At 39.1% G+C, this 70,332-nt stretch overlaps 6 protein-coding genes across 9 annotated transcripts; 2 read left to right on the plus strand and 4 right to left on the minus strand.

Annotated features, from left to right (window-relative positions):
- The first annotated feature begins 7,795 nt into the window (after positions 1-7,795).
- Positions 7,796-11,643, plus strand: LOC122041201 (triose phosphate/phosphate translocator TPT, chloroplastic-like). Its single transcript, XM_042600809.1, has 12 exons — positions 7,796-8,225; positions 8,340-8,405; positions 8,859-8,924; positions 9,012-9,090; positions 9,191-9,311; positions 9,416-9,511; positions 9,704-9,816; positions 9,894-9,971; positions 10,424-10,540; positions 10,809-10,908; positions 10,994-11,094; positions 11,312-11,643. The coding sequence occupies exons 1-12, from the start codon at positions 7,918-7,920 to the stop codon at positions 11,327-11,329; spliced, it is 1,263 nt and encodes a 420-aa protein (XP_042456743.1). The 5' UTR covers positions 7,796-7,917; the 3' UTR covers positions 11,330-11,643.
- Positions 11,644-12,713: 1,070 nt separating this feature from the next.
- LOC122041202 (dnaJ homolog subfamily B member 13-like) lies at positions 12,714-15,957 on the minus strand. Its single transcript, XM_042600810.1, has 3 exons — positions 15,546-15,957; positions 15,001-15,449; positions 12,714-13,309 (listed from the first exon to the last, which is right to left on the minus strand). The coding sequence occupies exons 1-3, from the start codon at positions 15,708-15,710 to the stop codon at positions 12,871-12,873; spliced, it is 1,053 nt and encodes a 350-aa protein (XP_042456744.1). The 5' UTR covers positions 15,711-15,957; the 3' UTR covers positions 12,714-12,870.
- A 19,876-nt stretch (positions 15,958-35,833) lies between these two features.
- On the minus strand, positions 35,834-47,491 carry LOC122041204 (dnaJ homolog subfamily B member 13-like). Of its 2 annotated transcripts, XM_042600812.1 has the most exons (4): positions 47,354-47,491; positions 37,126-37,353; positions 37,040-37,041; positions 35,834-36,445 (listed from the first exon to the last, which is right to left on the minus strand). In XM_042600812.1, exons 1-4 carry the CDS (start codon positions 47,489-47,491, stop codon positions 36,010-36,012), a joined length of 804 nt encoding a protein of 267 aa, XP_042456746.1. In that variant the 3' UTR covers positions 35,834-36,009. The 2 variants fall into 2 exon arrangements, with proteins under 2 accessions (XP_042456746.1, XP_042456747.1); XM_042600813.1 differs by lacking the exon at positions 47,354-47,491 and adding an exon at positions 37,447-37,725 and having other exon boundaries at positions 35,834-36,451; positions 36,980-37,353.
- LOC122041205 (cysteine protease ATG4B-like) lies at positions 43,669-46,305 on the minus strand. 3 transcript variants are annotated; one of them, XM_042600816.1, is made up of 5 exons: positions 45,783-46,305; positions 45,271-45,656; positions 44,583-44,721; positions 44,126-44,181; positions 43,669-43,924 (listed from the first exon to the last, which is right to left on the minus strand). In XM_042600816.1, exons 2-5 carry the CDS (start codon positions 45,519-45,521, stop codon positions 43,921-43,923), a joined length of 450 nt encoding a protein of 149 aa, XP_042456750.1. In that variant the 5' UTR covers positions 45,522-45,656; positions 45,783-46,305; the 3' UTR covers positions 43,669-43,920. The 3 variants fall into 3 exon arrangements, with proteins under 3 accessions (XP_042456750.1, XP_042456749.1, XP_042456748.1); XM_042600815.1 differs by having other exon boundaries at positions 43,669-43,890; positions 44,008-44,181; XM_042600814.1 differs by having other exon boundaries at positions 44,008-44,181.
- A 1,571-nt stretch (positions 47,492-49,062) lies between the features above and the next one.
- LOC122041206 (probable 2-carboxy-D-arabinitol-1-phosphatase) lies at positions 49,063-55,715 on the plus strand. Its single transcript, XM_042600817.1, has 7 exons — positions 49,063-49,273; positions 53,629-53,837; positions 54,275-54,394; positions 54,503-54,602; positions 54,684-54,823; positions 54,905-54,984; positions 55,196-55,715. Exons 1-7 carry the CDS (start codon positions 49,141-49,143, stop codon positions 55,320-55,322), a joined length of 909 nt encoding a protein of 302 aa, XP_042456751.1. The 5' UTR covers positions 49,063-49,140; the 3' UTR covers positions 55,323-55,715.
- An 816-nt stretch (positions 55,716-56,531) lies between these two features.
- On the minus strand, positions 56,532-57,446 carry LOC122041207 (CASP-like protein 1C1). Its single transcript, XM_042600818.1, has 3 exons — positions 57,142-57,446; positions 56,955-57,057; positions 56,532-56,864 (listed from the first exon to the last, which is right to left on the minus strand). Exons 1-3 carry the CDS (start codon positions 57,294-57,296, stop codon positions 56,640-56,642), a joined length of 483 nt encoding a protein of 160 aa, XP_042456752.1. The 5' UTR covers positions 57,297-57,446; the 3' UTR covers positions 56,532-56,639.
- Positions 57,447-70,332: the final 12,886 nt, after the last annotated feature.

Here is a 70,332-nt window from a genome sequence, read left to right on the forward strand (position 1 = left end):
GTTTGGGATAGTAAAAGTAGTGGAAAATTCTGGGAGCTAAGGGAATGTCGTGCAGCTTGAAAAGGATTACTACGCCGCATAGCAACCTAAATGAGTTAGGAACAAGTTGGCCGAGCGGAATGCGGAAGTAATTGCAAACCTCCAGGAGGAAAGGGTGCAGAGGGAAGCACAGACCGACCACGAATTGATCGCGGAAGAAGCAAACAGTGTCGGTCGGCGGGTTGTGGGGCCGATCGGAAAAGGTGGCTAAAACTAGTCTATGGTCGGAAGGCAATTCAAATTCATTAAGGAAACGTCCGGCGTCAGTTTCGTCGAAGCGGCTGACCATGGTCATATACCATAGACCAGGGGAAGGATCGGAAGGCTGCGAAGTGCTAGCCATCACCGGGACAATAGCAGGAAAGGAAGAGCCGAGGAAAGAAAAATGAAAGGGTTGAAGGAGAAGACTGAAACTATAGTGAACCAGTGCAAAGATCACTAAAAAAGAAGAAAGCGGAAGAACGCAGAGATAGGAAGGGGCTTACTGAGAGCAAAATGCGAGGGAGAAGGCCGAGAGTTTGTCGGAGCACCTGGGAGGATGGTCGCGGAAGAAGTCGCCAAAAACGCAAAGCCAAGGGTGATAGAAGGAGGCTCAGTGCCGGCGCCTCTTAAACCCCGGTCTCGGTTCACAACAGTCGTCCGATCCAGGTCATCGAAAGAAGCGAGGACATCGGACCGTCAAATTTGAACCGACGTATGTCCCATCGAGGTTTACGCCCTCGCCGTACGATGACGGCGGATGTGCCAAGTGGCTATCAACGATTGGACGACATTTAATGAGCGCCATTACTCTCGCGTGGGCAGCTTAATGGGGATTGGCATGAATTCCGAGGAGACCTGACGACGCCGACCGCCCCTAGAACAGTAGTGTAACAAGTAATGAAAGGAGATCAAAACTACAAGGCATGGCCATCAACTCGCCGATCGGCCTAGGAGGCCTCCTAAAGACGATCGGAAATACACTTTCGGAAGTGGCGGAGTGAAGGTCGCTCGACCAAATTCATAGTCCAGTCAGTCGGACTTGGCGCCTCCTTCGACTAGACTTGAAGGGGAGGCATGTGATCCGGTGATAAGGACGGGGGATCCTCGTCAGCAAGGGGTCAACGACACGTGAAGGTCAAAGGTCAAGATAGTCAACCCGAAGACTGGCCGACTGGATGAAGCAAGCCTACCAACAGGGTTTGCAGGCCGACCGGCCGGGAGTTCTCCGAACCGAATGGAGTACAGCCTTACTAGGGGTCAGGTTTCCGATGCTCACTATAAAAAGGTTCAAGGGTCCAGCGGGCTCACCGTTCGGCCGGTGCGCAAGGCAACACAGGCAGGAGCAGTCTTAGCCGAGCATATGACCAATGCAGGAGTAATATGCTTGCCGAGCGGCCTATCCGCTCGGCCCTGGAACAGACAGGACCCGCAAGAGGACAAAGGAGACAGGATAGTATCATCCTCGAGACACCTGCCGCCGACAAGCAGCAGAGTTTGCGACTAAGCCGTACACAGAATCGTACGGTAGAAGCTTCCATTGTCACATCCGGGATATGCTCAGACGATTGCGGAATGGCACCAGAGGCACTTTCCTGACACAGGCTTGTTAAGGTATGTTTGGGGAAGCGTGCACGCGTTAGGAAACGTGCCTGCGCTTCCCCGGGGTCCTATATAAGGACCCCAGACGTCGACGAAGGTATGCGCAACTATTCACTGTAGCCACGTTACTCTGCCTCGTTCGTTGCCTGACTTGAGCGTCGGAGGGCCGTCGCCGGGAACCCCTCTCGGCTCGGTTTCTTTGCAGGATCGTCGGAGAGCTACACCACCAGTCGAATACAACGGAGCGAGCCACATCCCCAGCGTCCGTCGACTTAGCGCTCGGACAGGATCAATAATTATTCTCTAATAACTAGGAAACAAATAACTATTTTCTACTAGGAAATAAATAACTATTTACTTATAATAATTATTTCCTAATACACCCTTTCAAGATAGTGTCCCAGAAATGACACTAATTTTATTGCAAATAGCAAACAACTGAGGTTGAGAAAGCGACTTTGTAAGTACATCAGCCAACTGATCCTCAGCAGGAATATGAGTAAGTCGTAGTTCGGAGGCCTGCACCAGATCACGAACAAAGTGATAGTCAATAGCCAGATGCTTCATCCGAGAGTGAAAAACAGGATTAGCTGAAAAATACGTGGCACTCAAATTATCAGTAAAAAGCACAACAGTCATGATAACCAAAAGAAGCAGATATGTCAAAAGTGACTTAATCCATTGGATCTCAGATGCCGCAGAGACAATGACACGATATTCAGCCTCAGTCGAAGAGCACGCAACCGTGCGTTGTTTGGAAGATAAATCAGGAGTATTTGTGAGAGATAGCCGACGAGTGATGTCGTCGGTGGCAACCATTGTAGAAGGTGGCCGATGGGTATTCTTTTAGAGCAAAATCCACCAGTGCGATCAACGAAACGACGATTTGTTGAACTTTGCCTTTGATGAAAGAAGACAACAACTAGAAGGAGATGAGGTGTTGTTGTTGAAGGCTGGAATCTGACTTGTCATCGGAATAAGAGCAGCAGAGAGAGAAGGCTACATTTTGGTGGCTGCATATGCTGAAGCAGATGTAGAAAATCTGCTATTGAACAAAACTTGGAAAAAAAAATTTGCTATTTGGCCTATCAGAAGACGGCTAAAACAATACTCATGAAGGAAAGACCGCTATAATGTGGTTGCTGCTTACAAAAAACAAATAAATAAAGGAGAGGAGGAAGAGAAGGATGAAATTTGATGTCTTTAAACTTAAGAAAAAAGATAATAATATTGCTCTTACTATGAGAAAAAACAAGAAGAGATAGAGAAAAGAGGAGGAATTGAACCTCGCCATTAATGGACTTTTTGAAAGAAGAAAACAAAATTATTATACGGTAGAAAAGAGGAAGTCAGAAAAGAGAATTTTTTTTTAGGACAAAAAAACATAAGAAAGGAAAATAGGGGAGAAAGAAGATTCTAAGAAAGCTAAAGAGATCATAGAAGCGGCCGGACAGAAAGACTGAGAAAAGGCGACACCGATGAAGGAGGTGTCACAGGATGGACTTGAACCCGTGAAGGAGAAAGCGAAGGAAGCGGTGGAGTCGTTAAATTTGTAGGGAAAGGGGGGCTGGTGATACAAGGACGTCGGCGGCGGAGGGACAGCAAGAACTTTTTTTCGACGATAAGGAAAACAACAGTGAACGTATTGACGAGAAGGCCGATGGTGGGCTACCTTTGGACGACGATGCCTCCTCTGGTCGCAGCAACAGGTGAACGGTAGAAAGACGCAACAGCGGCAAATCCTGTTGGCGTCAGTGGCAGAGAAAGGAGAAGAAAGCTAAGGCTTTTTTTTTGAACCGTGAGAAAAGGAAACGCGGAAGAGAGGAGAAAAAGAAAGAAAAAAATTAAAAAAAGATTGCTGTTAAGCTTATCGCTCTGATACCATATTGACGATAGAATTCACACACATATTATTAATGATAGCATATGGTATATATAAATACCATTACAAGTGAAAATGGGAAAATACATAAATTAGGAAAACAATAAGTATTTCCTAATAATAATTATTCTCTAGTAATTAGGAAACAAATAACTATTTTATAATAATAATTATTCCCTAATAACTAGGAAATAAATAATTATTTACTTATAATAATTATTTCCTAATAGATGCAATGGACTAGCGTTAAGTTGTCACCCAGGCACCCATGGTTCGATCCCCAATTACGACGCATTTATAAGGTTTTTTTCTTCCAAATGAGACACACAACCACAAAATGTTAGATTTCTAGGTCACTCGCTGTGAGCGCTTCCGAATTTACCCTGACGATCGGTGGAAAACTTCCGTGGGACTGGATCGATCGCCCTAGGTTCAGTATTACCTAGTTCATCATGAATATAAAAAATATTAGAAAAATATCTTCATAATTTATTTATTTATATCTTATAGTGGGATCGACGATATTGAACGGTTTAGGTACTATTATATTTTGCTCAAATGAATATAAAAACTATTTGTGAATAATTTTGTAAAATTTTCATGTTATTTACCAATTTAATATTCATGATAGGTTAAAAATAAAGAAATAGTATAAATTTAAGATAAAAATTTAACGGAAATTATAAGTCTAACATCGTTAAACTCGATTACAAATTTAAATAATATTCATGAATAAGTTTGAGTTTAATTTAAGCTCTATAAAATTTATAATAAATATATAAGTTCAATGAGTAAATAAATAATAATGGGACATATTCCCTAAGTAACAATGATTTAAATCTCATATACACGTTAAATTGGAGAGTTTGAAAATTTTATGATGTCTACATGTGCTTCCTAATTTATCTTGATGATTGATAAATTTTTTTAATAAAATCAATCAATCATCTCTAAAATTAATTAAAGAGTAAGAATGAATTACCTTAATTACTATAAATAAATAAATAAGTCCCAATACAACTAAACTTTGTTTGACACAACTAGACTAGTAAGTGTCATGTCTAAAAATATCTTTCTCAATTATCATTCCATGAATTGTATATTAACTAACTGATGTAATAATATTATTATTATTATTTTATCTTTTGGTAATTACTATTCTATATTTAGGAGTTAGCGGAAGACACATCAGTTAATATACAATTCATGGAATGATAATTGAGAAAGATATTTTTAAACATGACACTAAGGCTGTGTTTGGTAGGGCGTAATCTGCCTTGTAATGTAATCCTGATTACATTACAAAGTAGATTATTTTGTTTGTTTCACTTTTAAACTTGTAATGTAATGTAATCTGGATTACAAAATGTAATGAAGTTTTGTAATCTGGATTACAAAACAAAAGCTATGTAATCCGATTACATTACGAGGTCACCGTCCCACCAAAATTTAAATACCGAATATACCCTTAGTCCACCGTCGGCCCCCGCCCCCCACCGCCGACCGCCGTCGCCGCCGGCTGCCGCCGGCCGCCGACCGCCGCCGCCGGCTGCCGCCGGCCGCCGACCGCCGCCGCCGGCTGCCGCCGGCCGCCGACCGTCGGCCGGTGGTCGCCGATCGCCGACCGTCGGCCGCCGCCGGCCGACCACCGGCCGATCGCTGACCGCCGCCGACCGCCGGCGACGGCGACCGGTAGCTGTCGCAAGCTCTGGCAGAAGTGCGGCGACCGTCAGTAGAGGTCGTAGGATATTTTTGTCATTTTATAATAATACAAATTACATTCCTGATAAAAAATAATATATACCAAACAAAAAAATATAATCATCCTTGTAATCAAATATTACATACATTACATTTCCAAACGTAGTAATGTAATCAAGATTACATTATATTACATTACAAATTTGATTACATTACAAGCTAGATTACATTACACTCAACCAAACGTAGCCTTATTATTATGTTAAATTTAGCAGGAAGTAATTAATTGATTATATGAATAAAAATTATAAATATATTTTCGATAATTCAAATGTTGATTTTACTCAATTAAATCTTTAGAGTAGTTGGATAAATCTAAATTTTCTGTTTGAGTGTTTTCTCACGGTTCCGAGGTATTATTATTATTAGTTTTTAAATAGATTAATCATGAAGATCATGAATTTGACCATGAAAATTTTGACTAAATTTAAAAGCGCTCTCCCCCTCCCTCCAGAGACAGACAGGCAGGCAAGCAGCAGCAGAACACAAGCAGAGCAGAAAGACATGCAGTGCGGCGTTTCTCACGCTCTCTTTGCCTCCGGCGACTTGTGCAAGGAATCATTAATGCCCTCTCCCGCTCGTTCTCTATACTACTCTCCCAATTTGATTTCGCCTCCGAGATTATTATGATGTAACGGTGAGATATCTAAATTATTTTATGATTCCTAATTAAAATAAATTTATTAAAAAAATTCTCTAAATAAAAAGTGCAACTAAATGATAGTAGAGTTTTTAGCCGTCCGTCCAGAGTATTTTTTAAATTTATCCTGATCAATAAAAAAATTTTATAAGATCAATTTGCACATTTAAAAATTAATTAATGATATTAACTAAAATTATTATTTCCATTTTTATTTTTATTTTTTCCAACTCGATGCCTCATCACTTCCAACCTGCCTTGTTCGTCGAGGATGGTCCTCCACTGGACTGCACTGCACTCCTACCGCTGCAGTGCAGGACAGAAAGAGCTAGGCCATCAGGACCGGGTACTCCTCCCCCACTCCGCGCACGTGAGCTTCACGTCCTTCGACGCAGGCCGAGGCATGGGGAGTGGTAAAGGTAAAAGGCCTGACCTGGACCTTCTGGCCTCATCTCCGCTATTATTTTTTAACTATTTATTTATTTTTCTTTCCCTCCCAAAAGCATAACTGAGTCGCTTTCTGTCGTCGGTTTGGCAGTGGCCACGCTATGTGGCCTTGTTCGGCCTATTCCGGCCCGGCACATATTTGTAATGTATTAAATATTTCATTTTTTTTTTGTATAAATTTAAAATTTTATGATCGTGATAATTTTTAATAATAAAAAATAAGGTAAAAATTAAAAGATATCTTTCATTTTCATTATCATCTCCGGTTTTATTTTAAAATAAAAATATAAAAAAAGTCACAGCGTGCATGGGATTCTCAGTCTGCCACCACGCTCCTCCATGCCATTTCAACTTGCGCCTGTAATTGTCCACTACAGAATCCACGTAAATGCAAGAGTGCTCCAAAGAATTATTATATTTTATTTTAAAGATTGATTTCTAAATGTATATAAATTTAAAATTTAATTAATAGATAACTTTTTTTAAAAAAAAAGTAGATAATTATTAATTACAAAAGTGGATGCAATTTTGACAATCATAGCTATGGATCACAAAAGTAGATAATTGATCTTTTTTGTCTTCGTGATATACTAATATTCATAATCATGCTGCGTCGGAAGAATCAAACAGCATATTGAATTGGCAATTGACACGGAGAAAATATAATCTTGAGTAGACGCAAGACGAAGGGAATGAATCTCTCTCTTCTCTCTCCATCTGATGAAAGGAATGAGAAAACAGAGGAGAGAGAAAGAAAACTAGTCTGTCTGCCATGATCGATTGAGCAAGTCCATGCCATGGCTCTGTTTTCTATAACCAAGCAATCTTCGTCTCTGTTTCCATATCGACACAATCGCCAACTCTCTAAACACTGCAAACGTTACTGATTCATTACACTGTGCGAGTCGTCTATGATGGATAAGTTTCAGTACCCAAGTACAGTGAAAAAAATACAAATTCTTAAATCCATTTTCTATGTCCCTTTTCGCTGCATCGACAATGAGTTGAGATATTCATCAGAGCTAGTTTTCTACGTCCACAAAATTGTTCACGAGAACATTCAAGTCCAACAAAAAGTTTGGGTCTGTGTCATAGCGAAAGAGGATAAGGAGGGTAGCCTCAATGTGTGGGTTAGATGACCCATTGCCTCTCCACCACTGCTCTCCGGATAACGCTCGCATAGAACATCCCTGCGCCTCCTCCCCTAATTATTCCTCTATGCTTATCAAACTGATATTCTCACTCCCCTCCCTTCTTGTGATTTCCGCCTCTCGTGTAATAAAACTGAGCGGACGGGGTACAGATGTATTAAAAATCTAGGTGAGAATAAAGTGGGCGGGAGGCGTACCTGCCAAACGATGAGTAGGGACTTATATGCGGGGAGATCATCCGCCGTCCGTATGCGCTGAGATTGTAGTGCTCGCCGGCGAATAATTTTCCGGATACAGTTTTTATGCGGTCGGATGGCGCAGCTCCTTTGTCTCTTCGCTTCTAACGGTTGGGCTTAACTTCTCCCTCTCTCGCCCCCCTTCCTCCATTGCTCGGCTCTCGATCGATCGCGAGCAGAATGGCGGCGACGGCGGCGGGTATCTCCGGAAGCGGCATGACTCCCCTTCTCCGTCTCCGGCGCCCGGCCGCGCGGGATCCGGCCATGGCGGCCCTCGCCGCTGCCCGGCCAGCTGGCTCCGTGGCCGACGGAGGGAACCTCATCTGGGGCCGTCAGCTGCGCGCCGCGCTTCTCCACCTCGACCGCGCCACTCCGCCGGCCAGAATCGCTGCGGCCGCCGCCGCTGGCGGAGGCCAGAAGGCGCCGCTCCGCCTAGTGGTGACCGCCGCCGCGTCGTCCTCGCCGGCCGAAGGGAGCGATCCCGTCGGGTGAAACCCGCCTCCTTGGTGGCCTTCCGGCCACTTCCTCCGTCGAATTCTCGAAATCCCTTCGCTAAAATTTAGGGTTTTTTTTTTCTTGATTTTCTTTTATATTTAAATCAGGGAATCACAGCTGAGCTTCGCCGCCAAATACCCCGCTCTGGTCACCGGCTTCTTCTTCTTCATGTGGTACGGTAACCTCACTCGCAAAATTTCTTTTTCTGTTTGGATAATTTATCATGCATTTAAACTTAGGAAATTTTCAAAATTTTAAATTTTCCGACCTCCCATTTTATCATTCCATGTTGATTTTTTAAAATCAAAACTACTTTAATGTTGTATAAATTCTAAAATCAGCACTAAAATCAATATTACAGTGCTGTTAGTTTCTAAAATGCACCATGATAGTGGTGTTATTTGAAATTCAGCACTATAGTGATGTTATTTTGTGAATATAATGCTATAGCAGTTGATGGAAGGATTAAAATGAAAAATAAATGCTTTTTTAAGGAATTTGAAACTTGTCTTTAAAAAATTTCACAATTTTAAATACGTCCGTACTTCCTCCGTCAGTTGCTAATTTTTTTTTTATGGAACTCCTATTTTTTGCACTTAATATATATATTTAAAATTTATTTGCAGGTATTTCTTGAACGTGATATTTAACATCCTCAACAAGAAGATATACAATTACTTTCCCTACCCATAGTAAGTTCGTTAATTGTCGCATAAATATTCATAGTTTGGCCACTTTATCTAGCTTTGTGGTAAGCTCACCTGGTTCCGTCGATGCAGCTTCGTTTCCGTTATCCACTTGTTCGTCGGCGTGGTCTACTGTTTGATCAGCTGGGCTGTTGGTCTTCCCAAGCGCGCTGTAAGTCCCGCCATCCGTTTTCAAATTGCACGTTGCCTCTTAGAATTATCCTTGTATTTGATCCTTGGACAAGTTTAGTAATTTGTTTATTTTCTTATAGCCCATAGACTCGAACCTCTTGAAGTTGCTCATCCCTGTCGCCGTCTGCCATGCTCTTGGCCATGTCACTAGCAATGTGTCCTTTGCTGCGGTTGCAGTCTCATTCACTCACACAATCAAAGGTAACCCTTGAACTTTGGCTTCTTGAAGTTGTCAAGTTTCAAGAATTGTTCCAGTTCAGTGCTTGTAAATTGTACTCTTAACATTTTAACTGTTTCCATGACAGCTTTGGAGCCCTTCTTTAATGCTGCGGCTTCCCAATTCATCCTTGGACAGCAGATACCACTGACTCTCTGGTTATCTCTAGCTCCAGTTGTGATTGGTAATTTTCTACTCTTGTGTAATAGAAATGCTGCTAAAGATCTTTATGCACTTGTATTGGAATTTAAACTGTTATATAAAAAATATTAATGAAAGGAGTTGCTATAGATTGATAATTCCTTCTGGACACTGCAACTGTATTTTCGTTTCCTATTCACATTAAGTGAGAATTGTATTGTAAATTATGTTACAGGTGTCTCGATGGCATCCCTCACGGAACTATCGTTTAACTGGACAGGCTTCATTAGTGCTATGATCTCAAACATCTCCTTCACATATCGCAGCATTTATTCTAAGAAAGCCATGGTTATTGTGTCTCTTCACCCTTTATTTCATGTCTATTAGTGTAATTTGCTTACAAACTGGCAATTTGTTTGTTGCAGACTGACATGGATAGCACAAACGTTTATGCTTACATATCGATCATTGCTCTGTTTGTTTGTATCCCACCTGCAATTCTGGTGAGTATGTCAATAAAATGTATAGAACAATCAAGAGGATGTTTCTTTCCACTGCATTCAAACACATCAGATAGTGCGCATCATACTCTGAATCTGGCCCAATCATAGATCATGTATGCCTGAAAATTACAGACCATTTTAGTTAGTCTAAGATTCATTCCATATTTTTGAGTAACCCATATTGTTAATTCATTATGATCTTATATTCGCATGTTGGCTGCTTTGAATGGTTGACATGATTGGTTAGCCTATGGAACCAATGACTTTAAGAACCTAATATACACACTCTTGCTGTACTGCTTCATTATGTATTAATATCAAGGTTCAACCTAAAGCAATAGGCATTCAATAGAAGACCTGTCAGTAATTACACTGTATTATATGCATTTCTCTCTGTGCTTAAACATCTTCATAGTTTAGTTTTCACTGATCATTCATGTTGGAACTTGCAGTTGGAGGGACCGCAACTTTTGCAGCATGGCTTTAAGGATGCAATTGGCAAAGTCGGTACTACAAAATTTGTCTCTGACCTTTTCTGGGTTGGAATGTTTTATCACCTCTACAACCAGGTAATTGTTTGACATGAAGGAAATATATGTTTTCTTTAACAATGCAAATATCCCATTTCAAAAACAATGTAGTAGTATTCCATTGACATTCTAAAATGCACAAGTATGATTTCAGTTGCGTTTACCAGAGAATTATTGGAGTTGGTTGGGTGGCACATAGCCGTTCGTTAGTCTGATGATTCTTTCATAGAGTCAATTGTCATGATATTTCTAATCAGGCCATTCAATATGATTATTCTTTCAAAGTCTAATGCAAGATGATCAACAGCTAGCAACCAACACCTTGGAACGAGTTGCTCCTCTCACACATGCTGTCGGAAATGTTCTCAAACGTGTATTCGTAATCGGCTTCTCAATTGTTATCTTTGGTATGAGCTACCATAGATTAGTACAATATCTGTCTGTAGATTTATTATAAGCCATTGGCAATTTAACTCTTCTGGCCTTTCGCAGGGAACAAGATTTCAACACAAACAGGCATTGGCACCTGCATTGCCATTGCTGGCGTTGCCATCTACTCGTATATTAAGGCAAAGATGGAAGAGGAGAAAAGAGTAAGTTTTTCTGCTCAAGCAGCAAACAAGTAACTAGGTTAGCTCCAAACTGGAGAATAAGTTCAAAGACGAGAACTCGAGAATGCATTGCATTTTGCTTGCTAAAAAAAAACCACACCTTTCTTTTTACTGAACTCGGTTTGGTCATACGAAAACATTTGAAGAGCGAAGCAATTTTACCAATTTTCCAACTAAATCCGTTTTGAAACATCTGCAGCAAATAAAAGCTGCGTGATCAGCAGATAGCTTTGGGCTTGGAAGACTCCATGGACTTCAAGGTCTGGCACAACATTTGTGCCAGTTGAAGAAGAGAAAGAATATTGATGTGAGGCAGGCAGACACTTGAAGCCCACCTACTTTTACATCTCATTTCTTTCTCTCGTTCTTATGTTCCTTCATTAACTGCAAATAAATTCTTGTTTATGAGCTTAAAAAAGAGCATCAGAGTGTTTGTAGTTAAATTAAGCTGGAGATTTGAAACTGTGGGATTTTGAGTGTATTTATTTTGTCTGTCTTTGAATATAAAATCTCAATCAAAATTGTGTCTAAGTTGGGATTGTTTGATCGGATCTTCCACTCGGTTGTTTGGAATAATTATCGACTAGTCGGTATTTTAGTTATTTGAGCTGATGATTCAAACTTGTTTACACTTCCAAGTTAGTGCTATTCCATTTGAACTAATGATTATTAAAGTGTGATAAAATTAAAATTTAAATAAATAAATTATATTGGAATAAAAGATGGCATCATCTTAACAATCCTTGTAAGAGGGTCTTCCCTACTTTGAAAGGGGATATTTTAATATTTTGGATATTTTAATATTTTACTCCAACGTAAAATTAGATATCCAATGAAATATTTTATTTGATCTTAACATCTAAAATTTCTTGAGGTAAATTAACTATGCCAACTGGCAATAAATAAATTATCGGTTGGCATAAAATGAAATATTTTGATTGATCTTAAAATTTAAAATCTATTGAGGTAAATTAACTATGCCAACCGGTAATAAATTAATTATATGATAAGAGAAGAAGAAATTAAATTTATAGATAATGACAAATTATAATATAATATAATATAATATAATATAAGAAATAAAAATAGCATATAAATAAAACTATAACATATATAAATACATCTTTTATTTAAATCTCATCTAATTTAATATTTTAAAATTTATATTCAAATTAACTAGAACATTCACATTTAAATCCTTATCTAAAATTTAAAATTTAGAATAAAAAAATTTAAGGAAATATTATTTTAATATTTAGAAAATAAAATAATTTTTATTTATGAATTATATATATTTAAAAAATGAATAGGATAATTAATATAAATATTTTTTAAAATATAAAATATAAAAATTAAGATTAAAATTTAATTTAGATAATTAACGTTGATGTGGCACAGCAATTCATCATCTTAACGAATTAAACAATCCAAGCCGTATTACAACCCATTAAAAATTTAGAAATATGTATATATATATATATATATATATATATATATATATATATATATATCTTCGTAGTTTTACTTGGGTTTACTCCTTGAAAATAACTACAATTCAGAATAACATCAAATAAGCAGTTACTAATCGTTGCAAAGATTGATTTGTGACTCATTATTCTATGACTTGAAAAATGCATTATATAAATCCACCAAACATTAAGTGATATAGTAGATGATAATAAACCATGTTTTCTTAGTTAACATCCATGTACTTGGCTCTAAACTTGGAAGCTGCATATTATCAAATTCTCATTTTTCTCATGGAACCAACAATCTCTTGAAGCCAGCCTTTTGATCTGCAGTCAGCCTCGTCGGGAACTTGATGTCGAACTTGATGCGAAGATTTCCCTTCCTGGATGGATCTTTGGGAATCGGCATTCCTTCTCCAGGCACCACCTCTTCGTAGCCAGGATGGATGACCTTGCTGATGGGAATGGTGAGGCTTCGACCATCAAGTGTGGTCAAATGAGCTGTGTAACCTGTCAGGGCTTCCGCCAAAGAAATCTTTTGTGTCGTAACCAGATCATTGCCTTCCCTGCTGAATAGAGGATGAGGCTTCTCGTCTATGATGAAGGCGATATCTGCAGCAACTACATTTGGTGATTCATTTCCTTTTGCTGGGAATGTTATTTTTGTGCCCTTCTTCCATCCCGGTTTGACATCAATTGTTAAAATTTCTTCCACAGTCATTGTTTTACTGCAAAACAGGGATACAGAAGACAGTCTGTTAACAGAGTGATCCAAACTGATTGAATAAGCTCAACATCAGTCTAGGAGGCAAGTCTACTCATGCGAAGAAAACATATACAAATCAGAAATCGGCAATGCACTAGTTAGTGATGACTCAAAGCATACTGTTCAACTCCAGAAAAATTCAAAAACAAGGAAAGAGAGGTCAAGGGAGTCTGAATGCAATTTGCTCAAACTAATCTAAACTAGGGCAGCAGGTCAGGGGAGTATTTTGGGGATTCAAATTAAGAAACAATAGCATACGCATCCATCTTTTGTTTGATCTGCCGAATCTGGGTGTAACAAGAATAGGAGATGAGCCTTCCATCATCCTTGTTCCATCAGCTTAGTAAACACAAATTAAAATGATTCATCAAATCCCTCATCCATTGTCCAACAAATCGGGCCCTTCGTTCTCAATGCATCAACAAATTTTTGTTCTAAGGAGATAACACAGTTCAAACTTTTGAACTAAAATCTTTTCACGATAACCATAACCAAAACTTGTTGACAATAAGACCACTTACATAACCATTTGATTGACTAAAAAACAATTTGAACTAGAACACACACAATTCCTTATCATTAAAACAATTTTTTTTTTACAAAGTAAGCAGATAATACAGTATTCTTGCATCACAATTTAGTAAGAACCACAATATGTTGTTTAGTGTTTTACTAATCAGGTTCCACAAGCTAGTATTATCAAGCGCCATGGGTTAGTAGAACTAGGTGGCAAGATTTAGGTCATGATTTGTTGTTTAATGCCATAGTTTAATACCATCAAGTGCCACAGTTTAGTGTAACCTGATTTCCAAGATTCAATATTACTAAATGCCATGATTTATTGTTTAGTGTTTTATCATGTGCTCCACCATTTAAGATTCTCTGTTACCAAGTGCCACATCTTTATGCTAAAAATTCTCGTGCCACATACAGAATAAAAAGCAAGACACGTAAAACTAAAAGCAATGAAAGCCATGGTCTGAGTGCTATAGTAGTGAAGTATCCAAACACTGCAAAGAAAATTGAAGGTTTGACCCTCACTAATCATGAGAAACTAGAAAAACCATAGAACTACAAATTACCTTCTGTTGAGACCCTTGGCTATGGATTGCGTAATGGGACGGTTTACCGACTGGTCGACAGGGTAGACCTTCGTCTTCTTGGTTTTACGACCTTGACGGCCTATGGTGGTAGGAGGGATTTGAGCCTCGAGGAAATTAGAGAACCTCTCGATCTATGGATTTAATTTCTTTCTTTTGTAAAACTCAATGATAATTTTTATTGCATTATTTCAACCATTTATGATGATTCTCTTTTTTCGTTGTATGGGCTCGGTCCATAACACCTTCTTCATATGTGAACACAGAAAAAGGGGGAAAAACACTTCTTCCTAACCTTAGGATCCACTTTTGCAAAGAACCTAAATGGATCGAATCCTCTTTCTCTCATTTATAAAGCATAATATTAAAGAGAGAAATCATTTGTGCAGGAACAGTTTCTTGTTAAAAAGAATGCAGGAATAATTTCATCTCACTAAGACATTAGACATTGGAGGAAAAAATGTGGTAAATTCATTGAAGGAAGATGCACTAAATACATGAAGACAAGAAAACACAATGAATCTTACTCAGAAGAAAAGGAGAAGAAGTTTACCCACTGGCGTCCAAAATTTCTCTGGAGATTTTCATCTTTTTGGTGGTCCCTTTGTACAGCTCCTCAAGGCTGCACGGCAGCCGCTTCTCAATGGGGGCTGCCTTTCGAGGAACTTGAGAGCTCATCGATGCACCCTCCCCGGCAGTGCCAAATGAAGAACCGAAGATATCTTCACTGAACATCCCCATTCCCGCGGGAAATCTGGATCCGGCCCTGGTGCTACCACCACCGCCGCCCATCCCACCAAACGGGCTGGAAAACCCGAAGAATTCTGCAAAAATATCGTCGGCGCTTCTGGGGTTGAACCTAAACGAGGTCGGCCCGTCCCCGCCGCTGGAGAAAAAGGTGGCGCCTCCTGGACCACCGGCGCCCGGCGGGGGGACCTGGCCCTTGAGTCCCTCCTCGCCGTACTGGTCGTAGACAGCGCGCTTTTGCGGATCGCTCAGGACCTATAACAGAAAGGCAAAAGCAAAAGATGAGATCTTTAATCAGAAAAAAAATCGGAATTTACAAGAGAAATCGAAGAGAGAGGCTCCGATTCGTGCCTCATAAGCTTCCGAGATCTGCTTGAACTTGGCCTCCGCTTCCTTCTTGTTGTTGGGGTTCTTGTCGGGGTGCCACTTCATGGCGAGCTTGCGATAGGCTTTCTTGAGATCGTCGTCCTTAGCGCTCTTGTCCACCCCGAGTATCTTATAGTAATCCACCCCCATCTCTCCGTCCGCCGCCTCTCCACTCCTGCTGCCCTCACCGGTGTAATCAGTGTGGCAACGATTGCTGCTGCTGTACCTTCTTCTCTTCTCCTGATGATGAAGACTGTCGGTGCCACTCCGCTTGGTTCCCCTCGATTCTTCCACCGTGGCGTTCTTCTCCTCCCTCTTCCGCAAATCGCAATGCGAAATGGATCGATCGAAGCTTTACCTCCTCTCGATAGTTCTGGCAGTGTGGAATCCAGAGGTTAGTGCTTATCACGACGGGTCCGGACTCGAGAAGGCCGTCGAAGATTCCAGAAGCATTCGCCCCGAGACAGGAGTTAATTGGGCTCCAATTATGAGCCCGACAAGTCAATTTAGGCTCGAATTCTCAGCCCATCTTCAACCTCTATCTCTCTCCCAGTGAAAGCGAAGATTTATCTTAAATATCCTAATCAGTTGGACTACGTCGAATTAGGGGCGTAAATGAACCAAATCATTCATAAGTTATTCGAAGGTCGATTCGATAAAAATTTATTTGAGCTCGTTTAATGAAACTCGTTAAGATAAATAAATCAAGCTCAAGATTCACAATACTCGGCTCGTTAGCTCGTGAACACATTCGTTAAACTCATGAATCAACTTTTAAATTAAAAAAATAATAATTTTGATATTAAATTTATAGATTTTATATTCTACTTATAAAAAATATAGACAAATATATTAAATTTATTTATTAAAATAAAATTATAAATTTTAATAAGAATATAATAATTTTCTCTAAATATATAATTTAATTTTCAATAAATATTTAAATTTATAATTTATATTTATTAAGTTCGTTTAGACTCGATAAAAGTTCGAATAAGCTCGTGAACCATGAATATATTCGTTAAATAAAGTTCGAGCTCGGCTCGATTATAAACGAGTTAAGCTCAAACATTTAAGAGTTCGGCTCGGCTCGGCTCGATTATACCCCTACGTCGAATGTGATATTCATACGTATTAATTAATTATTTAATAATTATTTTTTAATAAAAATTTTAAAGTATGTATTTTTTTTAACGATTTGACAAATTTTTTTGATATCCATTATTCTTTAAATTCTAAGTGTTTATTTTATTATTTGCACATATTTTTATTAATAATTAAAAAAATCTAACTAATAACTCATTAATAACATCATTTTATCATATAAAAATTCAAAAAGGTAGAATAACTGTGAACTTAGATTCTCCTATATTCTAAGGCTACAAAGATGATAAAATTAAGATTATATTTTTAAAAAATTATTAATATACTGTCTGATAGGAATGATTAAGGATAAGATTTAAAATACCTAAATACCTATCCCAATCAACCCAATCTTAATATCATTATCCCTACCAAAAAAAGAGCCTAAGGATATACATATTTCTTGTTTTTTAATGTATTTATTATTTAATTTATTTTTTAATATAATAATCTTAAATGCGATTATCGTCATATACGAACTAAGTCTGGGACAGTTAGTTAGAAACCGTTGAACTGACCGTTCAATTTCGAACAGACAAATCGTTCGGTCTGAACGTGGTCAAGTCTGGTCAACATTGTGGTTCTTGGAGCGACGAAGGACTCCGAGGGGGCGTGCGATGGTTGTTGTGGTTTTCTCCGCTTTTCTCTCCTCGAGCTCATCGAGGGAATTCCTGCGCTCTTCAAGGCCGAGACCCTCTTCTTTCCTCGCCTTCCTTTGCTCCTTTTGCAACCCCAACTCCACCGATCGTGTCAGTGACATCTTGTTTTAATTCCATTGTGGCATTGTGGCAAAAGGTGAAACGCTCGCCCCCAGCGCTCCCATCGTACCCGACCCAAGGCCATCACGAGGGAGGTAAATCGCAGCATCCGAGCGAGCATGTGACGGACAGGGTGTAATACGGGGATAGAAGATTTATTCCCCAGCTGTCCCGAGGATCGACCCTGTGACCTCATTATGACAACACCCACCACATATCAACTCAGATGACCCGCGGAGTCCATCTTATTTTAATTCCAGGGCCTTGTGGTGCTTGCTTATTTTTTTCTCTTTTTGGTAAGAATTAGGGCATTAGTATAGGAAGATTTGGGTCTTTTCTGTGGCTATTGGAAATGGCAACCGTCTTCTTTTCTGTGAAGGCGCCTTTATTACTTTGAATACACAATTTGATTATTTTTTTTTCTTTGGCAAACTATTTTATGTTTGTTGCAACCCTTGCCCTTCGTGTGTTGGCTCTAAGTGACTTCTGTGTTAAAAGCGAGCTGATTTAGTTATTCCCTTCCATGCTGTAGTGGCATAAGATTGCTATTCTTCACCTACACTAGCATTGAATCTTGTGAGCTCATTGGGATGTAGTTTAGCTACCTTGCTAGAACTAATGCAATTTATAATATGAGAAATTGCCTATCTTGTAGTTTAGCTCTTGTTTTATCACATCACTGCCTTGTTTTGAAATTGCTTTATAATTTGAGAGAAAAACAATTGTCACAAATTCGTACCAACCAACAGGGAACACAAAAGGAATTTGAGAACGGAAGTTTATCCTCTCCGAAAACGAGGAAGATGGTGCACTAGATAACTCTGATATTGACTGAGCAAAAACTCTTAGCTGAAAAAAAAATGACTTTGCGCGGTCCTACGTATCAAAAGGTGGAAAATAGTAAAATAAACAGTGACTATGATTGTATAAAATTATGTAGACTGGTTGAATTTATTAGTTTTAAAGAACTTTGAGAATTTTCTTACAACGTAGACTTTTTCATCTTCGTTGAGAGATGCGTCAAAATCCGATTCAACCTTTCTAGTGTTCAAGGCGACGTTGTTGTTTGGCTCCTTGTCCTGTCTCATTCCTACACATCTTGATTCATATAATTCAAAGGTAGAAAATAAATTTTCTAAAGTACTTACCTCGAGATCTTTGGAGATGTAATAAGCGTCTATGATCGATATCCATTTGAGAGTTCTTGGAAAGACATTGAGAGCATATCGAATTGAGTCTTAGTTTGTTACCAGTTCTTCGAGGTTCGTCAATTTGATCATGAGCTCCTTGATCTTTCCTTGCAATTAGGCTACTGTTTTGCCTTCATGCATCCGGAGGTTTGTCAGCTGATTTCTAAGCAAGTCCTGTCTTGCTAGTTCAACCTCCGATGTCCCTTCGTGCAGCTTTAGAAATTTCTCCTAGAGTTCCTTGGTGAAGTCTTAAGAATCGATCCGGTTGATTTCTTGTGGTGGCAAAACGTTTAACAGATCTGCTTTTCTGTTTGCCATAGAGTCAGCTTGCTCATTCTTGTTCCAAAATTATTCTTCTTTTTCGGCTCCTTACTGATCTCTGGGTACTGAAAAATCATATTTAATTGTCAGTAATATGTCAAAATCCGTTTAAAAAATATTTCCATCTTCTTCTCCCATGTAGCGAAGTCTTCTTCAATGTCGACAGGTAAATGCTAGATTCAGCTATCTCTTTGCTACTTCAGTAGGCGGTTAGTCTTTTTGAAACGGTTAGTCCTTCTGAGGCGATTTGACTCTAATATCAATTGTTGATGATGATGCGACTGGCTAGGAGGCGAATAGCTCTGCAATTAAAAATATATCCTTCTCATTTTTTTCGACTTTAGCTAAGACATACTTATTAACAAATGGAAAAAAAATTGCATAAAAATAAACGAGGCTACCGAATTTACTTTGTTTACAACCGAAGAGGTTGCTAATCCAAGACAAGTGAAGCACACTATCGAAACTCCCTCTTTAAGTAAATTCTCGGAGGTGGAGAAACCCTGTGCAACGATTAACAACTTAAAAAAAAAGAAAATAGTAATTAGAGATTCGAGTACAAGTGTTGTTTTCAATTAAGAAGTCCATAGCTCTATTTATAGCCTACTGGTTGAACTATCTATTTTGCTGACATGGCATCTCTAGGTCTAGACACCCCTAGCGGTGCACCTTATCTGCTAGCAAAGGCTATGCAGCAGTTTAAGGACAAACTTTTATCCTTACCTAGGCGCCTGGACCGGTCAGGGTACCCGAGCTATTTCTGATGTGGACTTCGACGTCATCGTCGTAGCAATAGGCGCCCCTCCTGTGCTAGGGGGTCCAGACACCTGGACATGGTCTAAGTGCCTGGACAAATCAACAACGTGTTGACTTGTTCTGTTTCCGCTCCGGTTACTTGAGTGATTCTTCAGTCATTCAGAGTTGAGCTCACCCAAACTCAACTCCAGCATTCTCTCCTCGAGCAGACTTTCGCTATGACTTTTCATCTTTATGAAGCACCACATGTAACCTTCTCGTCTATCGGTGTACTCTTTTATAGCACCTTGTCCCTCGAATGCACCGAGCCAATCGACTCGCTTCTTGTGTCATCTTTCTCGCTAGCTGTGTCTTCCACTTGACTTTCTGTGTTCCTAAGTTCTTACATACTTAGACACAAGGATTAAATACAACATGATCTAATTTAACCCAGTTGATCACATCGAAATTTACTTGGGATACTTATAGTCTCACTATTGAATATAACTTTTTTTTATTTTGTAGTCAAAATCATGTGGAAAGCCTTACTGAGTAATTCCATGAAGCTGGCCGATGAGGAGATGGACGCTTGTGGGGAGGTCGAGCTGGAGAGCCATGGGCTATTGCAAATCGGCCCCTTCGAGGATCAAATTGGCGAAGAGGAAGCCAGCGAGTCGCGGGAAGTGATACAACTACAAACACCGAAGAGATGCCCCCCACCCTGCCTTCCTTGTTGTTGGTAGCAGTTCCTTCTGAGTCCACAAATTCTAGAGAGCCTCTGATCCTCTGCCAACGATGCAAGAAGCACCGATCGGTCACCCCTATTGGGCGACCACACCCTTACAACAAACCTCAACTCAGGTACCGACCATATGTTCACCCTCCAAACCTGGGGAGAGCTCCACCTCTATTCTTCGCAAAGTTAGTGCCAATTGGACTACTCCAGCTTCATCCTAATGGACACCTCCACTTTATGAGTTGTCAGCTGGGACAATTTTTGCCTGACCAGTTTCCTTTCTACTGCCTCCTCGATCGAATTATCATAACTGTCGGTACAGGGAGCATCAGACGATCGAACATATGCTTTGATAATGGTAAAAGAGTTCAAAGTTAAGTTATCTTGTTGTCTAACAAGTTGAACTAAGTATGCAGAAAAGTTCTAAATGATCTTAGGCAAAGAAAAATCCTAGCTATGATTAGGCAACGAAGTCCTGGTCTGGGGACTTGGCGAAGTCTTGGGGGGTGAGGACTTTGAACAAAATCCTAGAGTCGAGGACTTTAGGTGAAAATCCTAGGGGCGTTGATACTAGGTGGAAGTTTGGACAGGTCATGGAGTGGACGTTCAACATGAAGTTTTGAAGTCTAGGATGATGACAAAAAGTCCAAACAGTTTGAAGGATCTGTCTGACAAAAGGTACTTTCTCCTGAGATGAGTAGATGGTGATGCATTCCCCGAAAAAGAAACAGTAGACATCGGTCCGACCTAGAGTTTCAGTGAAATTCAAAGTAAGGACCGGACAATCCGAAGGATATCAAATATTGTCATTCTTTACATATTATTTGTCTGGACTAACCTTATTTTGTAGAAAATCAACTTGGTAAAAATGGTGGTCCGAGCGCCCGGAGTTGGTCCGAGTGCTCGGACTGGCTTAAATGGCTAATAGGCTAGGCGGGGCGCCTGGCTAGGCGCCTTGGCTGTCCGGGCACCCGGATGGCCAAATGTGATCTGTTCGCTGAGCTAGAGCACAAGGGTTGGTCAGACCTGCATCACGGTCCGGGCGCCCAGAGGGGGACCGGGCGCTTGGAGGTGGATAACCTTTGTCGGACGAGAGCACTCCACGTCAGCACAGTCCAAGCTCCCAGAAGGGGATCCAGGTGCCTGGAATGGGCTATAAAAGAAGGCTTTGACCAGTGGCTGAAAAACAGTATTCCGAACAACTTTCACTTCTTCATGCTGCTTAGAAAACACCTCCTCGACATTTGAAAGCTGCTCCGATGATGATTGCGTTGAAGATCTAATATTCCAAGTTGTCGGTATTATTTTTATTCAAGTTATTTGTATTCAAATTGTAATCATCTATTGTAATTTTTTGATTGATTAGTATTTGCCCAACGAGAGCACTCTCACGTGCGGGCCTTGGAGTAGGAGTCGCCACAGGTTCCAAATCAAGTAAATCTTGGTCAAGTTAGTATTGTTCTTTTATCTCTTTCTTTATTCTGCTACCTTTACTCACTCTTCGATTATTTTAAAATGAACGTAAAAGCAACGAGCACTATTCACCCCTCCTATAGCGTATCTCGATCCTATAGTAACTATAATGCAACTCGGGTTTTCATTGATATAAGCAGTTTGGGTAATATTATATTCAATAAGGCTTTTGATCAAATGCAAATAGATAAGGAAGAACTTCGGCCCATGGCTACCTCCCTATTCAGATTCACTGAACATGAAGTGCAACTACTTAATTAAATTAACCTCGCAATATCTTTGGGGAAATGGCCTCTATGATGAACTCGGCGCACCTCCTTCACGATAGTTGATGCACCGTCTATTTACAATGTCATCCTGAGAAGACCAACCTTGAGCTCATTTCAAACCGTGGTCTCCACCTTCCATCAAAACATCAAATTTCATATAGGGAGTCCCCTCAGGACGGTCTAGTGGTTAGCACATGAGGTGTTGCCACCATGAGGTCTGGGGTTCGAATCTCGGTAAAGTCGAGGTAAATTACCTTCCTTATGTGCTAGTCACTATTTCAAAGGCTAGTAACCGCCTGTGATTTACCTCCTCTGTGTTGACCCTAGGATAGGTTGGCGGAGGCGCTAGGGGCTAGTGTATTAACCTTTTGCCACAATGAAATTTCATATAGGGGGATCAAGTAGGCGAAGTTAAAGGAGACCAGATGATAGTTAGAAAGTGTTATGTGGAGATAATGAGGTTAGATAAGCGAAAAACCCGAATAACTCAAGGAGCTGAAGTATAAGTGGTGCAATACGTACTCATGTATAGACCGACAGAAAGGCAAGAGGAAGTACAAATCCATCCCAAATGACCAGAAAGAACTACCCGAGTTGATGTAGATCTCCACGCGAAGCTCTAGCAAGAGTTGATTGCTTGTCTCACATGCAATCATAATATTTTTGCTTGGTTGGCTCGAGAAGTCACTAGTATATCTCCGACAGTGATGGTGCATCGACTCAATATGCTTCTAGACACTTGACCAATCAAACAGAAGATAACACAATTTAGGCCTGATCAAAATAAGATAATCTGAGCGGAGATCAACAAATTGTTAAACGTTGGGCACATTCGAGAAGTTTAATTCCCGACTTGGTTGGCTAATGTGGTGTTGATGCCCAAATCAGGAAACAAATGCCGAGTCTGTGTGGATTTTTGAGACCTCAACAAGGCTTGCTAGAAGGATTGTTATCGTCTTCCTTGCATTGATCAACTAGTGGACTTCTGGATGTGAGTTCATCTGCAGGCTGGACACATAGCAAGGCTATCACCAAAATCCTTTGGCTTCAAAAGATCAAAAAAAGGTAAGTTTCGTCACTTCAAACAAGACCTTTTGTTATAATGTTATGTCGTTCAGACTAAAAAATACAGGAGCAACTTATCAACTGCTAATGGATCGAATCTTCAAGCATCAAGTATAGAAAAATATTGAAGTTTATATGTACAACATCCTGATTAAGACTGCCTGAGATGAGAGTTTGATCTCGGATATCAAGGAGACCTATAGCACACTAAGGCAATATGACCTTAAGCTGAACCTAAACAAGTATCTATTCGAAGTCAAGAGTGGTTGGTTCCTCGGTTACATAGTGACCAAATGGGAAATCGAAGCTAATCTAAAAAAATCCAAGTACTCCAGAATATGTCCCCTCCTCACAATCTCAGAAATGCACATAGGCTAGTTGGCCACATCACAACCCTCTCTCGGTTCATCTCTCGATCGGTTAATCGAAGTTTGTCTTTCTTCAAAGTACTCTGAAAAGCCGCTTGATTTGAGTGGGACGAGACTTCTGAAAAAGCTTTTGTTGATCTCAAAGAATACCTGACACACTTGTCACTCTTTTTAAAGTAGTAGCAGGAGAGAGACTCTGAGTATACTTGTCCGCAGCTGATGGGGCAATCAGATCGATCCTACTATTACAAAAGGGTAGCGTATAATGTTGGTGCGGGAAGCATCCGACAATTAAACCTGTGCTTTGATTATGTCAAAGGGTTTAAAGTTAAGTTGTCTTGTTATCTAACAAGGTTTATTGAGTTTGCAGAAAAGTTCTAAGTTGTCTTAGGTAAAAGTCCTAACTGTGGTTAGGCAGGTGGGAAACCCTAGGGGGTGGTAACCCTAGGGGGTGGTAACCCTAGGGGGTGGTAACCCTAAGTGGTGGAAACCCTAAGGGACGATAACCTTAGGTCCTACGGGGTGGTAATCCTATGTGGTGGAAAACCCTAAAGGGCGGCAACCTTAGGTCCCAGGAGGTGGTAACCTTGAGTGTGGGTGAAGGAAAACCCTAGGGGGTAGTAACCCTAGGTCCTAGGGGGTGGTAACCCTGGATGAAGGAAAACCCTAGGGGGTGGTAACCCTAGGTCCTAGGGGTGGTAACCCTAGGCTGAGAAAAACCCTAGCGGGTGGTAATCCTAGGTCTTAGGGGGTGGTAACCCTAGGCAGAAAGTCTAGTCGGTCTGGAGGACCGAGCTGGTAATAGGTAAACTCTCCTAAGTGGAGTAGGTGAGGACACGTTCCCCGGTGAGGGAATAGTAGGCGTCGGTTCGACCTAGGATTTCCGGAGATGAAATCTGAAGTCAGAACCAGACAATTCAGTGATTGTCAAATATTTATCTTAATCTTATTTTATTATGTTTAACTCTGTTTTGCAGGATATATTTTATATTTTGGACTAACACGTCTTGCAGGGAGTGAAAAAGCCTTAAAGCCTTGAATGAACAGTACCCGAGGCGTCCTCCATGGAGCTTGGAGGTGCATTGGGTGCAATGCTTGAAGACTCCGCGCAGTAGAGCAGGAGGCGCCCTCCATGGTCTTGGAGGCGCCCTCGGGCAGATAGGCTGCGGACGAAGCGGAGCTTGTCCACACTGCGGATCTGGCGGTGTTGGAGGCGCCCTCCATGCTGTTGAGGGCGCCCTCCATATTGTTGAGGGCGCGCTCAACGGGCTATATAAGTCTATCTCGAGCAACAGCAAAGAACAACTCGAAATCGCAATCCGTCTTCTATGTGTTGTTCAGAGAACGATCCGATAAAGCTGCAACTCGACTCCGACGACTAGAAGCTTCAAGTTTACTAATTCTTTGTTTGTCGGTATAAGTTTTTCATTTATATTGTACTTCAAATTGTAACTTCCGAATTGATAATGATTGCTCAAAGAAAACGCTCAACAAGCGTGACCCTTGGAGTAAGATTTGTCACAGGCTCCGAACCAAGTAAAACCCTTGGTATTAGCAACTATTTTTCATTTACTTCTATTCTGCTGCATATTTCTGAAATGAACGTGAAAGCCACGAGCGCTATTCAACCCCCTAGCGATTTCAATCCTACAATTGGTATCAAAGTGGGGTCGCTTAGAATTTGCGAAACCACCATTCAAGTAATTTTTTGTGGTAATTTTTAGTTTTTCGGAGTCGATTGGAATCAGTAAAATTGTCGCCTTCTGATCTATTTTTATCGCAATGAAAATTTTTCCTCGAAGTTGGTGCAACACCATTCGAGTTCGCACATTTATTTTTAATCCTGCACTACTAATCCAAGACCAAGTCTTGGAATAAAGTTTCTTGTTTTTGTTTGTACGAGATTTTACTTCTACAATAGCCCACCAAGAAGGCTACAACACAACCCGCCCGCCTCTCTTCTCCGGTGAGGACTTCGCCTACTGGAAGGGTCGAATGGAGTCCTACCTCCAAACCCAGTTCGAGATATGGATGATCATCAAAATCGACATCTCACTCCCACTCGATGGCATGGGAAAACCAGTATCATGCGAGAACTGGGATGCAAGTATAATAAAGAAGGTCGAGGCTAACACCAAAGCAATGTGTACTCTTCCATGTGATCAAATAAAGAAAGAGCTTAACTGAGTCGGCCCACTCTCAAGCTCGAAAGAACTGAGAGAAGCTGATCGAGATGCACGAAGGCACCTCCGATACGAAAGTAAGTAAGCGCGATTTAATTTTGAATAAATTATATAACATAAAAATGTAGGAAGGTGAGACGGCTAGCCAACTTCACGTGTGGATTTAGGATCTGCTGAACGGTCTCCATGGAATCGGTCAAAAGGTAGAAAATCGCGACGTAATAAGGTATGCACTTAATGCTTTTCCGAGGAATACGTTGTGGGCATCAATGGTAGATGCTTACAAAGTATCCAAGGACCTCTCTTTAATTAATTATACTAGATGAGTTATTTTCATAATTTGAATTGCATGAGCAGACTAATGCATTGTTAGGTGAGAAAGGTATTGCTTTGATTGTAGGTACAAGCAGAACAAGAGAACAACAAAATCAAGTGCTGAGATGAACCCAAATCTGAAGACGAATCGGATCTCGAAGACAAAATCACTACTGAACTAGTCAAACTAGTTCGGAAAGCACTAAAGAAGAAGAAGGCGACTCAATCGAACACGAAGGTCAAAACTGGAGTTACCTACTACGACTGCAACTGGAAGGGACACTACAAGCCAGACTATCCGAACCAGAAGCAACGAAGAAGGAAGTCCTTGGAAGCAACATGGTCCGAGTCCTCTGAAGAGTCCGACGAAGAAGAACACAAGCAGACAATCTTCCTCGCTCTACCGGTACAAGCGTACATTGCCGAAACTGACTCCTAGTCTGAAGACGAAAACGAATCCGAAGCCGAGTCTGAAACAAGCCACGGATCCGTATCCGCTTTCGAATGGCCAAATATCGCTATAAGATCTTCTCAAGTAGATAAATTGTATAATTTAATTAACTATTTAATGCACAAATTAGCTAAGTCAAATATCCAAGTCAAGTCACTCCAAAAGGAGGTAATAACCCTTAAGGAAGTGACTAGCTCAAGCTCCTTGACCGAACCTATTCAAACTGGAACTTCAACTTAGGTTCAACAACTTGAGAAAGAAAATTCCAGTTTGAAAGATCAAGTCAAGGAACTTAAGGAAACATTAGAACGATTCACCTTGGGTTTCAAGAATCTTGACATAATTCTTGGAAAACAAAGGGCCGTATACAATCAAACTGGACTTGGATACAAGATCAAACAAAGATTTAGATCCTACTTATCATTAGTAAATCGATCAAATAGAAACTTAGTCCAAACATGTGTCTCCAAGTCAAACTTGATTAATCAAGTTGGACTTGACCAATATTGGGCCCCCAAGGATTAAATCCATTATCTTGATAGACCCTATCGAGGCTATGATCCAGGGGGAGCCAATAGAAAAATCATTTTTATAAATAGAATTATTTGATGCTTATCTTACTGCTTTTATTATACATACTTAGATTAGGCTAGATAAGGGTCTAGGCGTGATTTACACTTGACTAGTTACACCTAGGGGTTTCAAAAAGAAAATTAAATATCCAATTTTATTGAAAGGTTTTGTCTAGAAGTGGTGGATGATCTCATACCCAAGAAGGCCTAGTGCCTCGCCACAGCCTGGAAGCCAATCATTGAAATGAATATTTAATTGACTGGTTGTAAAACCTAAGTTTAACTCAAATATAAATCAATCCTTAGATTAGAATTTAAATTAAAGATTAAATTAATCATCTCACAAAACTATTAAGGTTCCCTAATTGAAAATCTAGAAAAAGGGTGAGATGGATCTAAGTTTAAAATATAAAATAGTTAACCAAACCCAAATTAATTAAAATTAATTCAATTAAGTTAACTTAATTAATTTCAAAATCTTAATCTTAATTTCAAAATATTATTTAATTTCAAAATATTATTTAAAATCATAATGAATTTAAAAAAAATTCAGATTATTTGATTATTAATCATAATTAAATTATAATTATTTTCAAATTTCAAAATATTAGTTATTTTCAAATCATAATTTAAATTATTTTCAGATCATAATTAATCTTTTCCAATTAATTTCAATTAATTATTAATCAAAGGAAATCATAATTATTTTTAAATATTGTCTAAAAAGTTTTAAAATTTAATTATCTAAATATGAATGTTTTCAAATTCAATCCTAATTCTGAAACTTTAATACTTTTTCAATATTTTGAAATCCTCAAATTCGAACTTAATAATTTTTATTTAACTTAAATTATTTTTGAAATATACTTTAATATCATAAATATTTTTATAATCAACTTAACTTAACTCAGTCTCACACCCACTCATAAATTGAACATGCTTCATAACATAAAATGAGTGAGATGGAAAATCAAGAAAATAAATAATAATCTTTGTATTTTTGATTTACATGCTTGGATTCTAGGATTTCTAAACCAAAATTATTTAAATTATTTTTTTTTCTTTTTGGCATTAATTAAGGGGGACTGAAAGAGGAAGTTTAATTTTAAAAATTATTTTTGAAAAGATAAAAACGATGTATTTGAAAAAAAAAGCATTTACTTAGCAAAGTATTTTTACAAAAAATTATTTTTGAAAGCTAAGTGTTTAAAGCAAAATTTTCTTTTAAAAAGCTAAGCAAAATGATTTTTTTAAAAAAAAAACTAAGTGTTTAAGTAAAATTACTTTTAAAAGTTAAATGTTTTATATAAATTCTTTTAACTTAACTTAGTTTTTATCAAAATTTTAAACTAAACTTTAATCAAAATCCTTTTAAAGCTAAGTACTTTTAACTAAACCTTTTTTAAAACCTTCATAAAACTAAATATTAAAACTAAGCTTTTATCAACATCCTTTTCAAACTTAACTATTTTATCAAAATCCTTTTAAAACTAAGTTTTTGTTGCAAAAGCTAAGTATTTTCAATACTATATTCAGCTAAGTAATTTTCAAAGTTTAAATTTATCTAAGTTTTTGTTGAAAAAAAACTAAGTATTTTCACAAGAATTTCTAATTTAGTTAAATATTTTTCAAAGAAATTATTTCCAAAGCTAAGTGCTGCCTTTCAGGGAGAGCTGAAGATTTAAAAAGTTATCTATCTTTACAACCTTCTCTCTACTTAGTATTATTTTTTATTTATGTCAAAGGAGGAGAGTAAACTCAAAGTTAGAATTTAAACAGGGAGAGCATAAGGAATTTTTTTTAGTTATGCTCATGCTTAAATACCTTGATTATCTTGTTATGCTTTACTTAACTTTGAACCGTGTTGCCATAATCAAAAAGGGAGAGATTGTTGGTGCGGGAAGCATCCGACAATCAAACCTATGTTTTGATTATGTCAAAGGGTTCAAAGTTAAGTTGTCTTGTTATCTAACAAGGTTTATTGAGTTTGCAGGAAAGTCCTAAGTTGTCTTAGGTAAAAGTCCTAGTTGTGGTTAGGTAAGTGAAAACCTCTAGGGGATGGTAACCCTATGTGGTGGAAACCCTAAGGGGCGGTAACCTTAGGTCATAGGGGTTGGTAACCCTAGGTGGTGGAAAATCCTAAGGGGTAGCAATCTTAGGTCCCAGGGGGTGGTAATCCTGGGTGAAGGAAAACCCTAGGTGGTGGTAACCCTAGGTCGTAGGGGGCGGTAACCCTAAGCTGAGGAAAACCCTAGGGGGTGGTAACCCTAGGTCATAGGGGGTGGTAACCCTAGGCAAAAAGTCCAGTCGATCTGGAGGACCGAGCTAGCAATAAGTAAACTCTCCTGAGTGGAGTAGGTGAGGACGCGTTCCCTGGTGAGGGAATAATATGCATCGGTTAACCTAGGGTTTCTGGAGGTGGAATCCAAAGTTAGAACCGGACAGTCCGATGATTATCAAATATTTGTCTTTATCTTATTTTATTGTGTTTAACTTTGTTTTGCAGGATATGTTTTGTATTTTGGACTAACACGTTTTGCGGGGAGTGAAAAAGCCTTAAAGCCTCGGATGAACAATACCCGAGGCGCCTCCAAGTTCGGATGAACAGTACCCGAGGCGCCCTCCATGGAATTTGGAGGTGCCTCGGGTGCAATGCTTGAAGAATCCGCGCAGCAGAGAAGGAGGCGCCCTCCATGGAGCTGGAGGCGCCTTGAACGTTGGGTGGAGGGCGCCCTCCATGGGCTTGGAGGCGCCCTCGGGCAGATAGGCTGCAGGCGAAGTGGAGCTTATCCACGTTGTGGATCTGACGGTGTTGGAGGCACACTTCATGTTGTTGAGGGTGCCCTCAATGGGCTATATAAGCCTGTCTCGAGCAACAGCAAAGAACAATTTGAAATTGCAATCCGTCTTCCATGTGTTGTTTGGAGAATGATCCGATAAAGCCAACTCGACTCCGACGACCAAAAGTTTCAAGATCACTAATTCTTTGTTTGTTGGTATAAGTTTTCCATTTATATTGTACTTTAAATTGTAACTTCCGAATTGATAGTGATTGTCTGAAGTAAACGCTCAACGAGTATGGACCTTGGAGTAGGAGTCGCTACAGGCTCTGAACCAAGTAAAACCCTTAGTGTTAGTGACTATTTTTTGTTTACTTCTATTCCACTGCATATTTCTGAAATGAACGTGAAAGCTGCAAGCACTATTCATCCCCCCCCTCTAGTGCTTTCGATCATACATATAACACTCTATTTATTTTTCAAGTCACTTGTTTAAATATGTTGAGAGTAGGTACACCACGCTAGAGAAGCTAGCCTTGGGGTTAGTCTTGACAGATCATGGACTGAGGCCTTCTTATCTCATCCAATCACTATTCTCACTAATAGCACTCTAACACGAGTGTTAACCAATCCAAAAGCATCGGGAAGATTGATCAAATAGACCACGGAGTTGAGCGAGTATGACATCCAATATCAGCCCCGGACAACCATCAAAGCTCAAGCCCTCGTTGACTTCTTAATTGAAACTCTGAGTCAAGAATTAGAGGGAACATGGAAGATCTTTGTGGATGGATCAACCGCTAGACAAAGTAGCATAGTTGGTGTGTTGCTAATCTCGCGGGAGGAAGATGTGTTGCAGTTATCCTAGGCTGAATTTTTTGGCATCCAATAATAAAACCAAATATGAAGCTTTACTCACGGGCCTCCAAGCAACCATACAAGTTGGTGCTTCCTGAGTCATCATCCACACGAATTCACAATTAGTCACTGAATAGTTGGAAGGAAACTTTGGGATAAAAAATGATTAACTATAGTGTTACACCAAAGCCTTCGAGAGATTGAAAATTGAATTTCAAGAAGTTAGTCTTTAGAAGATCCCCCAAGCTAAGAATTAGAAGGCAGACAAATCGGTTAAGATGGCAAGTGCACCGACTAATTGAGCCTTGGATGATTCAATCCCCCAAGTCCCTCTAATTGCTCAAATTGATCAAGTACTGAGCCAAGAAGAACAAGCCGATTGACGAACTCCCCTTATTTCCTTTCTATAACAAGGAACTCTTCCCATCGATCGGAAGCAAGCTTGGCTATTCAATTTTGGGCAGTTATCTTAGACGTGTCTTTCTTTATTGCAGTGATAGCATCTCACTCTCTTTTTTCTTCTTTTGGTCTGCACTTGATTGAATATATTAGATCTTAAAAAACTTTTTAAACTTTCTTACCCTAAATGTCATTTCATCATCGTCGAAAGATGTTTCAGAATCTGGTTCATCCATTTTTGCCTTTACGGTAATGTTCTACTTCGGCTCCTTTAAATCTACACATATAGACTCATAAATTTCAAAGGTAAAAAATAATTTTTCTAAATTACTTACCTCTAAGTCTCTAGAGATGTAATATGCATCTTCTAGAGTTGACCATTCAAGTGTTCTAGGAAAAGCGTTAAGTGCAGACCTTAGTGAATCTCGGTTGGTTACCTTTTCTCCAAGATTCGTGAGTTCAGTGATCAGTTTCCTAGCTTGGCGTGAAGTTGAGGGACTATTTCACCTTCCTTCAATTGAAGATTCATCGGTTGGTTATGAAGTAGATCTCTTCTTACGAACTTGGCTTCGGAGGATCCTTCATGAAGCTCCAGGAATTTTTCCCAGAGATCTTTTGTGGATTTGTAGACTCTGATTCTGTTGACCTCTTGTGGTCACAGTGCACTTAGCAGATGGAATTCTACTTTTTCGTTGGCCACGAATTCTGCTTGCTCTTTCTTTGTCCATTTTTCTTCTTTCTTTAACTCACCATTGCTATTTGTAGGTACTGCAAAATCATTTTTTTAATATTAGAAACATATTGAAATCGATTTTTGAAGTATACCTCCATTTTCTTTTTCCAATGTGCAAAGTCTCCCTCTAACTTCAGCGGGTGGATGCTTATTCCAACCATCATCTTTTATGCTTCGTTCAGCGGTTAGTCATTTTAAAGTGGTTGGGCTCTGATACCAATTGTAGGTCTCTTGTGGTCGGTAAGAAGAGGTTGAATTATCCTGTAAAATAAAAATAATAAATACCTTTCTCAAACTGTTGGGCTTTAAATAATTACACACTTAAAGAAATAATAATAGAATTAAGAGGAGTATGAGACAAACAATTTACTTGGTTGGCAATCAAAGGATTGCTACTCCAAGGAAAATAAACTCACTATGAAGATTTCCTTCTTGAACAAGACGTCAGAGGTGGAGAAGCCTTGTACAAAAAATAAAGCTTGGAGGTGAAAAATAGAAAGAGATTCAAAGTACAAAGTGTGTTATTTGAAATGAAGAAGACTAGGGCTATATTTATAGTCTATTGGTCGACACAGATCATTTGCTGATGTGACACGGTCCGAGCACCCAGATCCTCTTCGGGCACTCCCAGCATGGTAAATCTCATCTTTTCACAAACATCTATGCAACGGACATAGGATAAAGTTTTATCCCGCCCCTGGGGCCTGGACCCGCTCTGAGCACCCGGACCATTGCTGACATTGATCCGCAACGTCGAGGAGTCGAGGCACCCCGATTGGAACCAAAGTGGTCCGAGTGCCTGGAATAGCTCCGGGCACTCAGACAAGAGCCAACTCTAAGTTGACCTTTTATCCGGGCTTCTACTCCGGCTCTGCTTGCTTGGGTGATTTCGGTCATCTAGAATTGTGCTCACCTGAACCATCTTCCGACCTTCTCGAGCAATCTTCTACTCTGGCTTCTCGTCCCTTGAAAACACCGCGTGATTCCTTTTCGTCCGCCAGCGTACTCTTCGCGGCATCTCGTCCCTTGGATGCACCAAGTCCATCGACTCCTTCCCGTGCAATCCTTCTCGCTAGCTGTATCTTTAACTCGATTTCTTGTGCTCCTATGTTTATGTACACTTAGACACAAGGATCAAAATACAATAGGACCTAACTTGACTTGGTTGATCACATCAAAACTACCACGGGGTATTTACAAAGGACTCTACCTTAAGGTAAGAAACCATGGATAGTCAGGCAGAGGCACATCATCTAAACATTCAACTCCATCGAAAGAGTCCTCCGAGACCTCCGAAGTCACCAATGCCACTAGTGTCGCTTGGCTCCACTTCATGTTCTTGTCGAGGGAAACATTTAGCATGATGTTAGCTGCATCAAAGAAGGCATCAGTTCGTTATCACAGAAGAAAAATAAGACAAACAACTTACCAACAATTGAGACAATTCGACAGCAATTGGACTTAATCGATTGCAATATAGCAGGTCCTCGTGCTCAATCAGCTTCGTCACATTGAAGCACAATTCAGTCAAAGCATCCACTAACTCAACATATGTCAATTCATTTTTATATCGGCCTAAAGGCGGTTGAGTTAACAATTCTACTTGCCCACAGTTGGATAAGCTAATGGCTCGGATGACTTTACAAAGAAGAAATAATCTTTCCATCCCTTATTTGAGGTCAAGTATTTATCCAAGAAGTGATAACCCGACCTCGTCATAAAATAGAATACCCCAAGCTCTATTCGCTTTGGGTAGGAGTAGTGTAAGACAAAAGAGCACAAGGGTATTTGATACAAACAATTATGGTGACCCCACAAATAAGGTTGAAGGAGTTAGGAGCTAATTGATAAAGTGAGATTTGGAAGTACTTACAGAAGTCTCGAAAGAATTCAGGGATGGGAAAGCGAAGGCCATTGACCAATTGGCCATGAAAGAAAGTGATGAATCTTGGCAGTAGTAAGTGGGATGTTGATCAAGTTTTGGTACTAGATCCTATGGTCCAAGAGGACACCAAAAGTCATTCTCAGCTCACCCTGGGCATCTTTAGTAAAAGTCAAAGCGGAATGGAAAAGGAAATGGAACTTACAACAACACTGAAGATAGGAGACTCACATATGGAGAGGGCAATGGAGGAAGATGTGAAAGAAGATGATGAAGACAGCACTATTCTCCCTTCAAACCTACTATAGTTTCGTCTGCTCAGCCGTGATCATCAGATTCTGAAGCCAAAAATGCGGGATAACTTTTGCACCGTTAGAATGAACACAATCTTATTAATCATGGTGATCTAGATGACTCCTAGATCTCTGCAGTCAATCAAATCACATTAATAGACATGACTTTGAAAAGGTACGATCATAGTACGCTTGACTCGAAGACCGAGGTGGATTGTGCATTACTGTATTAAATGAGCATGCAAGCATTCAATACGAGGCGACACCCGAATAACACCAAGGATTCACAATCTTGACGTGTGTCACCATTGGCTATTGATGAAGGCATGAAAGGAAATAGAGGTATGTTGATGTGACAACCCTATCTTGATACAACAGTCTAGTCAGTCGGACTCACATATCTTCGATTAGACTCAGGTGAGAGGCTTGTGATATGAGGAGTATTAGAAGGCTCCACATATACCAGGAACGTCAATAGCCATTCTGAGATAGAGGTCAGAGTCAAGATAGTTCAACAGGATCACCTCCACTCGGCTAACCCAAAATGAGAGGATTTGTCATTCGGCTCGGTTAACCCAAGATGAGAAGCTCTTTCATTCGGCTCAACCTATCTAACACAAGAAGCTTCACCACTCTGCTCAGCCTTGCTAATCCTACGCCCTGCTCATCTCCATTTGGCCTTGCTGATTCGACGCCCTACTCATCTCCGTTCGTACCTGTCAATCTAACGCCATGCTAATCTCCACTCATTCTTGTCAATCTAACACTCCTTTACTTAATAGGCCAAGTCCTCTAGCCCAATTATCTCAACATCACCTAGGCTAGCATAGCGTGTGTTACAATATGTGGACTAACATAGCACGTGGGTCATTAGAGCACGTGAAGCAGTATGTGGGTTGTCATAGCAACTGAAATAGCATGGTCGACATATCAGACCCCACACAATCTTTTATAGTACAGGACGTAAGTGATTTGACTCGCTGATATGACAATATGATACTTTCCCTACCGCAAGTATGACGCCCCACCAATCAACATCTAACGAGATACCATTCCATTCTTGCCGTAGTTATATAAATGGAGTCTGCTCCTACATGCAAAAGTAAGCACACACACGCACATAATCGCTCACAAGTCACAAAACACTAGCATATTCTACTTTATAGTTCTTCTTCTCCACCCCTCTGTTGGAGATCCGACTTGAGCACCATAGTGATTGAGTCAGGGCACCCTAACTTTCATTCTAACTCTCTTTCTTCCCATCCCTCTCTAGGGAGTCTTGCAGGCAATCTTACAGTTCAGCTCCTTTCGTAGAGATGACAACTTACCGATGACTCATCCTCCGACGTTCTCAAGCCGGAACCGTCAACATGATTGGTTAACCTTTGGAACCAACGACTTTAAGAACTTAATATACATTCTCTTGCGGTACCGCTTCTTAATGTATTAATATCAAGGTTCAACGTAATTAAGCAATAGGCATTCAGTAGAAGAACCTGTCAATTTTTACACTGTATAACATGCATTTCTCTCTATGCTTAACATCTTCATAGTTTCGTTTTCACTAATCGTTCGTGTGGAACTTGCAGTTGGAGGGACCTCAAGTTTTGTAGCATCGTTCATGTGGAACTTGCAATTGGAGGGACCTCAAGTTTTGTAGCATGGCTTTAAGGATGCAATTGCCAAGTCCGTGCCACACAATTCATCTCTGACATTTTCTACAACCAGGTAATTGTTTGACATGATGGATTAATAGTCACACATCTAGCATCTCCACCTACAATTATACAAATAGTTACTTTGTTTACATTACAACATTAAGTGATATAGAAGATGATAATATATACCATGTTTTCTTAGTTAACATCCATATGCATGGCACTAAACTAGAATAGAAGCAGCATATTCTCAAATTCTCATTTTTCTCATGGAACCAGCGCCGCCCTCTTGACGTGAGCCTTTTGCTCTGCAGTCAACCTCTTCGGGAACTTGATGTAGAAATTGATGCAAAGATTTCCCTTCCTGGATGGATCTTTGGGAAACGGCATTCCTTCTCCAGCCACCACCAACTTGTAGCCGGGATGGATGACGTTGCTTATGGGAATGGTGAGGCTTCGACCATCAAGTGTAGTCAAATGAGCTGTGTAATCGGTCAGGGCTTCCGCCAAAGAGATCTTTTGTGTCATAACCAGATCATTGCCTTCCCTTCTGAATAGAGGATGAGGTTTCTCGTCGATGATGAAGGCGATATCTGCGGGAACTAGGTTTGGTGATTCATTCCCTTTTTCTGGGAATGTTATTTTCGTGCCCTTCTTCCATCCTGGTTTGACGTCGATTGTTAAGATTTCTTCCACAATCGTTCTTTTCCTGCAAAACAGAATGTGTCGGAATTTTGATATATGATTAAAACAATATAAATTTTTCATGTCAAATATTTTTTAAAGTATAAATTATATTATTTAAAAATATATTTATTAGCATACATGTTTATTATTAAATTAAATTTAAGACGTTAAATGTTAAATTTTATTTAATTCTTGTTAAATAAAAATTAATTTAGATTAATTAAAAGTCATTAAGAATGTTTAAGATATATTCAATTTAAATATATTTTAATCAATTTAACATTAAATCTAATTTATAAATAAAATAATTTAATTTATTAATAATTTCAAGCTTTTATTAGGAGTAATAATAACAGATTTTATTTTTCTTTTATTTATTTTAATGGAAGGAAAAAAATTAATAATAGTAATATTAATAAATTAAGGAAGAAAATTCTCATAAGAAAAAAACAGTTTAAAAAATAAAAAAAAAATAACTTTTAAAATATAAATTATAAAAAAAAAATCGAAAAAAAAATATGGCTGCTGCCGCGACTCCAAAGAAGCTTACCCAAGGACACCTAAAATTTCTCTGGAGATTTTCATCTTTTTGACGGTCCCTTTGTACAACTCCTCGAGGCTGCACGGCAGCGGTTTCTCAATGGTGGCTGCCTTCTGCGGCACTTGAGAGCTCGTCGATGCACCCTTCCCGGCCGCGCCAAAGGTAGAACCGAAGATATCTTCATTAACCCTTGATCCGTTCCTGGTGCTACCGCCGCCGCCGCCGCCGCTGCCGCTCATCCCACCAAACGGGTTGGAAAACCCGAAGTATTCTGCAAAAGCATCGTCGGAGCTCATGGGGTGGCCGCTGGAGATCTGGCCCTTGAGTCCCTTCTCGCCGTACTGGTAGTCGTAGACAGCCCGCTTTTGGGGATCGCTCAGGACCTATAACAGACAGGCAACAGCAAAAGCAAAGGATGAGATCGATCTTAAATCAGAAAGAGAAATCGAAGAGGGAGAGGCTGGGCCGATTGGTGCCTCATAAGCTTCCGAGGTCTGCTTGAACTTCGCCTCCGTTTGCCCCTATATGGCGGCGAGCTTGCGATAGGCTTTTTTGAGATCGTCGTCCTTAGCGTTCTTGCCCACCCCGAGTATCTTGTAGTAATCCACCCCTAACTCTCCGTCCGCTGCCTCTCCTCCCCTCTTGCTTGCTTGCTGCCCTCACCGGGGTAATCAGTGTGGCTACGATTGCTGCTGCTGTACCTTCGTCTCTTTTCCCCCATCACTTCGACCTCGAATAATGATCACGCGTCTTCTCACTTTCTTAGTCGCTAAGTCTTGCTTTTGCGTTAAATTTTTTTTTATCGACCGATAGATCCATTTTAATATAATATACATATAGTATATTTTTAAAAAGTTATTTGAGATACGTCTGACATAGTACGGTACACATTCCAGCTCAGTTCGACTCAATTTATACACTGATTTAATTCGAACTCGAGTTCATTTGATCGAATTGAGCTTAAACTTGATATTTAATTATGGACTCCGACTCAAGTTGAAGCTCGATTTTTTTTTTAAATTTTTTAATAAATAAATTAATATATTATAAAATATAGATTACTGAATCAGTAAAAATTCTGTTCAAGCTTAATTTGATTTCTAATATTCAGATTCAGATTCAGCTCGAATTCGAATTCGAATTCGAGCTCGAGCTCGATCAATTTAAACTCGAGTTGAATTTTGACGGAGATCTGTACCGTCATTCCATCCTTTTTCAAAACGATCTTATCCTTGAAGTCAGTAGTCTTTGTCTTTTTCTGCTGGTGATTTATATAAAATATTTTCTTAGTCCAAACTAAAAGAAATCTCCTTTTCAAAAATAATGATAGACAAATAGTTTTTTCTGAATTTTTTTAGTTCGTAAAATTTCTATGATGATTTTTCCTTGCCTAGTCCTGCGTCTAGTCTAGGGAGGCATCTTTTTAAGGGACTCTAGTCTCTAGTTTCTAAAAAAAAACATATTAATAAAAGAAAATTTAAAAAAGTTTTTTGTTTTACACATTGATTTGTTTTATATAAAAAAGATTTTTTACTTAGCTCATTCTTTTCATCCAAGTCCAGTCCACTTTCTTTTAGATTCATCCCGAGTCCTCATCAACTTATGACAAAAAGTATTTTATACAATATTTGATGTTGTTGATAATAACCATAGACGGAGCTCCTCAAATAAATTATCTTTAAAACTATTTTGTTGAGATTGTTGATTATTTTTCTTTTAAGTGATGTGTTTGAGATGGAGCCGTCATCTAAACGATTCGTTGTTCTTTTTTACTATTGACCAAAGATGCTATCGGAGTTACGTGATGATAATAATAGAGTTTAATACCAATTTAATAAGAAGTTATGTCCTGTCTCACGGGATTATAGAATGACTCTCTATATAATTATATAATAATATCAAATGAATATAAAAATTATTAATAAATCTAATAATGTAATTTAATATTTTAAAATAATAAATAGTAATAATAATAAAACTAATAATTAAATTAAATTATAATATTTAAAAATAAAAAATTTAAAACAAATTTAATAGTTTATTTAAAAGATTATATTCGGTGGTGTAAATAGCGGTAGATAGTGGTGGGATGTCAATCACCATTTATCGGTGGTCTAGGTGATTGAATTTTTTAAAACTATTTTTATGTAAAATATTATAAATAATCATTGTTTTTTATAATATTTATTTTTAATAAAAAATATATAAATTAACATTTAAAAATTTAATGTCAATATTTTAAAATAAAAAAATATTTTTAATATATATATATATATATATATTAAATTAATGAGATAATTTATTAAGATTTAATTATGTATATTTAAATTATTTTAATCAAAGATAAGAGTTAATTAAAATTATTAATTTAAAATTATTTAATTAAATATTCATTTACAACTTACTCATGTACACTATTTTCGATCGGGCGACTAGTCTGACTTGTCGTTGGTACTGTGCGAAGAGTCTGAACGAGTTGCTAGGACTACGCGACGTGTCTGGACACATCGTTACATGCATCGCCAGCATGGGTGATGTGTCAAGGTCCATCGCTAGGCTCAAGTGACATGTTCGGGCTCTCACGACATGTACAGACATGTCATCGGGCCTAGGTGATGAGTCCAAGCTCGTCTTCAAGCTCAGGTGACACTTATGGGTTTATCGTCGAGCACGAACGACATGTATAGGCTCATGCAACACATCCAGACTCATCACCGAGCCCATACACATCGCAATGGGCAAACGGAGGTGATGGTGGTTCTATGTGCAATTGTGGTGGTTCTAGGCACGACGGTGGTAGAAGTTGGTGGGTTACGGCCTTAGGTAAAGGCTAGGGGTGAGCAGTCAATCCGTCAAACCGACCAACCCGCTTATACTGACCCGAACCGAACCGAAAAAAAATGATCCGTCGGATATAGGGCCGGATGTAGGGTCATAATATTGTATTATCTGATCTAATAGGGCCGGATAGTTTTTTATCCCAATAACCGAACCAACCCGATCCGATCACCCCTACTTGTAGTAACTAATGTTGATAAGCTGTTACACGTTGTAGCAACTATTGTCGATAAGCTGCTACACGTTATAATAGTTATTTCCGATTAGCTGTTATAACGTATAATGAGTAATGTTTATTATCATTTTAAAAAAAAATTATTTTTTTTATTATATTTATATTTATATTTTATATTCTATTGGATATAGGGTCAGATATCCAAATAACTGACAACCCGTCGGATATCTGAAACATAAGAACCGCCGGATATAGGGCCGGATGTAGGTCCCGATTTTACATTATCTGATCTAGTAAGGCCGGATAATTTTTTACCCCAATAACCGAATCAACCCGATCCGTGATCTCCCCTAGTAAAGGCTATGTAGTTGATACCTCCCTCCCGCCTAGGCGGCGCTTAGGCGACTACTTCAACTGTTATTTAGAATACTGATTATATTTTGAAAGGATTATTTGAATATATTTATTTGAGGATAGTATCATCCATGATCAAATTCTTCTCCTCCCTCTCTCACAAATTGCAATATGAAATGAATCGATCGAAGCTTCACCTCTGCTCGATGGTTTTGCGAGATGGTAGCATGGAATCCAAGGGCATATCATAAAGTGTTAGGATTTAGGAACATCCACCTCTCACGAGGTCGTCAATGATTTGAGAATAAGGGTGGGAAAAAATATCGAAATTTCGGTATACCGCACATATCGTACCAAAATTTACCAAACTATACTGATTTTATGGTATATCAAAAATTTCGGTACGGTATTATATCGTAATGAAACTTTTGATATCGATATCGATATAAGATTTCTAACAAAATTTTTGGTATACCATACCGATATCGAAATTTTTTTTTTTTTGACATCGATTGTAAAGATTTCTTCTATAATCGTTGTTTTCCTGCAAAATAGAATGAACCAAAATGATGAAATATCATTTTGATATTTTTAAATATAAAATATATATATATATATATATAGAGAGAGAGAGAGAGAGAGAGAGAGAGAGAGAGAGAGAGAGAGAGAGCTTATGCTGCGGTGCTTCTCTTGCGGTTCCGTGCGGTGAAGGCGTCGTGACGATTCCACGTCACCCGCGTGAGAGGTAAGTTGTGTAAAAGGTGAGAGAAAAAAAAAATCGCGCAACCCTCATTCCTCTCCTCTTCCTCTCCCAAGCCCTAGCAGAAGCGCCGCTCAACCATTCGCACATTGCCTCTCTTGCCGCTAGCTCTCCCTCGCCAGCCGCGGGCTCTCCCTTCGCACATCGCCTTTCTCGTCGCGAGCTCTCCCTCGCCAGTTGAGAGCTCTCCCTTCGCACATCGCCTCTCTCCCCTACGTCGAACCCTCTCCTGCTACGACCTCTCCCTTGCCACCTGCGAGCTCTCCCTTCGTACATCGCCTCTCTCGCCGTAAGCATAAACACTCTGTCGTGATTAGCCACTGATCTCTATTCTCGCCTATGCGAGCTCTCCCTACGCTGCGATCAACCCTCAACACCAAACATCACAGCTGCCAGTCTCTTACCCGAAATTTTTTTAGGGTTTTCGCCGGTAAAAGCTCCCTTTTTCTATTTAATGTTGATTTTTGAACTGTTCCCAACAAATAATGAAGTCGTTAATGATGTGAATGGATATTCTGACCAATGCCGCATATTTACTCCTATACTTCATCGCGTTTCTCAGCAAATGAAGTCATTAATGATGTGAATGGGTATTCTGACCAATGTAGTATCTTTGATTGAGAATGGGAAACCGGAGCTTTACTTATAGCTGATATAAGGACCTTTACCTTCTAATGCCTAAGTAAAATCCCAAGCAACCATGCATTGTCCTAATTAATAATTAGCCACCATGATCTAAGAAATTTGAGTAGTTATAGCCTACCTCAGTAATTCTAACATGGTGCATATTTACTACATTATACTGGAATTTATTAACTTTCAGATGTTTGACATAGCCTTATGCACTACTTTAGTGTTTCTTTCATAAGAATTTGTTTCTGTATATTAAAATCATTTCTGTTTTATTCTGTTATTATGCTTTAGATAACTGTTAGAGTTTAGTGTCTTTGTCAAGTTAATTGGAACAATTTTTATTTATTTTTCTATTGTTAAATATAATACGAGGGCGCCAAGAAATGGAAGCAAATAGAGTTGATGATCAGGAATTCATTCCCCAAGTTGCAGATGATCGAAAACCAAAAATTGGAATGGAATTGCAAGTCTTCTACAATAATGCCAACTGTATATCTTAGTTTGAAAAATCAATTTAGGAGTCTGGTGTTGTAACTCTTATTTGCATTTTGGTTTTGGTTTTATTGCAAGGATGATAACCTTTGTAAAGTAATTCGATAAAAAGATAAAAAGAAATATGATTTTGAGCGACTCTTCCTCTAGTCACTCCTGTTAACATAGTGAATGACCAATTAGTTTGCCCATATTGCTTTCTCTCTATATATCTTTAAAATTGTCTTCTTCTCTGATCCATTGCAGTATGTTTGCCGACTCTTGTAGGAGGCTGAGAATTATGGAGGGTTCAAATGCAATTGGAATCGGTAAAGGTAGTCAAGATTTCTTTGAAGAATATCCTGATTTATTATTTGTATGCTAATGTGTTTAATGGTGTTTGTAAATGTGTTGCAGCTCCAAAGGCCATGGAGAAGTCCAGGACCAGGAACTAAGAGCAAGATGTTGTTGAACCCCTGAAAGAAGAAGAAGAAGAAGAAGAGAAATCAAAGCCAGAATTTGTAATGTTCTTCCAGTTTCTATCTTGACTATGAATGAAATCGTTGTTAATGTACTACTAGCATGTTCATCGTATTCCTAATGTTATTGATCCTGTAGAGTTCACTTTTGAATGGAAATAGTGGTTTTACACTTGAGGACCAAAGTTCGAAATCCAGTACAAGGGGATGTATATATAGATCATGGTTGCAACACTCATCTGAATGTCCAGTATCTCACCTTCTCTTTGTGAGCAAATCCTAGTTCATATGCATGCTTGATTTCATAGCATCACTCACACCTTTGCGAACCTTCCACGTACTCGAGGCTGGTTCTCCGCAAGAACCTTCCTACAAGCGTACTGGGAAGCACCAAAATATATATATTACAACGTTTTCAGTTGTAGCTTACAAGAGAATGAACTCGATCTATCCATTATTCTTTGAACATAAAAGTGGTAAATGTGTGTTATCTTTTTTACTCGAGTAAATCTCATAAAGTGATGATTGAATTTCCTTCAGAAAGGCTTTACAACACCCGCCGCTGGAAGTTAGTTAGCAGTGGACATTTTGAAGGCAGCTGAAGACAGATAATTTGTCTTTAATTTTTTTTAAAAAAATATTTACGGTGCTATTTCTTGTAATTTTGAACTCAATTTTGGTTGTCCGTTAAGGCCTAAATCCCATATTTATTTGTACAAACAAATAATTGTACAACAAATGGTAGTATCAACATATAATTATTCCATTAGTTAATTATTGTTCTAAATTTCCAAATATTAGCAAAGGTTTATAAAGAAGATTTATCTTTCATCTATTCATTATTATTATTATTATTATTATTTATTTAGTTGTGTGAAACATTGTGTACATTTATCATTTCAAACGTTACAAAATTTTATTATGAAGTTTGACATCTTGCATAAATGCTATTAGAACCTATGCAGATTCGTCATTTTGGAACAAGCCATCAACAACATTATTGCTTGGTTTAGGTTCAGCAATGGATCATCATTCTGTTCTATGTACAAGGATATCAGTTATAAATTTACAGAGAATAAATGAAAAGGTAAAAATAGAGGGGAATACAATTAAAACACTTGAGAATAAATTAGATGGATCTGTGAAACCTAGCTCTTTAGAAGCTGGGTGGAATACAATACAATGGTGCTCCACTTGACTTGTCTGCAAGCTGGGTGGAATGCGAACAGAATCTTCGAAATCATCTGCGTAATGTTGAAATTCAGCAAACAAAAATGAATCTAAGTTTTTACTGAAGGAATGTCTTATAACCACTGCATCAACCAACCCTTGTCTTTGCAGTAGAACCCAATGGCCAATGATGGATCGATCATTTATGCCTCAAGTGAGCTACTTGAGAGGGAAAAGGTACATGTTCAAAAATGCAAGTGGATGAAACAAAATACTTGCAGTGGTATGAAGAGCGATCAGCTTCCTGGTCATCCATCTTGATATCAACAGCCTAGTTTAACAGTAGTTATTTAGTGTCTCCGACAAGACAGATCGAACACAAGCAACTTTCCGATTTCAAGAAAGAGAACAAGATATCATATTTCTATTCAAGATGACAAAAAATTGAAAAAAAGTATATGTTTTTAAGCTATCAAGGAACCATAGTGGCTTAATTAGCGACTTGTATGTTTCTAAGAACCATATTTCTGAGTTAATGAAGAGACTGTAAGTAAGAAGTGTAAGAAATCATTTCTTCCATTCAACATCTTGTATACAATGACACATGACAGATTCCTCAGAACAGTATGAAAGCAAATTAGTAGGGCAATTGGTTTTTAGTAAACATGATAATTGCTCATGAACTGAGAACGATCGAAAAGAAAAGAAAATATGCATTGATAAATTTTATACCGACTGAACTTCATGAGGGTCCAAGTAGAGTGCCTTCTCATCTTGCACACCAACAGTATAGGTTGAGGCACCAGGTTTACCACCTAAGATGCCGAGGCATTGTGGAAATGCAAACGTTTCCCACAGCAAAGGAATATACCTGCAAAAATATGGCACATACTAAGAGCAGCTGGGAAGATACTCAAGAAGATAAACACCCCAAATATCAAACAAAAAACAATTATAGAAAATTTGAAAAACAAATGCAAACATAATCTAAGAAAGTAACACTGCCACCGTGCCGCCTAGAAGCCAGACTAAAACCATGATAAATGGATCTTAACCGTATTTGAAGCAAGACTAAGTATACGCAAAACTGACCCAAGCTACATTCACAATCCAGGTGCCCCGATTTGCAAAGGGAAAATATATGATTCCTCAGAAGTCACTCGTCATATTTGAAGTCCAGATATGACGCATATAATATCATGGACACAAAGAGTCCATAGCCATATAGTTAGACTAATATTTTGAATAAAGGAGCATAACCAAAAACTATACATAATATCATTAATATCTAGAACATATGAAAATGTTTTATTGTATCATTAATTTTTTTTTCTGGACAAGTTCAAATCTTCACAATGGGAAAAGATAAATCAAAAGTATCACCCTTGATACACTAGAGAAATGCTATATTCAAATTTACCTGGGGTTGATTTTTTCTAAACCAAGAACCAAAGGCACCAGAAGTAGTATAGGTGCCCAATCTTGTTGCCCTTTGTTAAAATCGTGACAAAGTCTAGCAGCAACCTCAATGCAAACAACTGGAGCTCCACCTTGTTCCCCATCTTTATCACCTGAAACAATATATAGAACCATGGGAAACCTTTGTTTGCGTTTTTCATGATCATATTGTTCTTTGCTAGTGTTGATAATCGTTTCCCATGTTCGACACATAGCATAAGGACCCAACCAGGACCCAGCAACCAAACCATAAGCCTTCCCAGCTTCAAGAAGATTGTGTATTGAAAAAGCGCACGAGCTAGAATCACCAAAAAGATGTAGAATTTCAAGATACCGAAGATCATATGGCTGCAGATCAACATTAAATCATTATAAACGTTCAGCCAGAAAATTTTGAAGTTTCCTCACTGGATTGGAAAATACATTTGTTCAGGAGAAAAGAATAGATTTTACAAGAGGCAACACGGATTTTACCCTAGTTCGGCGGAGAGAAATGCCCTAGTGTCGAGGAAGATCAGCTGTGAGAGAACGCGACGAGGGGTCTCGCGGCGAGAGAGGAACGCGACGAGGAGAGGAGGGCGGCTCTGCTTCGCGACGAGCTTCGGCGAGAGAGGGAGGCGCCTCTGCTTCGCGACGAGGAGAGGAGGGCGACTCCGTTTCGCGACGAGCTTCGGCGAGAGAGGGAGGCGGCTCTCCTTCGCGACGAGGAGAGGAGGACGCTCTGTTTCGCGACGAGCTTCGGCGAGAGAGGGAGGCGGCTCTGCTTCGCGACGAGGAGAGGAGGACGCTCTGTTTCGCGACGAGCTTCGGCGAGAGAGGGAGGCGGCTCTGCTTCGCGACGAGGAGAGGAGGGCGGCTCTGCTTCGCGACGAGCTTCGGCGAGAGAGGAGGGGATTCGTAGAGGGAGGAGAGGCGCGGCACAAGGAGAGGGAGGAAGCAGAAAAATCGCGGCGCCACTTGTGCTAGGGTTAGCATAGAGGAAGGAAGGAGAAACAGGCGCCGCGATTTTTTTTTTAAGGCTTTGACATGCCTTATTCTCGCGATGATGTGGAATTTGCCATGTCAGCTCTGCGCACGTTATCTTGCCAGCTTGGATGAAGCGAATGGGCTGCGCCGCAGCAAAACCGCACAGGAGCACCGCAGCATACAATCTCTGTATGTATATATATATATATATATATATATATATATATATATAAAGTTAAATTTAAGATGTTAAATGTTAAATTTTATTGAATTCCTATTAAATAAAAAAAATATTTAAATTAATTATGATTCATTAAGAATGTTTAAGATTTAATTTAGATATATTTTAATAAATTTAAAATTAAATTAAATTTATATATATAATAATTTAATTTTTTTTTAGTTTAAACCTTTTATTAGGAACGATAAGAGATTTTATCTTTCTTTTATTTATGTTTTTTTATTTATTTTAATGGAAGGATTTAAAAAGTAACGAATAAAATAGGGAAAATAATCAGAAAAAAAACAGTTAAAAAAAATAAAAATATAACTTTTAAAATTAAAATTTAAAAAATAATTAAATTTAAAAAAATTAGGGGAAGAAAATTACAAAAACGACCCCGCAGAAATAGTACTGACACCCAAAATTTCTTTAGTGATTTTCATCTTTTTGGCCATGTGCACGGCAACGGCTTCACAATGGGGGCTACCTTCTGCAGCACTTGAGAGCTCGTCGTTGCGGGATCAGATCCTCTGATCTATTTGTCCTGATCCGCTCCTGGACCAGAACAAGGGGATTGGTGGGAGACAATGACCCTCACATGTTAACAGGTGGAGGGTCATTGCCCCCCACCAATGCAAAGGTTGGACTAAAGACTGGTCCAACTTTTACGGACCAGAGGATCCGATTCGCTGCACCTTGAGTCCCTCCTCACCGTACTGGTTGTAGATAACTCGCTTTTGGGGATTGCTAAGCACCTATAACAGCAGACAGGCAAAAACAAAAGATGAGGTCTTTACTTAGAAGAAAATCGGAAATTTATAAGAGAAATTGAAGAGGGGGAGGCTCCGATTCGAACCTCATAAGCTTCCGAGATCTTCTTGAACTTCGCCTCCGCTTGTCCTTTCATGGCGGGAAGCTTGAGATAGGCTTGCTTGAGCTCGTCCTCCTTAGCGCTCTTGTATACCCCAAGGATCTTGTAGTAATCCACCCCCATCTCTCCGTCTGGTGCCACTCCCCTACTGTTGCCCTCACCGAGTATGATTGCTGCTGCTGCTGCTGCACCTTCTTAGGGAGGTGCTTTTCGCACCCCAGATCCAGCTCAACATTTTTTTTAACCCTTATACCCACTCTCTCTCTCTCTCTCTCTTTTTTTTTTTTTTTTTTTTTATCAATTTTATTCTTTTTAATAATTTTTTATTATATGTTTGTAATTGTTTTTTTTTTAATGATAGATTTTAGAATTATTATTTATAAAAATTTAAAAAATATAAGAATAAGGATCAAAATAAAAAATTATATATGAAACTAACAAAAAAATACTAATAATTAATAATAAATATATTTATATCTTAGGAATAAATATTTTTTTTCAAATGAAAATTATGTAATAATACATAAAAATAAATACACAAAAATATATAAAAATAAAAAATTTATCAATAAAAGATTTATAGGGAGGAGATATTTTGATATGTGTCGAGGGTTGGAGAGAGGATAATTTAAAGTGAGAGGTTCTAACATATGTCATGTATTAAGAGTTGGAGGATGGTTAATTTAAAGAAAAGAGAAATTTTGACATATATTAAGGATTGGATGAGATAATTTAAAGAGAGGGGAGATTATGGGTAATTTAAAAAGAGAGAAGTTTTGATATATGTTAGGAGTTGTCGGATTTGAGAAAAAAATAATTTAAAAGAAATGAGAAACTTTTGATATGAATAATAAAATAAAAAAAATTGATGGAAAAAATAACAAATAAAATTTATTAAAAAAACAAAATAAATAAGGAAATAAAATTAAATAAAAATTAAATAAAATAAAAAAAATACACTTAAATATATAAAAAAAATGAAGTGTCAAATTAGAAAGTAATTTAAAGAGAATGAGAAATTTATTAAAAATTATATAAAATAAAAAAAGTTGATGAGAAAAATAATAAATAAAATTATTAAAAAATAAAATTAAATAAAAATTAAATAAAATTAGAAAAATAAATATAAGTAACGGAGTTTATAAGAATATAAAAATCATTCACATGGGAATAAGAAGGGGTGGTGTGAGTGAGAGAATAATTTGTACTTCTCCTCTTTGGTGATGAAGGTAGTCGGGGCATAAATTTTTGATTCCTGTGTAATTCATTTTATTTGTCACATGCTCACTTAGGATATTATGATTTATCTTCCTCATGATGACTCTAGGTCAGGTACAGCGGGAGCATTGGGACGAATAATTTCGTCTTTTCCGCATGAATACTGTCAGTGTGCCGTGGTAGCTTGGAATCTAGAGGCTGGCTCATGTCACACCGTGTCAGGTTTCCGGAACAGTTCGGGCTCTCGTGAATGGCTGACGAAGATTCGAGAAGCATTCGCCGCGAGAGGCGATACAGGAGTTAATTGGGCTGAAATTATGAGCCCGACAAGTCAATTTTGTCTCGAATTCTCGGCCCATCTTCAACCTCTCTCACAGTGAAAGCGCCACCATCCAATCTCCCTACCGTCTGAGCTGGCAGAAGGCGAGCCAATCAAGTAATCACGCGCATACCCATACCGCACTTTGGATATTTTTATTTGATTCGATTTCCTCGACCGATTAACCGTCGGCACTGTGGTTCCTGGAGCGGCGGAGGACTCCGAGGGGACGGCGATGGTTGTTGCGGTCTGCGCTTCTCTCTCCTCGAGCTCATCGGCGGCATTCCTCCGCTCTTCGAGGCCGAGGCACTCTCCTCTCCCCGCCTTCCTTTGCTCCTTTCGCAGCCCCGACTCCACCCACCGCAACGGTAACAGTTTGTTTTAATTCCAGGGCCTTGTGGCGCGTGTTTTTTTTTTTTCTTTTAGTTGAGAATTAGGGCATTATTATAGGAAGATTTGGGTATTAAATCGCCAAACTTTTCTGCGGCTATTGGAAATGACAGCCGAGTTGGATGGATAAGAATCTGATAGGTTGGATAAAAACTATACTGTGTGTTAGATTGAAGTCCATTTAACGTCTACCTTGAGTTGATCAAGCTAGAAGGGGAGCCTTGGCGCAACGATAGAGTTGTTGTCATGTGACCAAAAGATATGGTTCGAATCCTGGAAACAACCTCTTGCAAAAAGCAGGGTAAGGTTGCGTACAATGGATCCTTCCCCCGGACCCCGCATGGCGGGAGCTTCGTGCACCGAGCTGTTTTTTTTTTTTTTTTTTATATTATGGTATATATAAATATCATTAAAAGTGAAAATAGGAAAATACATAAATTAGAAAAATAATAAATATTTCCTAATAATAATTATTCTCTAATAATTAGAAAACAATAAGTATTTCCTAATAATAATTATTTCCTAATAATTATGAAATAAATAACTATTTACTTATAATAATTATTTCCTAATACGCTCTCTCAAGATGGTATCCCAGAAATGACACCAATCTTGCTGCAAATAATAGCAAACAACCGAGGTCGAGAAAGCAACTTTATAGGTGCATCAGCCAACTGATCCTCAGTAGGAATATGAGTAACTCGTAGTTCGGAGGCCTGCACCAGATCACGAACAAAGTGATAGTCAATAGCTAGATGCTTCATCCGAGAGTGAAAAATATGATTAGCTGAAAGATACGTGACACCCAAATTATCAGTAAAAAACACAGCAGGCGTGGTAACCGGAAGAAGCAGATCTGTCAAAAGTGACTTAATCCATTGAATCTTAGTTGCTACAGAGGCAATGACACGATATTCAGCATCAATCGACGAGCGTGCAACCGTACGCTGTTTGGTAGATTTCCAGAAACCGGATTAGCACCTAGAAAAATAATAAATGCACCCGTAGAATACCGATCATCTAGATCTCCTGCCCAGTGTGCATCGGAGAAATAATGAAGAGTAAAAGGTGTATCCACAAGAAGATGAATGCCAAGATCCCTAGTACCATTGAGATATCGAAGTAGACGCTTCACAGCACCCCAATGCGTCTCTAAAGGAGCATGCATAAACTGTGAAAGCTTGTTGACCGCAAAGGAAATATCAGGACAAGTCATACGGAGATGTTGTAAGCCTCCAACCACTTGTCGGAACTTAGTCGTATCAAAAGATGAAGACCCATCATGCAAAGTAAGACGAGAGCCAGCAGCAATAGGAGTGGAGACCGGCTTGGAATCAAGTATGTTGTATTTGGAGAGAAGATCTGTGACATACTTTTGCTGAGACAAGAGAAGACCATTTGAGGTTGGGCGAACTTCAATACTGCAGAAGAGGGAAAGAACTCCAAGATCCTTAATCGCAAATTTTGCATGAAGTTTACATACTATGACGTCAACAGAAGAAGCATCACTCCCTGTAATGATTAGATCATCAACATATACAAGAAAATAGATAACAGTATCATCCGCAGAATAAACAAATAAGGAGGTGTCAGCTCGGGATGCGATAAAACCATGAGAGACCAAGAAAGCATGAAGCTCCAAATACCAAGCGCGCGGAGCCTGCTTCAGGCTATAAAGCGTTTATGCAAACGACACACATGATCCGGAAACTCAGCACTGCGCATACTCGAAGGTTGCCCCATATAAACCACCTCTGCAAGATGACCATTAAGAAACACATTGTTTACATCAAGTTGACGAAGACACCACCTCTGATTCACAGCCAAACTAAGAACAATGCACATTGTTATTGGATTAATAACAGGGCTGAATATATCATGAAAGTTAACTCCAGGGCGCTGATGAAAACCCTTGGCAACAAGGCGAGCCTTATACCGATCAATTGAGCCATCAGAATTATGCTTAATGCGAAACACCCACAAGATTTTGGTCTAGCGAAGGTGTGGCAGGAGTCCAAGTCTGATTACGGAGAAGAGCATCATATTCTTCATGCATGGCCTGTACCCAATTCGGATCTTTGAGCGTCTGCGTGACAAAGGAGGGTTCACAAGGTTGTGGAAGACTAATATGAAGAAAATACTTTGGATTGGGTTTGTAGATGCCATTTTTGGAACGAGTTTGCATGGAATGTTGGTTTAGAGAAGCGAGAGAGGGAGAAAGAGTCGGTGGGCTAGAGGGTCGGTTGCCACCAGGCAGCGTGGACGACCCAACAAAAAGAGGCGATGATGGCGGAGATGATGGCGGCGATGATGACAGCGGTGAAGAAGTCACTTGCGGACGGCTACGGTTAGTGGCAGGTTGCTGTATCAGTGCTGGAGGGTCTCATGAGAGAACTGGTGCCGTAGAAAGCTCAGAGTCAGTGTCTATTACTGTGGAATCCAAGGAGGAGGTGATGGAAAATGGAAAAACATGCCCCACAAACTTAACATAACGAGATACAAAGACTCTTTTGAAAGCTTCATCATAGCAGAGGAAGACACTCTGGGTGAAAGAATAGTCAAGGAAGACACAAGAGGTTGACTTGGGATCAAGCTTGTGGTGAGAGTAGGGGCACAACCATGAAAAACATAGACACCCGAAAACTCGAAGCTTAGAAAGATCAGGAACGGTGGTGAACAATTTTTCAAAAGAGGACATATGGGAGAGACCGACCTTAGGCATGCGGTTAATCAAATAGACTGCTGCAGCAAAGGCATAAGGTCAGAAAGTGAGTGGAATAGATGCTTTGTGCAACAAACTGAGACCGGTTTCGACTATATGACGATGACGACGTTCAGAGCATCCATTGTGTTTAGGAGTGTGTGGAGGAGTGGTAAGATGACTAATACCATGAGTAGTAAGAAAGGAGTGAAGGGCTAAGAATTCACCTCCATTATCAGTGAATAGTATTTTGATAGTCATCGAGAACCGATTTTCAACAAGAGTTTTGAATGCAATAAAGGTAGAGTATACATCCGATTTATTACGTAAATGATAAAGCTATATATACTTTGTAAAATGATCAACAAAGATAACATAATATTTGAGTCCATCAAATGATGATATAGGAGATGTCCAAACATCAGAAAAGATAATATCCAAAGGAGCATGAGACGAAATACTAGATTTATGAAAGGACAATTTATGACTCTTATTAATATTACACGAAGTGCATGAAAAATTAGACAAAGTATTCGCAGGAAACGAAAGACCCAAGGATAAAAAAACATTGCAAAACATCTAATGACAGATGACCTAAACGACTATGCCATAAGGAAATAGATGACGAGACAGACATAGAAAAGGCGGAAGGTGATGATAGTGTATACATAAATTGTGGCCAGTAATAGACACCATCTCTATGGACCCCGTTGACCAGTGTCGCTCCCGTATGACGATCCAACACTTGAAAATAGGAATAAAAGAAAAGAAATGTAACAGGATTAGTAGCACAAAGGACTGCGACAAAAATCAAATTTTTTGACATAGATGACACAAATAAAACATTGGAGAAAACTAAAGGGAAAGATGGAGTAGAGAAAGAGAAAGAACCAATGTGTGTAATAGGTAGTATAGAACCATCACTAATGACAACGCTATCATTCCCAGAGTAAGGCTCATGCAACGAGAGAGTAGCGAGATCAGTGGTGATATGATGAGAGGCGCTAGAGTCAACAATCCATTCCCGAGAATCAGACGAAGGTATATAATGAACGGCAGTGTGCGCAAACGATGCACTATACGTGGGACGCGGAGCACGCGGAGGAGCCGGCGGAAGCAGAGCAAGCATCGAGGCAGTAATATGACCGCATTGGCGAGCAGAGTGACCTTGGACACCACAAATCTGACATCGCCCAAGATAATGATTGGGACTGGACATAGCTGAAAGAGTTGTTTCTACTAAGACGTCTGTGAAGTCACCTTTATTACTTTGAATACACAATTTGATTTTTTACTTTTTCTTCGGCACACTAGTTTCTGTTGCAACCTTTAGCCCTTCATGCGTTGGTTCTGAATGACTTCCGTGTTAAAAGCAAGCTGTTTTAGTTATTCCCTTCCATGTTGTAGTGGCATAAGATTGCTATTCTTCATCTACACTATTATCAAATCTTGTGAGCTCATTGGGATAAGTTTAGCTACCTTCCTAGAACTAATGCAATTTATATTTTGTGTGTTTTTTTTAAAAAAATGTTTCCACGGAATCTGTAATGAATCCATCTTATGTTTCTAATTAATTTTTATTCATGTATTCTAGGAATCTTTGCAATTTACTTCTCTAGGACAATGTCACAGGTGAACTTAAAAGTCTGGAAACTTATGTCCAAAATCCAACTAGCAGTGTATCCATAAACCAACTTGAAAGTCAATTTCCAACAACTGGAGGCGCATATGATTTTAAGGGAGCTACAATATCAATATCTGATGAGATCTTGTCTTCTCCAAAAATGGTGACTCTAGTAAGACATGGTTTGAGCTCTTGGAATGAAGAAAATCGAGTTCAGGTGTGTATGCTTGATTCACCACTTTAAGAAAAGCTTTTAGTAGTTATTTTGCCTTTATTGAATAGTTATACTTTGAATTAGATACTACTTTCCACCCGATCATGCATCTGAATTATCCAAGTTCTTCCCACCATTTTAATCTGACTAGCTATCAGCTCATCAGTACCTACATCTACTATTATCATTTCTAAATTTTATACAATTTCATTTTGATTGACACTTTCAAATAGGATGTTTCTCTCATAATTGGTTTTTCTCTTATGTTTTCACTATAACTACGAAATTTCAATTGAGTCATTCCATTTATATTCTTTTTTATGTTTCCAGGGCTTCTTTTAGTTATCTATCCAGTTTGCTTTGAAAAAATGGTCTATAAAAGTATGATGCATCCTATGCTGTTTTAACAATAATTTTTGTTCTCTTTAACTTTTCTACAGGGTAGCTCAAACTTGTCCATACTGACAGAGGTTGGAGCCAGGCAAGCAGAGAAATGCCGTAGTTCTTTAACCAACATAAGCTTTGACATTTGTTTTTCTAGTCCTATATCACGTGCAAAGGTTCGAACTGTTTTTCAGAATTCTACCATTTCCATTTGTTATCTTATCTTCCAAAGACAATTTGGTTTATAATAATCTTGTTCATGATTTATTCCTTACCTTGTATAGTCTACTGCTGAACTTATCTGGCATGGAAGGGAGAAACCATTGATTTTCCTTGATTCATTAAAAGAAGCACATCTATTTTTTCTTGAGGGAATGACAAATGGTAAGTCAGCTAGAAATCATCCTTTTCTTACTGGCCTCTTATGAATTGTTTGTGTAATAATGTTTGAACTTTTTGAGGCAGCGGATGCTAAAAAGAAGTACCCAGAATTATATACTGCTTGGAGAGAAGATCCTTTCAATTTTAATGTTGATGGAATTTATCCTGTTCGAAAATTGTGGGGCACGGCCAAACAGGCCTGGAAGGATATTTTGTCCACACCAGTAAGTAGCTAATGTGTATGCCCTCGGTTGATTTTTTTTTTTTTAAGAAAACATGCATAATGACGATTTTATTTGCATCAGGGAGAGAGCATTCTTGTTATCACCCATAAATCAATTTTGCGAGCCCTAATTTGCACAGCTCTTGGACTTGGTCCAGAGAGGCAAGTTTCTCTTGTTTTTCCTAAGAGGATTTATGGCTGCAATGATATCTTAGTTTTACTGATTTTTTTTTTGTTCTGTCCAAGTATATTATATTTCCTATATACCCCTTAGATGAACTACTGAGAACTTGTCCAAGTTTATTATGTTTATTTGAGTTTTTTTCCTTGTTGATGGAAAATAACTTCCCAAGTGACTTCTTTGGTGTTGTAGGTTTTGTGCCATTGATGTGAATAATGGTGGGATTTCGGTCTTCACTTTCAATAGACGAGGAGAAGCTATGCTTCAAAGTTTGAATATGACGGTCCATATGTATAGCAGTCACATGTATCAGTATTAGAAAGGTTTATAGCTTTGTCCCACGAATCTGACTTTCTATTTTAGACTAACTATAGGGGGAAAATCTCTAAGGGTGCGTTTGATTTACACCGTTTTCATTTTCATTTTCTGGAAAACGCGCGTTTTCTAGAAAACAGAAAACGACTTTTTGTCATTCTCTGTTTTTCTAGAAAACGATAGCTAATTTTTTAGAAAACGCGCGCGGAAAACATAAACCAAACACCATTTTCCAGAAAACGCGCATTTTCCAGAAAATGAAAATGGAAAACGCGCGTACCAAACGCCCTCTAAGTTTTTCACCGGGTTAGAAAATGAGAACTTGGTAAATGACTAGGATGCGTGAATCATCCTGTATAGAAATATCAATCAATAAAATTCTTGTTCTGCGATTTCATTATTGTTTGTACATTATGATTTTTTTCCACTTTCACGCAATTAGTACTTGTCCTTTCCTCTATATCACTAGCTTTGTGAGAAATAGCTTAGTGTGGATTTTACTTTTCACTGTAATAAAGCATTTTACTCCACAAGAATTGGATGAGCGGTTGGAATGACTTTAATATTTCCTTGTCATTGCCTGAATAAAAGGAATTACAAAGGTGACTTCATACTCCACAAACAAGGTATGATATATCTGCCAACAATAGCTCTTATTTTATCACATCACTGCCTCGTGTTGAAATTGCTTTATAATTTGAGAAAAACAATCGTCACAAAATCATTCCAACCATACAGAGAACGCACTTGGAATTTGAGAAGTGAAGTATTTGGTTGTCTTAAAGGATCATTTATAACATGGAAGCAAAATAATAAAGAGCTTTGATTTCATATGATTAGATTTTACAATTTAAAGTTGGAAACAATTTATTACTCATCCTATTTGGAAGAGTTTAATTGCATTTAGAAGAGATTAAGCTAGTTTAGCTTTCAAAATTGTCGGTGCAAGTTTAGCTGCAAAGTTCATCTCAAAATTATATCTATTATTGTATCAGTGTTTTCATACATAATGATAGTACTTTCAGGATCATGTTAGTTTTGGTGAAGAATGACCTAAACTCTGATAAAGATAGTTCATTAAAGTTGTATAGTTATCGATTATTTGAGCTAGCAATATCTTATATGAGAAGCTCAAACACATGACTGATTATTTCGGTCCACTGGAATGTGTAGTCACGCTATTCAGTGATAGGATGGAAGACGAATACCAATATAGTGATTGATTCTCTAGAAATTTTTTTTAGCAGATCAATACATGAATATCTGCAGTGAATTTAAATGTAATATGTATGGTTGCATCATTTCCCAATAGATATTAGGATCATGGAAACTTAGGACTCAATACTTGGTGAATGTCATAGAGCACAATCAGAAGGAAGGTAATAACAGCAACACAGCCGCATATCATTGCTCCCATGACATGATCACAAAAGTTTGGAACTCTGTCACAGATAGGGAACCATCCTGCATGAGAGTTGCCCTTCTTCCCTAGTTGTGCCATGGCTCCTGCTGCTGCAATGGCAGCCGTTAGCAGCATCGCCAAAATCTACAATAAAGGTAATCAGAGGAGAAGAGTTTAAGAAAGTCAGTAAGTCAATGGCAAATAGTTAGGCCAGGATGAAATTCATGGACTTACCACATCAAACACGATGATTGACCTCGATAGTAAGCTTGTTGAAGGTACAAAAAGCACAATCAAGCTGTAGATAAAAGCTATACCATTTGCTACGACAAAGAACCTACAAAAATAAATAAATAAAAGTTTGTAGAGAGATTTGCATCAAAGAGAAATGGAGATGGTTCTCGCTATGATAGTTGCTTACACGAGGGCAGGAGTGTGTTGGAACTTGGCTTCCAAGGTAATGCCAAACACGGTGGTGGAATCATGGCTCGTTGCCATGATGACCACCGCACAAAGAGTGGCTGCCACAGCCAGCAGCCTGAGAAGAAGAAAGAAAACTCTCAAAACCTTGGCCATTCCGGTGAGGTTGTAAGTTGCAGTGCTTATCTGCTGCTATGGAAACATAGGAAGTCCAGAGTCGATACTGAACTTATCATTTAAATAAAGCAGAGCAGGTGGTGGTAGCTTTGGGGGTTAAACAAGAGTGGGGAGGGGTAGGACTTCCAGTATGTGAAAGATGAATATATTTGTGTTGGTAATCTGTTTCTATACTCTGTTGAAAAATCTCACCTGTCTCCATCTCCTGTGCTACCTTCTAGGAAGCCAGTTTACATGTCCAGATGGCTGTGGTTAGTTGTCTATGTCCCTATGAAGTTATGCTGTGGTTGCAATGATACTTGTCATGTTGTTAGGATATGTGTAAGAGGGAGGGGCAGATGGCCAACCTTGAGAAGTTGCATGTGTTTGAGGGATTTCTGGAGTGCTTCTCAAGAAAGAAAAGGACATATTGACATAAGCAATCAGTGAGAATTTGTTACTGCTATTAAAAACTTCATTGATTTTTTTTTCTCATTTTCACTCAATTGTCGTTTTTTCAAAAAAGTTGTGCCTTAAACAGTGTTTGCTTGATTAAAATGATTTTTATTATTATTATTATCAATGTGTAGGAGTTTAAATTTATATAATGAATTTAATTTTGTTGTTATGTTCTGAACAGGATATGTTCTCACAGTCAATATGATATTGAGATAGTAAATGTGTAAACAGGTGAAGATCTTAATTGTGGTGCACAATGGTAAAGTAGGAGCAAAAAGAGGATGAGAATTTGAATCTCAAATGAGATGAATGTTTTGAAGGTCGGTGTGCATAAGTTGCTCTTGAATTTTTCTGGTAGGTGAATACAATAGTGGGTCTTCAAAATACACAATTATTATTGGGCAAAAGTCAAGAGCCCCCCTTAGTTTTTTAAATAATCAAAGGGGTATCTTTTTTTATTTTTTTTTATCAAAAAAAATGTCTCATCTCACTAACAATCCATATACAATTATCTAACTATCCTCTTGTACACTATTCTCATTACTATCTTCTATCTAAATCCTAAAATTAGTCGGGCACGTTGTAACAACTACGAAATCAGAACTACTATAACATGAATGTTAGATGAGCAAATTAAATTTGTATTGTAGCAGTTATAATATTATAATTGAGTAGGTTAAAATTTGTAGTTGTTATAATAATTATAGTAAATATGGTTTCATAACTGGTACAAAGTGAATAGTAGGTGAACGGGGTTAAATCTGTGTTATAATATTTACGAAACTATATCTGTTATAATGTAAATGTTTTTGAATAGATTAAGCATGTGTTGTAATAACTAACATGTGTAATAATTATAAAATTATATCTATTACAATGTCTCATCGATTCAAGATGTAGATGGGAGATAAAAATTGAGAATAATGTACTAAGGGTAATTATATATGAGTTGTCTGTGTGCCTTTTGAAAAAAAATAACAAAACAAAAGATAGCATTTCAAAAAATAATAATAATAATAATAATAATAATAATGAGATCCTTCTAATTTTTATCCATAATTATTTAACATGTCTTTTTTCCCGAATATGTACTTCAAGAATAAGATGCCTCTCTTACGAGGGCACATTTAGTGATTCCCTCTAGTCACAAGAAAAGTATCGTCAAAGAATCTTAAAGTTTTCCAATTCTTTTTTCTATTTTTGTTCCATCAATAAATGTTGTCTGAATTATTTCAAGTTGATGGGCTCGGGGCGTAGTCTAAGCTTGTCCTAGTCAAATGTGTAGGGACCCTCATCCTCGATCTAGGTCGTAGGCATTATAATCGTTAAAGTCTTAATCTATCTTCATTAGGAGATCAATGAATCCACTCCATCCCCATCCAAATACAAACGGATGCAGTAAGAGACAATGCTCTCGAAGATAAGATCATTCTCCACTAATGTGACTAGTGGCTTTGCATTAATTGCGAGCTAGACTTGCAAATCATTCTCCACTCATCTTACGCAACATGAATTGACTACATTGTCCTATTAATCCGGTGTAGACGTTATTTTTTTAATTTTACATATTCGATAAATTTGAAGTAAAATTTATGCACACTATTTGGAGTGTACACTCAAACTTTCAAAATTAATCTCATTGTCTCAGGAGTCGCAGAGATAGTGGGCACCATATTTCTAGCATAATTCTTCATAATTGATGATTTAAAATTTATTTTATCATATGTTTAATGTCTGTATATTTATATTTATCTTCTTTTATATTCGTACAATCAACACTCGTTACAGTAATAGATTTATGTTTTTTCAAAATTATTCTCATTGGTATTAAAATTCTTATCTTTTTATTTGCCCTTGGAATATTTTACCATACACCACCACGCCCTCAGTGTATATGTATTAAGAATGCACTAACATCACATATAAATAGCTCGACGTATTGCATAGCAACTAAATATTTCTTCGATCCTTCATTTGAGTGTTAAAGTTTCATGCTAGAAATCTCTCGAAGCATCAGCTTGTAGAGACAGCCTGCGTTCAATCTCTCCCAATTGGGCCAAACTTGCGGCTGCGGTAGGATTGAAACGAACGAGGGGGTGGGGTTGGGGCGGGTGGCTAATCTCGTTTTAATTTTTTTTTCATTTTAAAAAAACTTGTTGAAAAATTAAGTATGCAGTAGAAAAATCAATTAAGAAAAATATAGCAGAAAATAAGTATATATTCATTTTTACTTGATTCAAATTCTTCAATGACTTCTGCTCCAAGGTTCATATCTCTTTGGGACATATCGAATAGATAATCTATTAAAAAAATTAAATCTCAATTATAAATAAAGAAAGTGTAACAAGATACACTTTCTTATACAAGAATAATAGTAAATAACTTTTAAAAAAATGTTACCATCACTTATATTAGTTGAAACTTGTAGCTCGAGATCGATGTCGTTTTGATTATAGTAGTTGGGCATAGCAGGATCACAACAGAGTGGTAGTATAAAGACGGCGCAGTAGAAAGAGCTAGAAGACTTGTATATTGCATTGGAGGCGGCTCTAATGACCTATGGCACCTCCATTCGAGTTGATCCAATCTGAGATTGTTAATGTTTATCTGAGGGTGCCTCCAGTCCCATCTGAGATGCCTCCAATCAACGAAGGGCTCTTCCAATGGCTGAAACTTCATCCGTGAAGTTTATTTGCGTAGGAGCACCTTCATCCATCGAGGGCGCCTCCAGTGCCTCAGTTGAGGCGCCTCCGATCAACTGAGGTGCCTCTAGAACTGTTCATCCAGGACACCCTCAATTAAATTGAGGCACCTCGAGTACTGTTCATTCAAGACTTTTTTTTTTGCTATAACTCCTGCAAAATATGTTAGTCTAAAATAACAAAAAATACATGTAAAATAGAGTTAGCATACACAATAAAATTTATGAATTAGATATTGTCTGACACTATGAGGGTTTTGTCTTGGTCTAAACTTAGATTTCTAAAATGGATTTAAGTTGGACCAGTGTCTACAGTGTAACAACCCAAACTTCCTCATTACGAGTTCTAATAGTGGTTAAAAATATTTAGAAATGCTTTAGAAATATTCTAGAGCTTTTTAGGGATTTTAGAGTATTTTTATGTAATTTTTGGAGTTCGTTTGGTATTTTTACCAAAAGGAAGAAGTTTCAAAAAATAAATAGGTTTGGCCGAGATTCAAACCCGCGACCTCCGACCCAACCTGAATCTAAGCGAAGTGTGATGACCAAGAATCCAGCAGGCCGTGCTGATAAAAGAAATAGTGTAATATATTTATGCGGTAGATAGTTAACGGAAATAATTGGGTATTAAGAGGAGAACTTGAGTTGTTTTCCCGAAAACCTAATTCTTTTCCCTTCTCCTCTTCTGCGTGCGACGGCGGGCTCGGGCGGAAACCAAAGGGAAGCTAGGGTTTGTTCTCAGGTGGCCTGCCAAGGGTTCAATCCGATAAGTTCTTCCCGTCTTCACGATTCCCTCGTCGAGGAGAGCACGGAGACGCAAGGAGTCGCCGGAATTTGAGCTATCCGAAACCCTAGAAGTTCTTTTCCGGTTGTGAGTCCAAGAAACCATTGTAAGTGCTTCTCACCTGCGGTAGGAGTAGCTTTGGAGTTGTTTCTTCTCGTTTTTTTTTCGAAGCATGATGTAGGAAGCAATGTATTGATGTTGTTGTTGTGAATCTCAAAGAAAGGAAATAGATTCGTTGTTTAGCATGTGTTTATTGGTTTCTCCAAGCTTTGGATTTAGTATTTTAGTTGTTGAGTTAGATTTTCTGTTTGTGACCTTGAGGAGCATGTTTGGACCATATGAAATCTAGCAATGTTCTGTTTTTGTTGTTGCCGTGACACTGGGAATGAGCAACAAATATGGTTCTAGATTTCCAGTAGCAATGTTTCCTTACTAGTTGCATTTTGGTCTTCCTTGTTGTGGTACAAGGCATGCAGAATAGTTGCATTTTGGGTTCCTTTTGTTTCCTTGCCGTGGCATTGAACATGAAGAAGGATTATTGTTTTTGGTTTTTTTTAGTATGAGATAGTCCTATGTTTTTAGGTTGCTTGTGACCTTAAACAGATTTAGTTTTGGTGTAGAACTATTGAGCATGAACATTCTTGCTGTTGGTTTCGGTTGTGCTAAACAATGAACAAGAACAGTCCATTAATCATATACCAGCTTTAGAGATTATAGTGCAGATTTTTTATGAGCATAGTATGCAGAATTTTGTTAGCTTAGTATGCAGAATTTTGATTAGCATAGTATGCAGTTTTTCTTTTGTTAAAGCTTCGAATGCAGATTTTTGTTTAAGCATTTCAATGTTAGAATTTGTTTAAACATTTCAGTTTTGAAAGAAGCATTCTTTTATTAGAAGTATTAACAAGTATAAATATTTTACTTGAAAAGGTTAGTACCTGACTTCCGAGGTTGTCGTTAAATAAATCCAGGTGATCGTTTCCAAGGTCTCGGCCCTGGTAAGACCAAGGTCTTTACCCTCGTAGAACTGGTGGCTCGCTACCTCAGTTCCTATTAGGGAGCGCGCAATGGTACTAAGCCTGGGCCCAAAAGATTAGTATTTTGAAGTATAAAAGTATAAGATTTTAAACAAGTGAAATAAGTTTCACATAGGTTTAAAATTCAGCAAGTTTAGTTTCCTTGTATGCTAGCATGTTGTTAGAACTTTCTTATTGTTGTTTGCTATCAGACGAGCAGCTTTACAATTTTAGCATTTCAGTATGTTCACATGCATATTCGAGTTTTTGTGAGTTAGATAGCGCTTACTAAGCAATTTTGCTTATAGTTGCATTTCCTCTTACTGCAGATACAGGAAAGGAAAAACTATAGCGAAGGAAGGCGACAAGGAGGTGCGGATGGATGTGTGATGTTTGGACTATGGAAGCCTTGGGATTTAGTTTAATAATTCATTAAGACTTTGTATTCAGAATATTGGAACCATTCTTTCATGTTGATAAATTTGCATTGGATATTCTATGTTTAGAACTCTTTCTTTTAATTGCTATGCACATTGGTTTATTATCTGAGTTGTATCATTGATGCATGCTTGTGTAGATTTATATATATAGTTTCTAGCATGTTCAGATTGATGTATAGTTTTAGTTGTGAATGTATGCATGAGTAGTATGTTTTCCGCTGTTACATATTATATGCTTTGAGTTTTGAGAGTTTTATGCATAGATAATTTCATGTGAGCAACATTAGTATATGTTAAGTTAGTAGTCCAGTAGCGCTCCACCCTCACAGACTAGTAGTGAGGAGGGTGGGGTCGTTACAAGTTGGTATCAGAGTCATTCCTATTCTCCAGCATCACACATCAGCACCAACCTTGCCATCTTCAAGTAAGAAAGTATTTTTAAAAAAAATTCTTTTATTTAGTATGATTTTCCTTATTATTGGTAGTATAGAGAAATCCTAGAAATATTTGCTTATAAGTGCAAAAGTGAGATATTTTCTACATAACTAGATGTCAAGAAGAGGACGTCCCCGTACCGCTCGTACTGAGGACCGAGCCCAGGAGAATGAAGAGCCCAGAACAACTGAACCTGATCTCTCTGAAGTTGTTGATCAACTTCAGAGACAAGTAGCAGAGCAACAACAAGTGATCGTCAATTTGATGGCGAATCGGCAACCAACCCCTCCCACTCCTCTAACTATCAATGTGGAGACTCCAGTGGTGACTGAGGTTCCACCAACCGCCCTGGAAGTCCCCACAACACCTAGAAGACAGGAAGCATACCTGATACAGTGGCTGAAGCTGAAGCCAGAAAGTTTCTCCGGCACGACTGAGCCCTGGGATGCTCAGGCTTGGTTTAAGACACTGGAGAGCACCATGGAGCTTCTCGACTGGCCAGAAGTCGAGAAGGTCAAGTGTGCCTCTTTCTGCCTATCAGGGGATGCTCGTATGTGGTGGGAGAGAGTTAAGAGCAAGAGAGCAGTCAATCAGATGAGCTGGGCTGACTTCGAGACGGAGTTTCATGAAGAATTCTTCCGCCAACGGATCACCAATAAACATTATGAGGAATTTTTAGAATTCAGACAAGGTGACCTGTCAGTGGAAGAAGCAGTCAAGAGATTCAACAGACTAGCTCGTCTCTGCCCAGAGCTAGTAAGTATAGAGAAAGAACGAGTCAGACTGATACTCCGAATGCTGAGGCCAGAAATAACACTTAACGTGAGTAGTGGGACTCACCGACCACAGATTGGTGAAGAGTTGGTCAGCAAGGCATTGGTCGCTGAGCACTATTTGAACAGCATCAAGGCACAACAAATGCAATTCAAGCCAGTCAAGATGGAAGACAAGACAACAGGAAGTCAGAAACCTCAGGCAAGTAAGCAACACTGGAAGGGCAAAGATAACAAGAGGAAACGGTGGAATACAGGAGGAAGCCAAAAGGGAGGTTCTACAGACAGGCAGGCTAAGTTTCATCCCTGTCCCAAATGTGGGAGAGTACATCCAGGAGTCTGTCTTTTGGGTATGACTAGATGTTATTCGTGTGGTCAAGAAGGACATCTGGCTAAGGCATGTCCTAACAAGCTCAAAGCATTTCAGCAACAAGCAGCACAATACGGGAACAAGCCTCAGTTACACCACATGCCTGCGACTCTAGACGGACCTTATCTCAGTCAAGGAAGATTGGAAGCTCCACCAGTTTCAGCTAGTGCCAGAGTATTCTCCCTCACCAAAGAGGAGGCTGCTAGTGCCTCTACGGTCGTAACAGGTCAAGTGGTTATTTTTCAGAAATTAGCTACTGCACTATTTGATACTGGGGTGACCCATTCTTTTATATCAGTACTCTTTGCCAAAGAATTTCAGATGCCTACAGAGAGCATGAACTCTAAATTTTTAATGACCCTACCTTCTGGGGAAGTCATGAAATCCAACCAGTGGCTTCAGGCTGTACCAGTCAGAATTTCAGACCGAGAGCTATATGTTGATCTAGTAGTCCTTGCGATGCAAGATTTCGATGTCATTCTGGGTATGGATTTCCTCAGCAAGTACAGTGATACGGTGGACTGCCGCAGAAGGAAAGTGATTTTCAGCCCAAAAGGTGAACCATCCTTTGAGTTTACGGGAGTGCCGAAGAGGAAGACCCAGAAGTTCCTCTCTTCCCTCATAGCTCACCAGATGTTAGCTAAAGGATGTACTGGTTTTCTTGCGCACATTGTGAATGCAGAAGAACAAGAAAGACCCAAGAAGGAGGATGTTCGGGTAGTCTGTGAGTATCCATAGGTATTTCCAGAAGAGCTATCGGGATTACCTCCCAACAGAGAAGTGGAGTTTGAAATTGAGTTGGTGCCTAGTACCGGTCCAATTTCAAAAGCTCCGTGCTGAATGTCTCCAGCAGAGCTGAAAGAGCTACAAGAACAACTCCAGGAGTTGCTTGACAAAGGTTTCATTTGCCCTAGTCATTCACCATGAGGAGCTCCAATGTTGTTTGTCAAGAAGAAAGACGGATCTATGCGGATGTGCATAGATTATAGAGCGCTGAACAAAGTAACAGTTAAGAACAAGTACCCTCTTCCCAGAATAGATGATCTATTTGATCAGTTAAAGGGGGCAATAATGTTCTCTAAGATAGACCTGCGCTCTGGATACCATCAGTTGAAAGTGAAAGAAAGTGATATATCCAGAACAGCTTTCAGGACCAGATACGGACACTACGAGTTTGTAGTCATGCCTTTTGGAGTGACTAATACACCTGTGGTCTTCATGGACTTAATGAACAGAGTGTTTAGAGAATACCTTGACAAGTTTGTCATCGTGTTCATCGACGGCATTCTGATATATTCAAGAACCCCAGAGGAGCATGACACGCACTTGAGAATAGTACTACAAATCCTTCAGCAAAAGCAGCTTTATGCTAAATTCTCGAAGTGCGAGTTCTGGTTGGAGCAGGTGACGTTTCTAGGTCACATCATTTCTAAAGAAGGCATTCAAGTGGATCCTGCCAAAGTAGAAGCGGTCAACAACTGGAGTAGACCCAAGAACGCCACGGAGATCAGAAGCTTCATTGGTTTAGTTGGGTACTACAGAAAATTTGTGGAAGACTTTTCCAGGATAGCCTCTCCACTAACAGCCCTAACTAGGAAGAACAAGAAGTTTGAATGGTCAGACAAATGTGAGCAAAGTTTCCAAGCACTGAAGAAAAGACTGACCAGTGCTCCTATCCTGACTGTTCTAGAGAGTGACAAAAGTTTTGATATATACAGTGATGCCTCCAAGATGGGCCTCGGAGCTGTTCTAATGCAAGAAGGGAAGGTTATAGCTTATGCTTCCAGACAACTCAAAGATTATGAGAAGAACTACCCCACTCATGATCTTGAGCTGGTAGCTGTGGTCTTTGCACTAAAACTCTGGCGACATTATCTGTATGGAGTCCAGTGCAGAATTTGTTGGTGCGGGAAACATCCGACGATCGAACCTTAGTTTTGATAATGACAAAGGGATTCAAAGTTAAGTTTAATTATTATCTAATGTGTATGACTGAATGTTTCAGGAAAGTCCTAACTATGGTTAGGCAGGTGAAAACCCTATGGGGTGGTAACCCTAGGTCCTAGGGAGTGGTAACCCTAGGTGGAGAAAAGTTCTAGCTGCGGTTAGGTAAAGGAAAAAACCCTAGGGGGTGGTAACCCTATGCGGGAAGTCTTGGCGGGTCAGCGCTTCGGGCAAAAATCCTAGGGGGTGGTAACCCTAGGTTAAAATCCTGGTGTCGCGAACTGAGTAGAAGTCTGGATGGGTCGAGGACCGGACATCCAGTATGAAAATCAGAAGCATCGGACGCTGAGCAAAAGTCCAGTCGATCTGGAGGATCGTACTGGCAACAGGTAAATCTCCTGAGAGGAGTAGGTGAGGACGCGTTCCCCAGAAGAGGGAACAGTAGGCGTCAGATCGACCTAGGGTTTCCGGTCGAAAACTCGAAGTCAGACCCGGACAGTCAGGGGACTGTCAAATCTATTTTTATATATTATCTTTTGTGTTCTAACTGTTAATACAGTCTGACCTGACTGTTGTTTTGATGTTGACATTGATTTAAGTTTGTATCAGATATTAATTAAACTCAGATTGATTAATGATCAAGGTTGATCATGTGGAGAGGAAAAGTCCAAGTACGGATACTTGGCACGCGAAGTCGGAGAGGGCTCGGTAGCTCATTCTCCGGACTAGGTTAGAGAGGGCTCGGTAGCTCGTTCTCTGGATCGGACGAAGTCGGAGAGGGCTCGGCAGCTCGTTCTCCAGACTAGGTCAGAGAGGGCTCGGTAGCTCGTTCTCTGACCCGGACGTGGAAGTCGGAGAGGGCTCGGTAGCTCGTTCTCCGGACTATGTCAGAGAGGGCTCGATAGCTCGTTCTCTGGACCAGGAAGACGTTAGGGTTTAGGGCTGGGAAGCTCTAAAACCAACAGAGGCATTGGATCGGTATGTTGACCGATCCAGTGATACTTTGGCTGTCTGGATCGGTCTGTCGACCGATCCAGTGATACCTTAGTTATCTGATCGGTCTCGTGACCGATCAGTAACCACACAATAGCTCTCTGTGGGTTATCTGATCGGTCTGGTGACCGATCAATAACAAGCGCGAGGTGATTCAGACCTATAGGGGGATCAGTCTGTGGACCAATCCACCTATAGGCTGATTGGTCCACAGACCGATCAGCATCATCCCAGACCGATCAGGATGTGTCCTGATCGGTCCAGAGGGCTATGGATCGGTCTGTTGATAGATCCACAACGATGTTGTTTGTCTTCTGTTGTTTCTCTGCGATTTTTTATTCATCTGATCTAACCATCTGCCATAAGCTTTTTGAGTTACAGGTTGTAGGTGTCGTGTCAATGCTTAAATTCAAATTAAGCTCCATCAGAAGAATAAGACCAAGTGCTCTTTCTGCTGTGTTTCGCTGCAAATGGTGCAATTGGAGCGTCAATGTTCACTGGCTACGATCAGTTGGCAACAGCTTGACTCTTTCTTATTGATTCGAGCTCAGAGACACCAGTGAAGACCATGGATGGTATTGGTGTGAGTTCAGAGAACCAGATGAGGAGGAAGAGTGATTGGCGACGCCTGAGTTGGTCGCAGTGATTCGATACAGGTGACAGTGATTCGGCTCTGGCTGAAGACAGTGAGAAAGCAGAGGAATAAGAAGAAGGAAGAAGAGAGGTTTGTGAGAGCAATTTTAAAAAAAACTCTCTGTCGATCAAGCAAGAGTGCTATTTTTTTTGAGCTCTTGGCTGAGGAACTTCTTCTGTCTTTGCGCTTTGCTTTCATCGTGGCTGTAAGTTTATTGTTCATTCCTTTTAGCCACTAAACTCTGTAAGTCTTGTGCTTCATTTCAAATCTTTTCTGAGACTTTGTGGAGATGTTACTCCACCGAGAAGGAGAAATACTTAGCCGGAATCTGTCCGGGGTGCGATCTACCGAAAGATCAAGGGATCGTCCACCTTACGGACACGCCGAGGAGTAGGGGCAAGTTATCCCCGAACCTCGTACATCCTTGTTGTGTTAGTGGTGGGTTGTTTCTTTTCCTTGCATCAGTTTTCCTTTTGCTTATTTCCGCTGTGCTAACAAACTTTTGTGAGGAGATTAATTGAGTTTTTAGAGGAGGCTATTCACACCCCCCTCTCTAGCCATCCGAAGGTCCTAACAAGTGGTATCAGAGCAAGACGCTCTTCATCCGGATTAACACCCCAAAGAGCAAGAAGATGGCTATGAAGAAAGGTTTTAGCACCAATCGTCCACCCTACTTCGACGGAGAGGACTTCCAATATTGGAAGAGCCGTATGGAGTATTATCTCAAGACCGACATCTCCATGTGGTTCTCGGTCAAGGAAGGGTTCACACCTCCGAAAGACGAAGAAGGTAAGGAACTAGAGTCGTCAAGGTGGTCCGCCGAGCAAACTCGCAAAGGACAAGCTGATGCCAAGGCGGTGGTCACTCTACAATGTGGGATAGCCAAAGATCAACTTGTCAAGGTAGGTCCATTTGTGAGCGCAAAAGATTTGTGGAACAAGCTCATCGAGCTCCAAGAAGGAACCCGAGACTCTCGGATCGCCAAGAGAGACTTGTTCCTAAACCAACTACAAAATCTCACCATGAAGGAGAACGAAACGGTAAGTGAACTACACGGGAGGTTCAAAGAGATCATCAATGGTCTTCATTCCGTAGATGAACGCGTAGAGAATCACGATCTTGTAAGGTACGCTCTTAAAGCCTTTCCGAGGAATGCCTTGTGGTCATCTATGGTAGATGCCTACAAGGTCTCCAAGGACCTTTTAATTGTTAAATTAGATGAATTCTTTTGTGAAATGGAACTTCATGAACTTGCTAACAAGGGTCAAAAAGAGAAAGGTATTGCCTTAGTTGCAGGAGAAAAGAGCAAGGATGGAAGAAGGAGAAAGAGATTCCTACATCCTCATCCTCCTCCGAGTCTGATGATGAAGGTGGATCATCATCAAGCGAGATGGCCAACTTCGTAAGGAGAATCATGAGAAGGAGCCGGAGATACAAAGGGAAAGGTAAGTCTATTGATCAAAATGTTGATAAGACTAATGTTACGTGTTATGAGTGTAGCAAGAAAGGACACTATCGGAGCGAGTGTCCAAAACTCAAGAAGAAGGAGGAAAGGGCCAAGAAGAAGAAAGCTCTCAAAGCTACTTGGGATGAATCCTCCTCAAGCTCATCGGAGGAAGAGAAGAAGGAGAAAAGCACTCGTCAATTAGCGCTCATGGCAAGGGAGGAATCAAATTCCGGAAGTGATACATCAGCCGCGACTTCATCATCTTCGGATGATGAAGAGGTAACTTCTCCTCACTTAGAAAAATGCTATAAAACTATTGCACATTTATCTACTTTGCTTAAGAAATCAAAAACTGAAATCAAATAATTAAAAGATGAAGTAGAACACTTGAAGACTCTTAGGGAAGATGAGGTTGATGACCTACATCAAGAGCTTCTTGAGGATGAAAACAAAGCCTTAAAGAGTGAAGTTGAGAAACTCAAGAAAATGCTTGAGAAATTCTCAACTAGTTCTAAGACCTTAGATATGATTCTAAATGCCCAAAGGGCGGTCTACAACAAGGTTGGGTTAGGATATCAACCTAAGGAGTCTAGTTTCATTTCCCTAGTGTCTAGAACTCAATTTCATAGATCACATGCTTCTAGGGTTCATGAGACTAGGAAGGGTGTGACCAAGGCATGGGTTCCTAGGTCTTTCATTGTAGATGCATTAGGTCCCAAGATTTGGGTACCTAAAACATCTATCTTTCGTGTCTTGTAGGCATTTGTCAAGGGGGAGCATCTATCAACTTGGTTTGTTGATAGTGGATGCTCCAAGCACATGACCGGGGACAAGTCACTCTTTACTACCCTTCAAAACAAAAATAGAGGTAATGTGTCCTTTGGTAATAATGGTAGCCTTAAGGTTATAGGAGTTGGAGATATTCATATATCCGAATGTCTCCAAATCAAAAATGTCCTTCTAGTCAAGGGGATGACCTTTAATCTCCTAAGTGTCAGCCAATTGTGTGATACGGGTTGCACAATTGAGTTTCATTCAAG

Source organism: Zingiber officinale, chromosome 2A (assembly GCF_018446385.1).
Source record: "Zingiber officinale cultivar Zhangliang chromosome 2A, Zo_v1.1, whole genome shotgun sequence".
NCBI lineage: Eukaryota > Viridiplantae > Streptophyta > Magnoliopsida > Zingiberales > Zingiberaceae > Zingiber > Zingiber officinale.

Bases quoted from the DNA above. Each gene is read 5' to 3' on its own strand.
- LOC122041201 (XM_042600809.1), top strand. From the start codon at position 7,918: ATGGCGGCGACGGCGGCGGGTATCTCCGGAAGCGGCATGACTCCCCTT. The intron at 8,406-8,858 runs GTACGGTAACCT...ATTTATTTGCAG, and splicing joins GGCTTCTTCTTCTTCATGTG to GTATTTCTTGAACGTGATAT. The intron at 8,925-9,011 runs GTAAGTTCGTTA...CCGTCGATGCAG, and splicing joins AATTACTTTCCCTACCCATA to CTTCGTTTCCGTTATCCACT.
- LOC122041202 (XM_042600810.1), bottom strand. From the start codon at position 15,710: ATGGGGGTGGATTACTATAAGATACTCGGGGTGGACAAGAGCGCTAAG. The intron at 15,450-15,545 runs GCACGAATCGGA...TTTCTGTTATAG, and splicing joins AGATCTCGGAAGCTTATGAG to GTCCTGAGCGATCCGCAAAA. The intron at 13,310-15,000 runs GTAAACTTCTTC...CCTGTTTTGCAG, and splicing joins GAAATTTTGGACGCCAGTGG to TAAAACAATGACTGTGGAAG.
- LOC122041205 (XM_042600815.1), bottom strand. From the start codon at position 45,521: ATGTGTCGAACATGGGAAACGATTATCAACACTAGCAAAGAACAATAT. The intron at 44,722-45,270 runs GTAAATTTGAAT...ATATTTTTGCAG, and splicing joins TTAGAAAAAATCAACCCCAG to GTATATTCCTTTGCTGTGGG. The intron at 44,182-44,582 runs GTATAAAATTTA...CTGTTAAACTAG, and splicing joins ACCCTCATGAAGTTCAGTCG to GCTGTTGATATCAAGATGGA.
- LOC122041204 (XM_042600812.1), bottom strand. From the start codon at position 47,491: ATGGGGGTGGATTACTACAAGATCCTTGGGGTATACAAGAGCGCTAAG. The intron at 37,354-47,353 runs GTTCGAATCGGA...TGTCTGTTATAG, and splicing joins AGATCTCGGAAGCTTATGAG to GTCCTGAGCGATCCCCAAAA.
- LOC122041206 (XM_042600817.1), top strand. From the start codon at position 49,141: ATGGTTGTTGCGGTCTGCGCTTCTCTCTCCTCGAGCTCATCGGCGGCA. The intron at 54,395-54,502 runs GTTCGAACTGTT...TACCTTGTATAG, and splicing joins GTCCTATATCACGTGCAAAG to TCTACTGCTGAACTTATCTG. The intron at 54,824-54,904 runs GTAAGTAGCTAA...TATTTGCATCAG, and splicing joins AGGATATTTTGTCCACACCA to GGAGAGAGCATTCTTGTTAT.
- LOC122041207 (XM_042600818.1), bottom strand. From the start codon at position 57,296: ATGGCCAAGGTTTTGAGAGTTTTCTTTCTTCTTCTCAGGCTGCTGGCT. The intron at 57,058-57,141 runs GTAAGCAACTAT...TTATTTTTGTAG, and splicing joins CAACACACTCCTGCCCTCGT to GTTCTTTGTCGTAGCAAATG. The intron at 56,865-56,954 runs GTAAGTCCATGA...CCTTTATTGTAG, and splicing joins CAATCATCGTGTTTGATGTG to ATTTTGGCGATGCTGCTAAC.